The 62962-nt window shown below is 34.0% G+C and overlaps 4 protein-coding genes across 4 annotated transcripts in view; 1 reads left to right on the top strand and 3 right to left on the bottom strand.

The window, feature by feature from the left end:
• Positions 1 to 4277: 4277 nt before the first annotated feature.
• Positions 4278 to 6616, bottom strand: LOC106758130 (RING-H2 finger protein ATL46). The gene has a single exon (XM_014641059.2). It carries the CDS (start codon positions 5895 to 5897, stop codon positions 4740 to 4742), a length of 1158 nt encoding a protein of 385 aa, XP_014496545.1. The 5' UTR covers positions 5898 to 6616; the 3' UTR covers positions 4278 to 4739.
• Positions 6617 to 16621: 10005 nt separating this feature from the next.
• On the bottom strand, positions 16622 to 18527 carry LOC106758328 (probable inactive receptor kinase At2g26730). Its single transcript, XM_014641262.1, has 2 exons — positions 17258 to 18527; positions 16622 to 17157 (listed from the first exon to the last, which is right to left on the bottom strand). The coding sequence occupies exons 1-2, from the start codon at positions 18525 to 18527 to the stop codon at positions 16622 to 16624; spliced, it is 1806 nt and encodes a 601-aa protein (XP_014496748.1).
• A 10593-nt stretch (positions 18528 to 29120) lies between these two features.
• Positions 29121 to 41661, bottom strand: LOC106759234 (DNA repair protein UVH3). The gene is made up of 19 exons (XM_014642306.2): positions 41543 to 41661; positions 41203 to 41453; positions 40347 to 40498; positions 40177 to 40266; positions 39912 to 40026; positions 39565 to 39642; positions 39104 to 39282; positions 38907 to 39030; positions 38322 to 38399; positions 38182 to 38235; positions 37692 to 37876; positions 35840 to 37529; positions 33795 to 33989; positions 33623 to 33708; positions 32935 to 33226; positions 32694 to 32830; positions 32043 to 32127; positions 31337 to 31879; positions 29121 to 30056 (listed from the first exon to the last, which is right to left on the bottom strand). Exons 1-19 carry the CDS (start codon positions 41628 to 41630, stop codon positions 29421 to 29423), a joined length of 5058 nt encoding a protein of 1685 aa, XP_014497792.1. The 5' UTR covers positions 41631 to 41661; the 3' UTR covers positions 29121 to 29420.
• A 21194-nt stretch (positions 41662 to 62855) lies between these two features.
• Positions 62856 to 62962, top strand: part of LOC106758327 (cytochrome P450 83B1-like) — a 3203-nt gene continuing 3096 nt past the window's right edge. The window contains exon 1 of the mRNA XM_014641261.2: positions 62856 to 62962. This exon is cut by the window's right edge and continues 979 nt beyond it. The gene's annotated coding sequence lies outside the window, so the exon portion shown is untranslated.

The following is a 62962-nucleotide window of genomic DNA, read 5'->3' as shown; positions in this document are numbered from 1 at the left end:
AATTAAGCCTAAAATGCGAGCATAAATATGTATTCATCAGTACACCAGCCCCTCAATCTTCTCGTGACTTGAAGACACGTGAGGAAATTTAGTAAAATAGTTGTAGTTGGTATCTAAATGATTCCATGAGCTTAACAAGTACCTCATCTTATGATGAAGTATATATCTACTCTTGACATCTTCAAAGGAAGAACTTAATTGTAAAATGTTATATAACAGTTGGAAATCAAAAGCACTTTGTTGTTCTGAGCAAGCATTAAATGACATTAAATGCTCAACTTTCACAAACAACAAAAGTGATAAGAAAAGACGTATATGCTCTAATTTTGCAGATAAGTTATTCTACACGCATGCAAAGTGATACAGATCAAATATATATAAAAAAAGTGGATGTTAGAGAAAAAGGAGATATTCAAAGAATGTTCCTCACTTGAAGCAAAGCCTAAAAAGATCATACAACCTACTTCAAGAAAAGGACTGAAAAAGCATACATGCTCTGACAAAGTTAACTCACCCAACGGTTGCTGTGAAAAGAAGAAAGAGAAAGCACAAGTATCAAGGCTATGAACTACAAACTCAGTCTAACGGACAAGTATCCATAAAGTCTATAAAAAGATCTCTCAAGAAAAATAAAATCAAGAGGATAGCTTAAGGGAATATCTTAAGAAAGAAGAGCTTACAACAATATGTCCATCTTGAAAACAAGAAGAGAAAGATATTAAGAAAAAGAATACATTTAAGAGAAGAGAGAAACACCTACAAATGTTTAGACTGCTTTGTATTATATTCAAATCCTCTCAGTGAGAGATATAGTTTGAATTATTTGTTATTGAAGAGAACTAAAACACTCACAACTGAACTCGGTTGAGTTAAGAAATCTTGGCAAGGTTGCTAAGTACCAGGTGTAACACCCCGACAACTTACAGGGATTGTTGACTGCCCCCACAAATCACCACGAGACTTTCCAGTGTGTTTTGTCCTCACTCGCACACTTTCCGGGAAAACTTCCCAGAAGGTCACCCATCCCAGAATTACTCCAGGCTAAGCATGCTTAACCATGGAGTTCTTAAGGGTTAGGCTACCCGACGAACCACACCGTACTGGGAGAGGCTAGGCTCTGATACCATTTGTAACGCCCCGGCAACTTACAGGGATTGTTGACTGCCCCCACAAATCACCACGAGACTTTGCAGTGTGTTTTGTCCTTACTCGAACACTTTCCGGGAAAACTTCCCGGAAGGTCACCCATCCCAGAATTACTCCAGGTTAAGCACGCTTAACCATGGAGTTCTTAAGGGTTAGGCTACCGAAAAGTAAATGCATTTTGGTGATATAGGTAGCCAAATCAATTCCTTTAAGCTATCTTTCAACTGTATAGTCCCATACCTATACAGTCTCCAGATCCCTCTCATTCTGGTGTATGATCGATTCATCCATGTGCCCCTTCCACTCGAAGCCTGCCAGGAGCCGCTCCTTGTCTGTGCCCCCTGCACCATGCCTCTTGCACCGGCGATCACTCCCTGCCCTCGTCAGTGTCCGGGTGTCACACCAGGAGTGGTTCGAATACTCAAAGGAAATTTTTGCTAAGTACCAAGAGTGGTTCAAATACTCAAAGGAAATCTCGGCAGGTTGCTAAGCAACAGGAGTGGTGTGAATACTCAAAGGAAATCTTAGCAGGGTGCTGATACCAGGAGTGGTGTTAATACTCAAAGGAAATCTCGGTGAGATAGCTGAGTACCAATAGTGGTGCTAATACTCATTTGTAATCGTGTGAAGATTATAGTGGAACCCTCTATGGAGGACACTGGACATAGCTTAGTTGGAGCGAATCAGTATAAAATCTCTTGTGCAATTATCTCTTCTCTTACCTAAACGATCCTTTTGTGAAAACCTACAGTTGTGCTTTATTTCCAAACACAAGAATATTCCAAGCTAAACTATTTATTTCACAAATGAAACTTTTAACAAAACATTGCAATATATATATTTTGAATAGCACGCTAAAAGTTGTTATTGAAAAAATTTATTAACCCGAGCCTAGGATTATTTAACAGAATATATCAAGAGCTGGATAACGCGCTATATCAGAAGGGTTGGAAAAAGTTTTCCATTAACACCTATTCAACCCCCCCTGCACCGCCCCCTTCTAGTGTTTTTCAGGTACTTGACCATTTTCACAAACATGAGAGTTTCTCTAATTTGAAAATCAGGTCAGAAAACTAAAGAGTATATTCGCAATTTCCGCTGATAATCATTTATCATAAGTGGTAATCAATTATTCCAAAAACTATTTCAAAAATTATTTTCTCTATGTTATAATCAAATATCAATAGTGATAATTGATTATTCTAAAGGCTTTTCTGGAAATTTGAAATTAATTATGATAATGGGTTATCAATAGTGATAATTGTTTATCTTAGAGGCTTTTATGAAAAATAAAACTTTTCTTGAGTGCTCTACTGGGTTCTACCTATGGACTCTTGATCTACTAAATTAAATAAAATACAAAAATTACAAGACTTCAACAAATAAATTATTTATCTTCAATGTATCTCTTGAATCTAAGTACTTTATAAATCTTTCGCACTTCTCCATGAATTATTATCATTAAAATTATTTATTGAAACAAGATGTTTATCTTCTTCTTTTGCTAACATGTTACTTTAACGATGTTGGGCGGTGCAAATGGGTGTTGAGCGTCAAACCCAAAGTTTAAGTCAGTGACCAATTTTGCAATAGAGCATTGGGCGAATGTCTATATTGTTGGTCATGCCTAGTTTAGAGAGCTCCAGTGGTCTTTGGCGTTGGGCATTGGTTTCTACCGATAGGCGCAATCTTCTCAAAGAGCTTAAGGGGTAGCCAACGCTTGATGCTAGCTTAGGCCATTGGGTACCGTATAGATTTATGATCCTTGAAATTTTAGCGTTGGGTGTGCCATTAGGACCGTTGAGCACCAAACAATATGGTGTTTTGGATTTATTGTATATTTATGATCTTTGGTTGGTTTTGTCGATTTCAATGGATGTTATGGGTATAATTGAAAGGTTTTGAGTGAAGTTATGAGTTGATATGAATTAAGGAATTCCATTAGGGAAAATCCAATTGTATGTCTTTGGCATAATTCTAGGAGTCTTGTGAGAAGATTTTCTAGTAGTGTTACTTAGTGTATGCATTGATGTATGGATTCAAGTAAAGAAGTATTTTGATTCTGATAATCATTCATACTCAAATATAGAAGAACATGTTATGTGTTGAAGAATAGCAAAAAGTTGTAGTCTATAAGCTTTATTTGGCCCGAGACACGAAGGAGATTAGCCTTGTGTATGATAGGATAAAACTCATTAACAATGACTTTATAGAACAATAAAGACTACCACAAGTGAATATCTCTCTAAATTCGATGTTAGTGCATGTATTTCAATTTTAGAGAGTCAAAAAGTTATATAAAAGTTATATAATGTTTAAACTGGTAAAATTTGAAATATGCTACTTTGTGATGAAATAAATTTAACTTGTATGTGTATTTTATTTTTATACACAAGCTTGCTCTTTTCTTATGCTTGTGTTTGTGTATTGTTTTATCTTTTTGCAATGATGTTTAGTGTAAACAAACGAAGATATAAGTGTTGATCCATCTAGAGAAGGGAATGATAGTGTAAATGTTTAGTTTCTCTGAATATTTGTGGAGGACTTGTTCATCTTTTTAAAAGACTATGTATCTTTTATTTCTTTCCCTTTTAGTTTTTTTTGGACTAGTTTATCTTTTTAAAAGATTATGTATCATTTATTGCTTTCCCTTTTAGTTGTTTGAGGACTGCAGATGAATTTACGCTCTTGAATTTACTTATATTTCAGTATATCTACTTAGGATGATTGTAATCAAGTAAACATGTTCTTATCAATCGTATAACGTCCTATCTAGTAATTTGATAATATTAAATGGAATGTAAAAGAAAAATACGACAATATAATAAAAACGAAGACAGTATTGCCGTTAGTTAAAAAAAATTAGAAATTTAAAATTTACGTAAAAGCTTGTTTACTAATTAAGGTATGCATGAAATAATTTCAACTGATAGAAAAGTAAAGTTTAGTTTAACTACTACTTTTCTACAAGGTTTTACAAATAGACTCCTCCAATCAAACTATTTTAACGAGTGAAAATAACAAATCAAATGGATTTTATCAAATAGTTTCTACTAGTAAACAAGCTTTTGATTTTTTTTGTAACTGCAAATGCGTATCATCAGATATCACTTACAATGTCACAACAAAAATGGAATCAAATTTAAGAATAGCATATCATAATCGTTTGCTTCTCCTACCAACGATATATCAAATGTTTGATATTTATCAATATATCAATCTCGAAACAACCACGGTTCAGTGACCTAATGCATTTATGCGGTAAAAATAAGCGTGGTACATAGTTTTGACAAATATTTTCTCCCCCTTGATAAAATTTCTTTCCATATGTGAATCTCATGAATTTTGGCTGCCTCCAATGATTGGGTCATTGTTACAACTTGTATGTATCAGTTCATTCCTAAAATCTGTTTTATAGAAACATAAACTTCTTCCATCTCATGTCACAGAATCGTAGTACATCAATAACCACATCTTCAAGATTAGAGCACCAAATATTTGAAGAAATTTCGAGGAAAAGCAGAAGCTGTAATCAATGGATTCAAATGAATTCAAGTAAGAGGTGGAGAAGGGGTGTATAATATGGATACCTTTCATATCCTTCTTGTTTCTCTCATCCAAGGCAAATCCGTGATAAGAGAAGAGGGCATACTCATCTGGGTATCAGAAGAAACTGAAAATTTTCCCTTCTGTGACCACTGCCAGATTTTGGAAACAGAAAAGCTCTCACCTTTACACACACTTGTAATCTTCTTTCCTTCAATATCCCCCTCAACTGAAAGTCTCTCTAAATTTTCTGTTCCTTTCAAGAACTGTGCTTGACGACCTTCTCGGTCATGGCTCAAGGTTATTCTGAGGTCTGAATTCCCAAGCACGTACTGATAAGATCCCATGGAATAACACCTTCTGGCATCCAAATTATTGCTACTAGTCTCTCCTCCAGCAGCTACCTCTGCCTCCATATCAAGCCTTCTGAATTTGCCAAGTCTCACAGGGAAAACCCCCTTCTCTACCACAGTTTCTTCAATTTCAATCGTTTTCTGCCTAGTTGTGAACTCAGGTTCCCCATTATCATCCCTCAAATCATCAAAATCAAACAATGGATTTTCAAGGGGAAAGCCAGGAGTAAGGAGGGTACCCCTGCAAAGAGGGCATGAGGAGTTGGACAAAAGCCAGGTGTCTATACAGCTGATATGAAAGGCATGGCTACACATAGGCAGCAACCTAAGTTTATCCTTTTCAGAAAACTCACAGAGACAGACAGCACAGTCAAATGGCTCCTTCAACCCCTTTATCTCCTTGTATTGGAAAACAGGAAGTCCATCAATAAAAGCCTGGTCCAGACCAGAATCATGAAGATGGAACAGCTGTTGCAGCTGCCTTTGAAGAGTATCAGAGGTTGCATTTTCCTGGTTCCTATTGGACTGAGAAGATGCTGAGGAAGAAGGGTTCTTCATGAGAAATCTAACAAGCAGGTGGAGCAGGCCAGAGATGAAAAATAGAACAGCCAGAATCACAATGATGAAAAGCACAGCAGGACTAATTCTAGCACCAGAGGATGAAGGTGAGGGAGATGATGATGATGATGACGACGAAGACATTGATTCTTTGTGGAATGCACCCCAACTTGGTGGTGAAGGGGGAGGCAAAACCGGTGGTGGATAGATCAAGTAACCATCTTTTTGTTGGATTTGATGCTGAATCCAAGCCATCTTCAAATGGGTATGGTCAAAGGACCACTTACCATTCATGCTTTCTCTTTAAAATCCCAAAAGTCACAAACGTGGACCCATAAAGCATGTTCTTGCCTAACCCAAACTCAAACTCATCCACACACAACATAATCCTAGTAACATTTCCAAACTACACATAACATAGAAAATGAACACTTGCAACTCAGATAAATAAATGCACCCCAGAGAAGTGGTAGAAATGAAGCAACAATGAATTGAGCAGTGAGCACAACCAAGTACCAACTACATATTATTTATTTTTCGTATTGGGTAATCGTTTTAAAATGAAAGGTAAAACCAGCGATGGACCAACAACAACGGGTAAACAAAAACTAACATGTGTTGTGTCTTGTTTTCGAAAAAAAAAAACATAATAATAAACATAAGAAGCACCAATATCTGAAACTTGACTCACCAACTATTTTCTGTGTTTGAAAAGTGCATTGAAACTGTGATTTATCTTGAGGGTTTCAGGTAGGAGAAGGAACCCTAGGGTGCAGACTTTTTTTAGTTGCTAAAGTCAAAGAGTGCTGAGAGAAGAGTAAAGTGAAGGGTGAACCACTTTTCTCTTGGCTCAAACTCTGTCTCGTCCTTGTCATGTTTGTGGGTTAGAACGACAAAGTGACCAAAGAGAGAAAGAGGCGATAGTTTCCAAAGTGCGAGGTTAAATGATGACAAAAAGAGATGCTCAAATTTCAATTCCACCGCCACAATTCGCGCGTGGTTTTCAGTTCCCGCAGTATTGTATGCACCATTTGTTGCCGACTATTGAACATTTTGTATTGATAGAATGAGTTGACAGGTTAACTTCACAGGGAATTATGAAATCTTAAATAAGCGGCAAGTATCGGTCAATTTCATTCATAATTTTTATTTTAATTAAAATTAAAAAAAAATTATTATATTATGAAAAGTAGGTGTTTCTAAATTGATAATGATACTTAGATAATATTTTTTGACAACATTTAAACATTATTTATGTATTATTTGAGATCTATGATGATATTTATAATTATTATTATTGATTATGAAATAATTTTGTATCAATCACAAGATGACACGTAAATAATATTTAAATGTAATTAAAAAAAATATTGTTTAAATACCATTATCATTTTAAATTATGTGAAAGGCTAAGGACATATTAGAAGAAGTAATAACTAAGTAATTAAAATTAACTAAAAATTTGGGAACGGGACGTGTGTCTTGTTATAAGAAAGAATATATTATAATAAAAAAATAAAATAATCTCAAAATATATTTTTGAATATATATATATATATATATATATATATATTAAATTTAAAAATAAATAGTTAAGATGTATAATTAAATAGAAAGTTTATTTAATTGTAAATTGTGAATCTTTTTTCTAAAGATTAAAATAAAATAATGAAATATATTTATCTAGCTAAAAATCGAAAATAAGTTTATGTTGTTTTGCTGTGATTCTATATAAAAAAAATTCTTATGTTTTGATTGTAAAATATTAATATATCTTATGACAGCTATTTTTGCTTTAAGGTATAACCATCGTCTTAGAGAATATGAAAAAAAAAATTGTAATGATAGTATAATTTAGGTTTAATAGCACTAATGGTCCTTATTTTGATTATGAGAATTCGTTTTGGTCCTCATTTTATTTTTTGTTCAATTTAGTCCTAAAGAATGAAAATTGTGTTCAATTTGGTCCTTTTTACAAACGTCGTTTAAATCGTTAACGGCAGACACTCCAACAGCGCCCAACAGTGATGATGTGGCAATTAACTACCCAGTTGGAGAATGTAGAGGCACACTGAGGTGGATTTTAAAAGAAATGCGAATTATTTATTGTACCCCAATTTATGAGCAGAGGATGGAGAATGAAATTAGGTTTACGTTAGGGTTTTTTACTTTACTTCAGTGAGCGAAAGTGAGGTTCGTAGTTAACCTTCCCAATCTTGAGAGTTGATGAGCCATGTCTCGTTCACAATGTTCTTCTTCTTTTTGCAATAGCTCCAGCCACCGAAGTTGTAATTCGTCACTTGGTGGTGGTTCAGTGGGGGTAGGGATAATCCCCATTTGCAATTGTGGTGAGTTGGCTATAGTAAAAATGGCTAGAACTTCAAAGAATGCTGGAAGATACTTTTGCGGTTGTCGTAACTACAAGGTGATGTGAATAAAAGCATATGTAATTAAAGCTTATTTTCTTGCCTATTTTCTTTGTGTTTGTAATTAACAATGTGTTTGATGAATAACAGAGTGGAACTATTAATGTGATGTCTTGTAACTATTTCAAGTGGTGCAATGAAGAAAAAGTTGATGAAAGGGATGTTATCATTGGTAGTCAAAGGAGGAAGATTTGTGATATGGAGAAGACAATGAGAGCTTTGACGAGAAGGACCCAATTCTTAGTAGCAGTGGTGTGTGTTCTTAGTGTACTGATCATAGTTATGTTATGTGTGTTTTTAGGTTGATGTGTTGAAAGTGTGGTTGATGTGTTGAAAGTGTGTTTTTAGGTTGATGTGTTATGTGTTTTTAGGTGGTCCCAATGTACTTTACTTTTGTGTTTTGAAGTATGAGGTTGTTAGGTGGTCGCATTACACGACTGTGTTTTGTATTAAATGAATAAATGAATAACATTTCTTGTCAAATCAGTCCTCATTTTAGTTAAATATGTGTGCATTTGGTCCTTATGATGTTGACAGTGTTGTGTGCATAAAATGGAAGTGGTTAAAATCAATATCAAAACATGGGTACATGAATATGTTTTCACAATCAAAAGTCAGTTCATGGGTACACCATCAAGTTACATAATAGCACATCATTACAGATCTAATGCCAAATATATCAAAACATTATAAAGTATTTCAAAACATTACTAAGGACACGAGGTTTAAATTGGGAAAGTATTTCAAAACAGATACAGTGCCAAGTGCACGAAATTTATAACATTACAAAACAGATGGTCTCCTAATTGGTAACTTGTCCCTTCTGATTGGCTCAGTTGGTTGCTCAGTGGATTCCTATGTTGGTTGGGGTGGTGGTGTTGCTCAGTGGATTCCTATTATGCCCAAGAACACGACAAATGTTGCATTTCTTGTGGTGGCCGCCTTTGGTCATCTGGGTTTCATCACTCCTTAGCTCACAATTCTCCAACCTTCTTTTTTTCTTTGGTCTGTCAGGTAATTTTCTTTTAAAAGGTGGGAGGACATCTGAGCTTGCTGTTCTTTCCCATAAATGGTAACTGGAAATATGATTGAAGCATATGTTTCATCATAAGTTGACCTCCTGAACTAAACAGATACATATTCTTCTGGATCTAAATTTAAAAATCTCATTGCTGCAATAGCATGGCAGCAAGGGATGCCACTAATGAGCCATTTCCTGCAGGTACAGTCTTGGCTGTCCAGGTTGACTGCAAACTTATTTGTAATCACTGCACAATGCCTAACTTCAAAAAAAATTTCTCCAGACCAACTGCCATCAAATAAGACATGATTAAAAGTTAAATATGAAGTCCTGAATATGAAAAATTTTATCATAGACCAAGTGACATGAATTAAAACTGGGAAAGGAAATGCTTACCTAGGGATCCAATTCTTGAATAAATTTGATTCTTTTGTAAGTCTCTTTCTAATCTTGGGACATATATCAAAGTCCATATTACACATTTTGATTCTGTTGGTCGCCCATTTTTTCATGATGTAAACTATAATTTCCTCTAGCATGGTTACAATGGGCTTTCCTCTAGCATCAACAATAACACTATTAAAAGCTTCACTCATGTTATTGACTAGTGTATCAGTTACTGCTCGACCTGTAAATCTAGATCTAGACCAATACCTATTACAAAGAATAAGAAATTGTTAGGAAGCTAAAAGTATGTAAGAGGTTGCAGTAAGGAAGAAGAAATACCTTGGAGGAATAACAATAAGGTATTTGTAAGCTTCTACATTGACCTCTTTCATATTCAACATTTCTCTTTCCCAAGCTTGGGGGTAGGTACTAGTAGCAGCCTTCTACATCAGTGTCTTCAAGGTGTGCCCTCTGAACTTTTTTCTGAAATTTGCATATAAGTGTCTCATGCAAAATCTATGCTCTGCCTTAGGTAAAAGTGCTTCCAACGCTGGCAGCAAACCATGTGTAAAGGGACCACATTGAACATTTTTAATATAAAATGGGGACCAAAGTGAACTAATGTACATAACTAATATGAAATACATATACCTTTTGTTGGTCAGACATAAAAGTGCATGCATCAGACATAAAAGTACATCAACAATTCCAAAACCCAAGACCAAGTTTCTTTGTTTTCTACTTCCACAATTGCATATGCCAGAGGTAACATCTGCTCATTAGGATCTCTAACAACAGCTGTTAATAACTCCCCCTTGTACTTTCCTTTTAGGAAACATCCATCCAAACCAATAAAGGGCCTAAAATAGAGGAAGTTATTCTTGCAAGCTTTCAAGCATACATAGAACCTTTGGAAGGTGGTCTGACCATTTTCACTATCCACTTTAACTTTGACGGTCGATCTCGGGTTGCATCTTAATAATTCATGTGCATAGTCAAAAATTCTTGTGAACTGATCTTTGAATGAACCTTCAAGTTTGCATGATGCCATTAATTTTTCCCTACGGGCTTTAGATAGTGAGAGATTTGTATTCCACTCAACCACTTTGCATTCATCATTTTGATATTGAGTTGCCTACTGTAGGTATGGGTATCCAAAATTTTTCTCAATTGCCAAGTTCTACATCCTTCTAAATATCCACAATAAGCCATCCATGGACATTTTTTTCTGCACCCAAGCATCTCACTCGTACCCTTCTATTGTCATTCTTAAGAAACTTCAAATTCCTCCCTACATGCACGACATAACTTCTAATAGCCTCCATAAACACAATTTTATCACCGAACTTTTTTCCCACTTCCCACTTGTATTCTGACATATTTTTTTGCTTAACATACGTCCCAAATGGACCACAACTTTGCCTTTCATCAACACCATCCTCACTTCCACTCTCTTCTGGACTGTCCAATGCTTCTGATTTCCAGTCATCATCAGACAACCCCCTGTCCACTTCTTCTTCATCCACTTCTTCTTCATCAACATCAACATCAACTAGTCCTTCATCCACTTCTTCTTCATCAACTACTTCATCATGAACTTCACCATGCACCACCCCTGCATCAGGAACTACTCCATCAGGAACTTCATCATCCTCACTTGAACTAAATTCTTCAATGTCAACTTCATCCTCCAACTGCCCGTGTTGTTCAATAACAACTTCCTCCTCCTCCACCCCAACGTTCTCTTCAACCATATCCTCCACTTGCACAACCACTTCCTCCTCCTCCTCCCCCTGCACAACCACTTCATCCTTCACCCCCTGCACAACCTTTTCTTCATTCACACTCTCTATACTTCCAAGACACAACAAATGAAGTGGTTCATTTATTTCACTTTGAACAATAATCTCTGGCTCCTCATCCAAAAAGTGCACCATAAACAAGTTAACTTCCCCTAAAATCTTGGCAATGCCTACCATGTTCATTGCATCTTTGTCATCGTACAACTTATACAGAATATGATCAATGCAATAAAATAACTCAGACACATTAATATAACCCAACTCCTTAACGAAATCTAGCACTTCAAAATAACTCCATTTGTGTGGGTCCACACTCCAATAAGTGACTTCCCCACCAATATATCGAAAAGGTATATCCGTAACCAAGGTTCCACCATGGTGTACCACAACATTAAATCTCTCCTCAGACATTCCAAACGCAAGCCTACAAAATGAACTTTATGGGCATGGGACCACTATGGAAACGAAAAACGTAACTGCTTTTTACGCTAAAATAAGTGTTAAACCCTATGGGAAACAATAAACAATAAACCAACAATCAACAATCAACGAGACACAACCCATTATAATATGTTAGAGAACAATGCCCCAAACATTTCGCCCTAAACAGTTCGCACAATTTCTCAAGAAAATCTAACTTTCGAAAAAATGTAACACTCACATTTCCATGTGTGCAACAAAGTTTACACAGGAATGTCACAACACCCAGCTTAGTTACGAGATTAGAAACACAAACCTGACTGCCAAAGATCAATGCTTCGAATTGGAACTGGACGTCACTGATGTTCTTCTTCCCAATCTTCCCAAAGCACGCAAGAAGTTTAGTTCTCAGAACCCTTAAATTAATTTTCAAAAATGCAATCCCTAATATCTGTAATTGGAATTTCAAAATTAATAATTCCACCTCAGTGTGCCTCTATAGTCTCCAACTAGGCAGTTAATTGCCACATCATCACTGTTGGGAACTGTTTGAGTGTCTGCCGTTAACGATTTAAATGACGTTTGTAAAAAGGACCAAATTGAACACAATTTTCATTCTTTAGAACTAAATTGAACAAAAAAATAAAATGGGAACTAAAACGAATTCTCGTGACCAAAATAGGGACCATTAGTGCTATTAAGCCTATAATTTATCGTATTTTTTTTATCTATTTTATAGTGATATAGTTATTAGTTATAACTGTTTAAGAAAAATATGCATTCCTTCAACACGAATTACCATTTTAAATATTCAATTCAAATTTAATTCTATTTTATATCATTGAATGATTTTGGATCACATAAACATTGACTTGATTCTAGGACGTTACGACTCAAAATACAATTGATTACATCTTATTAAGTTATTGTACTTAAACATGTTTGTATGATGACTATCATTAAGTAGCATTATCTATCTACCTACAAGAGCTAAAGACATACCAATACTCTAAAACTTAATAAAGTATTATTAAACAACTTATTCAAATAAGGTAAATAAGTTAATGGGTCTAAGCCTAAACCATCAAAATAAGTGCCCACAAATGTAATAAATTATATTATAAATAGCATAATCATTTATGTATTTTTTTTTGGGTACTTGTCATTACAACATTTATTATTATTTGAGTCATGTGGCTAACTTGAGCATTAGAATGTCTTTTGACAAGCATAGGTACTCTAGATCTTGAATAGATGTGAACTTAGAATATCTTGGTTTAAATGCACAAAATTGGAAGCATGCCTCCTGTTAGTCTCAAGTTACCATCCAAGTCATAGAACATTTCAGTTTGAAAAATAATAGTCTTTCCTAAAATGAATTTGAAGGGTCTTTACATAATATACTCAATATTGTAAGAACATAAATAATTAGATTAAGAATAAATTCATATTCGTATTATTTTTTTTCTGTAAAAGCATGGTGTACCGTATAACCGCCTAGTCAACACATCCCTACAATGATCAAGTGGTCAATGTTCCCAAAAGAACGAAGATCTCCCTAAAATGCTACGTTTTGATCGATCGATCATCGTTTCCATGTGGATCGATCAATTAAAACTATTATTACAAAACTAACATGTTTAACAAAGTAAAAATGGGTAAAACATGCTTATGGACTTTTTGGTTCGTAATTGGGTCAATCCTAATTAAAAGTTCACTTCGAAACCTATAAATATAAGTGTAAGGTAAAACGGTAGGTGATTGTATTTATTGCGAATATAAGACTTTATTGTGATAACCAATCAGATTTGTTTAACTGACTTAATTGTCGGAGTGCATTTGATAGGTACCCACTCGCTCACCCAAAACTAAAGGAGATTCATCTTAATATCTATGGTATGATGTCTAACCCGAATAGTACCGTTTGAGTCATCCCTTTAATTGGGTCAACGCTAAAGTTATTGTTATTGAGTCAATGGTTTGGACAAATAAACAATTAATAAATTAATAACAGAATAATAAGATATTAATAAGTGATTGCAGGATAAGGAAGTTGTGTTTATGAGTAACGAAATTAAAGGTAAGATACTTTTGTTGGACCTATGCTAGTTTAAGGTCCATAAAATAACTTATAATAGAAGGCTAAGCCACAAAAGTAAACAAGTTTTATCGAGTTCCAATAACCAATTATGAGTACTTACTCTCCATTGAATATTATCACTATTATCAAAGTCACTTGCACATACCCTCCCACTCAGTTCAAACTCGAAGAATTTGAAGTAAGAGATTCGGAGTTTAGAAAATAAGAAAGGCAACAACAAAAATGTATATCTCTTAACCCTACACAATTATAGAAACAATATTAATATACAAAATCATAGTCACATTGATCTATATATAAAAGCATGTTTTTATCGAAAACTAACATTTAATTCAAATAATATTTAAATTTATAAATAAATATAATAATTATTGATCAAAGAAGTTTTGTTTCTCACTACCTTATATCATAATTTGTGACTTAGACATTAGTAAATTAAAATACTTTTATTATAATATAAATATCAATACTTAATATACAAATCAAATAATAATTCTTATATTATATTATATTATAAATATGTGACGACACAGTTTCAATCTTTGTATATTAATTTTAAAAGTCTTAGAATTCATAAGATTAAAAATCTTCATTAGGCTTATTAATCTAACAGAATATTTATTTTGAGAGAGAATTTTATATGTTGTTTTCTCTATGCATTAGGAACATTTTCTCTTTAAAGAGTGTTGTGCTTATCTTAACCAAGACCATTTTTTTTTATCTCGTCTTCACTGACCACTTTTTTATCACCTATTATTATTGTCTGGTTTGACTTGATGGATTTCATTTAGGTTTAAATCTCTTTTTGGTTTCTAAGTTATAAGCGGATGTTCAGTTTAGTCCTCGCTTTTAAAAATGTAAACATTTGGTTCCTAAGTTATAAAAAATGTATCAAATGAATCCTTTTTTGACTTGAAATCCTGTTTTTGGTTGTTTCTTAACAACTGCTACATCTTTAGATTGCTCTGATTTGTTTCTTAATAATAACAGCACTTTAGATTGCTCTTTGTACTTTGACCATGAACATCAAAAAAGGACTCATTTGATATATTTTTTATAACTTAGGGACCAAAGATTTACATTAAAAAAGGAGACTAAACTGAACATTCACTCATAACTTAGAGACCAAAAAGAGGTTTAAATCTTTCATTTATTATTGTCTTTATCAATTTCAGATAACTCACGTTGCAAACACTCATTGTTAAATGAAAATTTGTGCAAAATTTCAAAGTGAATATAGCACATGCTTGAAAGAGAATGTTTTAGACGTTGTAAAGAGATTTTTACAGACAAAGATATTTATGTTAAAGATTAAAAGATTTAAACTATAAATTACCATTTTTTTTTGTAGTGTTTGAACTTTTAGTAAAAACCATGAACAAGTTGTTTGGGATAAAATTTTACCTTAATCCCTTCTTACTAAAATATGGAACGTCGTTGAACTAAGCATGAAAAAAAAAAAGAATCTTATTTCCAAGCTTATGAACGAGCTCCAATTAGATTGATAAAGTAATTTATTTATAAACTTTTAAACTCCGATAATAAAACTAAAAAATACAAAATATATTCATTTTATTGAAAGGTACTTAAATACCCATTTTCAATTTTAAGTTCAATATTCAACTATTAAACAATTGAGTAACAAATAATGTAGTAAATTTCATATCCAAATATACTTAAAATAAATAAAAGATATGGAGGTGAATAAGTATACAATATTACGAGTCTTTAGAAGTATTCTTTAAATTACTTCTCCCGTAAATACATAAGTATATTTTTAGTATAAGCCTCTTGAAATTTAGATCACACATCAAATCCTAAGGTCATGTTAAACTCTCTTCACTATATAATGCAAACCTTCTTTACTTAATAATAGCTTCTTATTGACTAATACTACAAGGATAATGATATTTTGACAAAAATTTTCGGACAATATTTTTTTACAACATTTTAACATCATTTATGTGTCATTTTGTGATTGGTCTAAAATTACTTTACAATCAATAATAATAATAATCATAAACACCACTATGAACCAATCACAAAATGACACGCATATAGTATTAAAATGTTATCAAAATATCATTATCCATTCTACAAATAAGTGCTAATCTTTTGTGGTGTGTGTATACAAAGAAGAATGTTTTTCCAACACTTGATGTAAAAGACTCGGTTAGTTCGCTTCTATATCTTCATACCAACAGAATATATATCGTTAACTGAAGTTTTGATACCCCTGTCGTTTCTATATGCTCACGCTTTTTGTTTTAATATTAATTATATAAAAAAAATTATCAGTATTATCCATTATATACGAGTAATATATTTTTCTCTTACATTTGTCAAAATTCTTCATTTTTTTTTATTAGTTGTTGTTTGCTAATAACTTAAACATGGCCACAAAATTAAATTAGACGAAGTTGCTTGACATCTAACAGTAAATGTTAAAACAAAAAAATATTATTACGAGGACTAAAACACAAAACTTCTAGGTATAAGAATCAAAATACTAAGTTTTGATAAGTAGAAGAATAAAAAAGATTGTCAATATAAATACTAAAGGGCAGAGATTTTGTGGAATTGTTACGTAGAAGTATATAGACTAAATATTTAATTAAACCTTCAACGGCATGACACGATCCATTGTTCAAGATGGAAAATTTTCAACTTATTGTAGTAATTTTAATTAATTTACATACGACAGTTTAAAGTCGAAATCGTAGATCGATTAGAAATAAAGTGATTCTAAACATCATTGACTTAGGTTAAAAAAACCGAACTTTATAATTTTATTTTTTCATCTTATAAGTATGGCTTACAAGTATTAAGGAAAAGGTTATCGAAATATTTGATAGTGTAAATCAGACTTCATAGATCAATGATTTATCGTCTTCTTCTTTGATAGTGTTAATGATGAGAGCAACTTGGTTCATGGTTGGCCTTACCTGTGGTGAAGGATTCACACATCTTATAGCCACTTGAAGCAAATTCACCATTCTCTCTTCGCTTGCATACTCTGATATCAGAGACTTATCAAAGACTTCACCTGTCCATTCTTCCCTCACAACTGACTGAACCCAATCAGTCAAGTCAATCCCATTTCCCTTCACTAACTTACCAGTAAGCAGTTCAAGAAGAATCACACCAAACCCATAAACATCTCCTTTTAAGATATCTAATGCACCACCATCAGCTGAACCTCTTTGATCATCCATATCCATAATGCCACATTCACTTATGCATGGCTCCATATTCTTGTTTAGCAAAATGTTGGAGGATTTCAGATTTCCATGAACAATACCATGATGGCCTACCTCTTGGTGCAGGAAAGCTAATGCCTCAGCAATTGTTGCTGCAATCCCAAGTCTGCTGGTCCAGTCTAAGGCTTTTGTAGTTCCTGAATACCACATGCTATATTTTAGTATATGAATTGTATAAGAAAAATTAAATTTGTAACTAAAAAATGTGCATAAGTAAAAGAAAGATGTGATAGTTACCATGTAGGAGCTTGAATAAACTGCCATTCTGCTGATATTCATACACCAAAAGCTTTTCTTGTTTAGAAGAATAGAAAGCAAGTGGTGGAAGGAGATGAGGGTGCTTTGCTTGGCTCAGTATTTGCATTCTTTGTTTGAAATCGTGGCTTGAAATAGTCCAATCCTTGATCCTTTTCACAACTACCATCATCCCATTGTCAAGCATCACCTTATAAAGACTTCCATGTTTTCCTCTTCCAATAAGTTCTGCAGGTGCTCCCAACAACTCCTCCAATCTCAGTTCCATTGCCGCTTGGCTCGAAAGAACCACCAGTGATTGTGAAACCATCCCACTTTCAGAAGGGACGACTGAAAATTCAGATCTGCTTACCTCATTTTTGTATTCACTTGAAACATTTCTCGCCTTTTCAACACCACTGGCCGCTACCCTATTATTCAATGCTTCAACTTTATTATTCTCTCCCTTCTTTCTTCTACACAGCTTTAAGACTACGAAAAGGACAATGATGACACCCAATGAAGCATACCCTGAGTACATAAGAATCTGCTCCTTGGAAGTACCCTTTGGTTTTTCTGATGTCTGAGCCTCACTAAAAGGCATAGGCTTATCAGAGCAATTCTTTGGCAGTGGATCTCCACATAGTTCAGGATTACCAAGAAAGCTGTCAGCAGAGAAATAGCCATGCACGTTTGGAATACGGCCACGGAAATTGTTGAAGGAGACATTGAATTGGTCAAAATTAGAGAACTCAAAAGCAGGTATAGTGCCTCCAAGGTAATTGTTCTGTGCGAGGAACATTTTCAGCCCTGAGATTCTATACAAGTCTGGTAAAGATCCTGAAAACTGGTTATTTGAAATGTCCAATCTCTTCAAATTGTTCAGCATAGCAAGTGAACTAGGAAGGTCTCCAGCAAGTTGGTTTCCACTTAGGTGCAGGCGAGTGAGCTGTTTGCAATTTCCAACCTCAGACGCCATCCCTCCACTGATTTTGTTGCCATCAAGGCTAAGATATGTGAGAGATGCAGCCAGGGGCTGCAAGTTGCAAAGCATAGCAAGATCAAGTGTTCCAGAGAAATTGAGGTTATCAAGTAGCAACTTCTTTATGGACATGTTTTGACGATCACAGAGTACACCTTGCCAGGGGCCCTTGCAGGGATCAGAGTCTTGTTTCCATACCAAAGTGGAGTTCTGTTGGCCATCTTTTCCAGAGACTTGTGCCAGAAATTGTATCAGTGTTCTCTTGACCTCGTACTCTACACAACTGGTCATGTTTAGGAGGAAAAGGGATGTGGCAAATGCTATCCATGTAGAAGCTCTTTTCATTTGGAGAAGAATATGAGGTTGATGGAGATCACCAGCTTTTTGCTCAAGAGAGTTGATGGAAGAATATGGTTTATGAATAAAATAGAGTTTCTAATTTCAGTACAAAAGAAATGGAACTGGTCCGTGTGGCTGAAACTACAATGACCATTTCTTTGTAGTTGGCATGATTAGTTTATCATACCTTAACAAATATTTTGATACTGATTATTGCACCTTTCTCAATTTGTTTTACAAATATTGGCCGGCATGATGAATAGTTGCAACGAGTGTTGTCATTACCTTCTTAATTTCATTCATATGGCATTGTATACTATGATAACAACAATATTGACAACACCTCCTGTTGTTTTTTTTAATGTGTGTACCAAAATCTAACAAAGCAGTGAAATCGCAACTCAAGTCTCTTTTACGAGAAGTATGATATAGGTGATTCTTTTATAAATAAAATTCTTTTATATTATTTTTTCTTACTTTTTATTTATTTTTTTTAAATGCAAAAAATCACTTTTTATGATTATTCTATCTTTATGATATGTTTTAAATAAATATAAATATGTGTCATCTTATCACTATTTTTCTTTTATATGTATAGGGATATTAGAAAACTTGTAATTTTGTCAAAAAGAATACTACGTTTTCATAAAAGAATGGCTAAAATTTTTGTTGATATCTAATTTTCATAAAAAATTTTAATTCAATTCATAATTTTTATTAGGTTCAATTTAATAATTTAGTTTTTAAAAATATCTAATTAAATCATTTTCTCTAGATTGATATTAAATTTTCATTAGATTTTATAAATCAAATCACTCTATTAAAAAAATCTAAGTATATAAATTTCAATCAAAATTTAAGGTCAAACTAAAAAAGAAGAAGATCATTTTAAAAAATTAAAAGACTACATTAAACTAAATAAAAATTAAAAATATAATTGATTTTTTATAAAAATTAGGGGACTAAAAAAATTGTATAACAAGTTTACAATTTTCATAAAAATTTATAAAAAAAATTTGCATCTTTTATTTGTAAATTTGTACTTGAGGTGAAACCACGTTAAGACCAGAAATAGGCACATGCAAAAACACTTCTCGTTAAGTTGCTGGCTCTATTCAATAATAGAAATAACAGTACCTTGGGATCTTAGCTCCTTTAGACATTTTATTTAGGAAAAAGTCTCTTTAACAACTTTTTTATGACAATTTTTTTGACAATGTATACGTGATTGTCTATGATTGGTCCGTTTCAAATATCTTTTTAAACATAAATTTAAACCGACTAATAAAGTGATGACACGTGTCCTATTGTTAAAAAGTTGTTAAAAAAGAGTTGTCAAAATATCATTGTTCTTTTATTTAAGATCTGTAAGGAATTCTTACACCATAATTTTGCCGGAAATTTTATGATTTTAAATTTGGTTGGTTTAAGGTTTTTGACCATATTTGAAGTCGCATTTGTCCACAACTTTCACAACAGGAAGGTTGATAACGAAATTGTAACTACAACACTGAATACAATCCAAAACTAACTATTCCAAGGTTTTGACGATGTTCTTGTAATTGTAAACAATCTTTGCCAATGGAAAGCTATTGGCACTAAGAAATCTGTGTCTTTGATGATATATTGAACAAAACTCGTCAAATTAAGTGGAGATATAAAGAGAAATCTAACTACTATTTATTTTGATTTGTGTGTCTGACTGTGTTTAGCGATTCAGATTCACGTAAATTTCACTCCATAGTAATTTGTATGTGATTGCTATTCAAAATCTTGATAAACACAATGATTTTTCTTGTTGTGGAGTTTAAAAGAACCTTCCACAAAGTTCCAATGCTTTTAAAATAAGATGGCATTTTTTTTTATGGATAATGATATTTTAAGAACTCTTTTTTAATAACTTTTTGACCATAGGATACGTGTCACAATTTTATTGGTCTGTTTGAATTTATTCTAAAAAAATATTTGAAACGGACTAATCATGTCACGCATTATCAAAAAATTGTCCAAAAAAAGTTATGAAAGAGACTTTTTCCTTTTTTTTTTTTATTTTCTTACTAAAATGGACTACGAGAGAGAAGAACTTTGTGTTAAATGCGTTTGTTTGATATACACTATTACAAAGTAGACTTTTACATTGAATTTTATGATTTCTTTTCTAATATCAGAAATAGTCTGACCAGGATATGGGTAACATAGGTTTACAGAAGAAAAAAAAATAGTCAACCAAAATTTATATCGGACCTAGTGAAGAATGACGTAATTTTTTACATTTTTTTTTAATTTAATTAGTTTCCACTTAAATCAAAACTTAAAATAAATAAGAAAAAAAAACAATATCAATTTACGTACAGTAAATCATATTGATATATGAAAATCATAATATGAATGATGCAACAAATTTTAGGACGTGAGAAACAACAAATTAGAAACACAAAATTAAAGGAAACATTGATGTAATATCATTCCTAAAAACAACTAAGGTTCAATATCAATAAAACATCATACATATAACTGCTGGAATAAATTTAAATTAAGAAAAAGGTGTTTATGTAATTTTTTTTTTGTTTTTATTTTAAATTGAAGAGTGGCAGACAATATGTTGATTTGCAGTTTCAGTTTTTATTTAATTAGGATTAAAAAAAGGAAAATATGATTTGATTCGTTAGGATTTTTTAGTTTTTTCTCATAACATTGTAAATATTATGGTTATTTAAAGTTTTTTAATTATTAATGAATAGTAGACTCAATTTTAGAAAAATATATGAGTGTGTGTAACGCGAGATTTTTTAAACAGTGGTATCATAACTTTATGTTCTGAGTACTGAGAGAGAGGTGAGAGTCAAACACCGTGAGAAAAAAAGTAAGTGCTTGAGAGAGATGTCAAAGGTTGTCAATGGTACGAGTGTGCCACAAATGACAAGAAAAACCAATTATGATAATTGGTACTTATAGATGACGACGTTATTGAGATCCCAAGACGTCTGGGATATGATGGAAGATAGGTACGTTGAACCTGATGAGGACGAACATAAGACGATTGAATAGATGGAAACATTGAAGAAAACACATGCAAGAGATGGGTCAACATTGTATTTTCTCTACAATGTAGTAGATGAGTCGGGATTAAAAAAAATAGCGAATGCTAAATTAGAAAAAGAAGCCTAGGAGATATTGAAGGTTGTGTATAAAGGTGACAACCACGTTAGACAAGTTTGAATACAAACTCTTAGAGGAGAGTTTAAACAGTTGAAGATGGAGCCCAAAGATCGTATAACCGAGTACATAACACGGGTGGAGAAGGTGGCCAACCAAGTCGGCAGGAATGGAGAACAAATGCCACTAGTCGGGTTGTGGAAAAATTTTTGAGATCCCTTACAAAAGATTTCGAAAGTATCATGTGCGCCATCAAAGAATCGAAGGACTTGTCGGTTCTCATAGTGGATGAACTTGCTGGGTCATTAGAAGCCCACGAACAAAGGAGAAGGAGTTAGGATGATCAGGTTGAACCCAACGATCAAGCACTACAAGTACAGTTTGACTTAAATAAAACTCGGATTACTCAGAGTTGAGGTCTTAGCGGCAAAGGGTGAGGAGGTCGAGGACAAGGTGGACGTGGTTGAGGTAATTTTGAGAATGCTAGTGAAGAGCAAATCGGTTAACAGAATTGACGTGACCGAGGACAAGGGAAAGACTAAGGAGATCGGTCAGGAGTTGAGTGTTTTAAGTGTGGAAAGTATGACCACTATGCACATGAGTGTAGATAAAAAAAAATGATACAACTATGGTAAAGCGGCCATATTGCAAAGTATTGCAAGGTTGAGACAAATGGGGAGACTAATCTCCTTACTGAAGAAGCATAAGAACTATTGTTGGCGAAAAGAGCTCAAATGCAGTGGACATGGAGAGCTCGGTCCCAATAATGGATGAAGTGATCTCGGTAAATGGTGCGATAAATGTGGAGAAGGCAAACGTTGAGAAAGAACTCAAACAAAAAGATGAAGATATTCAGCAGATAGGGATGCTTCTAGATGAAGCTAATGAAATTATGAATAAACAAAGGATTAAGCTTGAGGAGCTGAAGAAGACAACTCTTGAAAAGGAAGAGAAAACATCTAGCATTCTTGAACCAGATAAAACTAGGGAAGAAGAAGATGAAGAAGAGATGAAGGTTGATGATATTTCTACCAACTCGGTATGGTATCTAAATACTAGGGCAAGCAATCATATGTATGGAAATGAGAACTTTTTTGATAAACTCACCAAGGTGGAGGCCAAATTTGTGTCTTTCGGAGATGACTCCAAGGTGGCCGTGAAAGGACGTGGAACAATCCGACATATGTAGAAGAATGGATGAGTTGGAGAGATTAAGGATGTTTACTATGTTCCCAAGCTGAAGAACAATATTTTAAGCATGAATTAGATAATTGAAAAAAGGTAATTTAGTTTTTATGAAAGATCAGGTACTGTATTTAAAGGATAAGCATGGTCATCTAGCAACCTAAGTAAAAGCAAAGAAGAGCTGATTGTATGAACTGGAGCTGAAAATCTTGGAGAGAAGATGCTTGAAACAAGATATAACTAGCAAGAACTCGGATAACTCTAACTCAAATCTAATTGAAAGAAGCAAACCCTGTGTAAGGTGATGAACATGGAAAGCGGAATAAAAAGGAACGAAAAATTTAAGTTTATGGTGGAGTTTTGTTGGAATAAACTTAAATTAAGAAAATGGTGTTTATGTAATTTTCCTTTGTTTTTATTATAAATTGAATAGTGGCAGAGGATATGTTGATTTGCAGTTTCAATTTTTATTTTATTAGGATAAAAAAATAAGGAAAAATCTGATTTGATTTGTTAGGATTTCAGTTTTTATTCTCGTAATATTGTAAGTGTCACGACTAATGAATAGTAAACTCAATTTAGGAAAATATCTGAGTGTGTGTAACGTGAGATTTTCTTAACAATAACCACTTACCTCAATTACACATTTAAATCAACAGAACTTTAATGTAATAGGCGAAAAACATCCACTACCACAAAACATCTACAACTATAGATTCAGACCATAAAAATGACTTTTAAAACGTCCATATACACTCCTGAAACAACATTATCATCATCCAACCACCTTGACGAATGAAACGGAAAGAGAAAGAAGTGAAGGAAAGAGAAATAATGAGAAATAAGAAGTTAATACCTAATTTAAATAGTTTTACATAAGACTTTTAGGAATTTAATATAAAACTTAACATTTACGTTGAATAATATGCTAGTCTTACGTAAATATTAAGTTTTATGTAAAAATCCACACAATTTGATGTAACTAAGTTTCAATTATTTTACAAAAAGATCACTAAACATTTTTTCATCATTTTTCTCTAAATTTTTCATAAATCGTGTTACATGAAAGTCTAATATAACACTAGTAACAAAACACCTTTTTTTTTATTACTTGGATTGAGAAGAAAAGTGATTGAGAAGAAGTGTTAAAGCTTTTGGAGACTGGCATTATTTATCCAATTTCTGACAGTGAATGGGTAAGTCCAGTAGAAGTTGTGCCAAAGAAAGGAGGGATGACGGTGATTCATAATGAGAAGAATAAGCTCATTCCTACTAGAATAGTTACTGGTTGACAGATGTGCATTGACTATAGGAAGTTGAATAGGGCCACTAGGAAGGACCGGTTTCCCCTTCCTTTTATGGATCAAATGCTGGAAAGATTGGCGGGTCAGGCTTTTTTACTGTTTCCTGGATGGATATTTTGGATACAATCAAATTGTTGTAGACCCAAAAGACCAGGAGAAGACGACATTTACATGTCCATTTGGTGTGTTTGCTTACAGAAAAATGCCATTCGGGTTATGCAACGCTCCAGCCACGTTTCAAAGGTGTATGCAGACTATTTTTGCATATCTCATAGAGAAGTATATAGAAGTCTTCATGGATGATTTTTCAGTGTTTGAAGATTCTTTTCAGAAGTGTTTGGCCAACCTGGATATTGTTCTCAAAAGATGTGTCCAAACAAACCTTGTGCTTAATTGGGAAAAATGTCATTTTATGGTAACGGAGGGAATTGTTTTGGGCCATAAGATTTCTGCTAGGGGGATTGAAGTGGATAAAGCCAAAGTGAAGGTTATTGAAAAACTTCCACCACCAACAAATGTGAAAGGAATCAGGAGTTTCTTGGGTCATGTTGGGTTCTATAGAAGATTTATTCAAGACTTCTCAAAGATTGCTAAACCCTTGAATAACTTGCTTGTCAAAGATACACCTTTTGTGATGAGTAACGAATGTTTGCAGGCTTTTGACATTTTGAAGAACAGATTGGTTTCGGCTCCAGTGGTTGTAGCTCTAGATTGGACTCAAAATTTTGAACTCATGTGTGATGCCAGTGATTATGCTATAGGTGTTGTGCTTGGCCAGAGAAGGGAAAAGGTATTTCACATTATATACTATGCTAGCAAAGTATTGAATGAAGCTCAGTTGAATTATGCTACTATTGAGAAGGAATTCCTGGCTATAGTTTATGCCTTGGAGAAGTTTAGACCTTATCTTATTGGGTCTAAGGTTATCTACATGGCTCATGCAGTTCTAAAGTATTTGTTGACAAAGTTGGATTCAAAGCCACGATTGATTAGATGAGTGCTCTTGCTACAAGAGTTTGATGTGGAGATTCGTGACAGAAAATGGAGTGAAAACTTGATTACCGACCACTTATCTCAGTTAGTCAATGATGAAGCCACAAGTAAGGAAAAACAAATCTGGGAGTCCTTTTAAGACGAGACACTCTTGTATATTCAACAAAGGCCATGGTTTGCTGATATGGCTAATTTTAAAGCTGTAGAAGTAATTCAATAAGAGTTGAATTGGCAACAAAGGAAGAAGTTTTTGCATGATGCCAAATAGTTTATATGGGATGATCCTTACTTGTTCAAGATAGGAGCATATAATCTTTTGAGGTGATGTATGACAAGACAGGAAGTAGAAGGAATTCTCTAGCATTGTCATGATTCACCTTTTAGGAGCCATTTTAATGGAGAAAGAACTGCTGCAAAGATTCTCCAGTCAGGGTTTTATTGGCCTACTTTGTTTAAAGATGCTCATACTCATGTTAGAAATTGTGACAAATGTCAAAGGACTGGGGCTATCTCAAGACGTCATGAGATGTCATTACAAGGCATTTTAGAGGTTGAAGTCTTTGACTGTTGGGGCATTGATTTTGTTGGACCCTTTCCACCATCTTTCAACAATGAATATATATTGGTGGCAGTTGATTATGTGAGTAAATGGGTGGAAGCATTGGCATGTCCTAGGAATGATGCTAGCACGGTGATTAAATTCTTGAAAAGGTGGATTTACTCACGTTTTGGAACTCCCAGGGTACTCATTAGTGATGGGGGATCTTATTTTTGTAACTCCCAGCTTGCAAAGGTACTCAAACATTATGCTGTGAGACATAAGGTGGCCGCACCTTATCATCCACAGACAAATGACCAAGCTGAAGTTTCTAACAGGAAGATAAAGAGGATTTTGGAGAAAATAATTGCCTCTTCAAGGAAGGATTGGTCACATAAACTAGATGATGCTCTCTGGGCTTACAGGACGAATATGAAGACATCCATGGGTTTATCACCTTTTCAGTTGGTGTATGGGAAAGCATATCATCTGTCAGTGGAGATAGAGCATAAAGCTTTGTGGGCTCTGAAATTTCTGAATTTTGATCCTTATGAAACTCAGAGTAAATGCAGAAGGCAGATGTTAGAGCTTAAAGAGATGTGATTGCATGCATATGACTCTTCTAGGACTTACAAGGAAAAGGTAAAATTCTATCATGACAGGAAGTTGATAAAGATGGTCTTCAACCCAGGACAATAGGTGTTATTGTTCAATTCACAGTTGAAGTTGTTCCCTGGGAAGTTAAAGTCAAAATGATCAGGACCTTTTATAGTGAAGAACGTGCATCGTTATGGAGCAAACGAATTGGTGGATCCAACTACTAGTGATCCACAAAGAAGTTGAGTGGAGAGGAATGAAAGAAGTGAGCAAAGATTTTGGGGATTTCTTTTTTTTTTTTTGGTTTTGAAAATGAAAATTATTAAAACTTAAAATTTCTGATATATTAGGATATTTTTGTCTACTAAAATCCAGTACACATTGCTAAAATGTACCAATTGAAAAACAGGTATACGCAAATTAGCAAACCTCATATATATATATATATATATATATATATATATATATATATATATATATATATATATACACATATATATATATACACATATATATATATATATATATATATATATATATATATATATATATATATATATATATACACATATATATATATACACATATATATATATACATATATATATAATATATATATATATAGATATATATATATATATACACACACATAGATATACATATCTATACATATACATACATATATATATATATAGATATATATATATATATACACACACATAGATATACATATCTATACATATACATACATATATATATATATAGATATACATATATATATATATATATTGGGTTGTATGTTCTTACCTTGTTTATCTGAATTGGGTTTACCTTTTCATTTTTGTTTGGATTGGTGTTTGTATTTTCTTAATTGTTTATTTAGACTCGGAGGCTGAAGTTGTGGCGTTGTCTCCAAAGACTCTCTTGGCCACAAACAAGTTCATCTGTGAGATCTGCAACAAAGGGTTTCAAAAATATCAGAATCTCTAGCTTCATAGAAGAGGGCACAACTTACCATGGAAGCTGAAGTAGAGAACGAGCAAGGAGATAAAGAATAAGGTTTATGTGTGCCAAGAAGAGACTGGAAAACTCACTCAAAGACTTGGGGCACACACCATTTTAATGCCACGTAGATTAAAACTACACTGCACGTCATATCTTTCTTAACGACATTTGATTAATGTGATGGAACGCCTTTATTTCATTCAATTTTACAAAAATAAGAACCCAATTGAGACATTAATCAAATTTCACTCGCACTTTTGCAAAGATTTGCAATGAATTACAGTGAAATTGCTTTTTTGCCCTTACTGGAAAGTTGAGAAAAAGTAAAAAGCATGCAGAGATCTCGTATTCGAATCCAACCTGGGTAGTCGATTCCATCATGAGTACACGACGAGAGCGTTTCCCTCTTGCCCGCGCAGAGGTGAGCAGGGGTAGAGCTGGACGTCGCGATCAACAATGGTCGTTAGTGACGCCTTGGGCTGAGTAGGAGGTCCGTCGTGATGGCTGGTCCGGTTGGATGGAGGCTGTGGCGGAGTGAGTGCGTGAGTGGCAGAGGCGGCGCATGTGCGCATGTGCGCATGTGCAGCGGAGGCAAACCCTTCCTTGATTGCCATTTTCGAAGGAGACCCTAGGTCTTTGGAAAGCTGAAAGTGTAGAATCTGGAAAGCTGAAAGAATGTAGAATGAGGGGAAGTTGGTAGAACACCCACTGGGTTTCTAGGTTAGAAGGCACTTTGGGCTTCTGAGCCAGTTTTTCTAAAAAGAAAAAAGTAATCTCTTTTCCTTGCACCTTTTTTTTTTTCAAAAATACCAAAAGTAATTATAATTTAATTATTTTTAAAAATTATTTTTAATAATTACTTTTAGGATTAAATATGTTTTTGGTCCCTTAACTTTCAGTGAAAATTGGAATTAGTTCCTCTTCAAAACTTTGGTCCAATTTAATCCCCCAACTTTAGAATTGTATGAATTTAGTCCTTTTAACCAAATTTTGTTAATTTTATTTGAGATTTCAAACACCTTTCTCAATTAACGTTGAAGCAAACCTATGTCAAACAGTGTAAACAACCCAAATGCTATCATAAAACGTGTTTGAAACATCAAATAAATCTAACCAAATTCAATTAAAAGGACTACATTCATACATTTTTAAAGTTGGAGGACTAAATTAGACCAAAGTTTTGAAGAGGGACTAAATCTAATTTGCACTAAAAATTAAGGGACCAAAAACATATTTAACCCTTATTTTTAATTTTTTACTCTTTAAGAACTCTTAATAAACATTTTTACAATTAAACATAACATTAACAAATATCATTTTATATTACTTTAATACCTAGGGGTATTTTGGTAATCTTTAATTTTTACCACTTAAACAATTTTTTTAAAAGTGTTACATCAATCAAATCCTAAACTAATTTTTACAAACTTTACCTCTAAATCCACTCTCAATTATCTCCAAATCCACTCAAGTAAAGACAAAAATCACCCTCAAATCATCTCAAATTCACTCAATCACTCCTTCTCAAATCATCTCCCTCAATCATCCTCAAGTGAACACACCCTAACAGATTATACAATCCAAAACTTAAATTGTAAAACGAAAAAGAAAAGATATAATTGGTATTTTAAAGATTATGGAGAAGACAAAAGAAAACAGGAAGGTGCAAGAAGGAATGACCTCTTACAAGTATGCTGATGAAGCAAACCAACTTCTTTCGAATTAAAAACTACAATGAATTCCAAACGTACTTAATGGTAGGATTGGTGGTCATCCAAAACAGATACATTAGTAACAGCTATACGTCTTAGGATTTAATGCAGCCAGTAAACCAATCAAAATTTGATTGTCACTTTTTAGTCACATGACAATTTACATTCTCTTCGGTATTAAGTTAAAGAATATGCAAAATATATACCTCATAAGAGGCACCATGAGTGAAAAGCCAAAGTTTCCAAGAGTCCCTTCTCCTAACAATTAAATAACAAGAAAATAAATAACTAAAATGTCAACAATTTGGAGGGTTGACCAATATGTGCTTAAGTCTCACACTAAGTTAGAGAAGTTTTACTTCTTCCTTCTTTTCCTCAAAAAAGGCATAGCACTGAAAACTCCAGCAGAGGCTCCACTATTGTTATGAACATTCTCTGGTTTCAAGATCCCTACGTCAGAATGATCATAACTACTAGTATTTACAAGGTCATTTCGCTTTATACCAAATTCATTAAATTCTCCTCCACCTTCTGTCCCATTTTCAGGCTTTTCAGTGCCAGAAAATAATATATCTGAACTATTTTTATCACGGTTAGTTTCATCCAAACAATCAGAAAAGTGTGAAAAGTCTTGAGTAGAATCCACTGTGTCACCATCATCTAAACAGAATCCACCTCCCATTTTAAGGTAGTCATCAGAAGAGTCATGATTTCCAGTAGAAGAATCATGATTGCCAGTACTAGGATGATTAATATCACCTGCATGCACGCAAAACGGACCTTCTGACTTGAAAGGGCCGGTTGGTGAGTTCTCCCTTGAAGGAAAATTCATTGCACTGCAATCTGTTGGACCATCTTCAGATGCACCATGAATATGAGATAAATTTTCTTCAATTGGACCAGTCTGATTACTATGATCAAAGGCATCATCCGCATCTTCATCTTCAGGATCTTCGAAAGAATAGTTGACAGGTTTCCGAGATCGCAATGACTGCAAAGTACACAAATTATTAGTGAAACATTCTTATTTGTTTTCATACTGTTTTATTTTTTCAAATGAGATCACATTCTGTTAGAATATTTACCCTATTTATCATCATTATATTGTGTTCAGGGTTACCCTATTTATCACGATTATATTGTATCTAGGGTTACCCTATTTATCATGATTATATTGTGTCTAGGGTTACTCTATTTATCATGATTATATTGTGTCTAAGGTTACCCTATTTATCATGATTATATTGTGTTTAGGGTATTTATCCTAAGGTAGCGAAATTCCTTGTCGGGTAAGTTCCGACCCGCACGAAAGACGTAACGATCTGGGCACTATCTCGGAGAGAGACTCGGTGAAATAGACATGTCTGTGAAGATGTGGACTACCTGCACCTGGACAGAAAGACCATATGAAGCTTCACTGTTTCCTGGGATTGGCTTTGGGCTTTTCCTGCGCAGCTTAGGTGGAGGGCAAAGAAGGCCTTCTTCTGGGGGCCAGAGCCATTAGTGAGATACCACTCTGGAAGAGCTAGAATTCTAACCTTGTGCCAGGACCTACGGGCCGGGAAACAGTCTCAGATAGACAGTTTCTATGGGGCATAACCCTCCCCAAAGGTAACGGAGGCGTTGTATCACAATTTTCTTACATATATAGAATGAGAGTGAGAGGAATCAATCAAGTCCTCTAGAATTATTTTACAGTTTAATTCTTAAGTCAATCATCTTCAAATGTTTTCAATACACTATAGGATTTGTCTCATTCACTCTGTTTTATTGACAGTGTTAAGATGATGATTGTTTTACTTGAGAAATTTCTCATTCCCATTCTCTTCAACGAAACACTAATTTGAGTAACCAAATCAAGATTTCATACTGACAACTGACAAGTAACAACAGGTTTAAATCCACTTTATCAGAATGGAACAAGTGTGGATCTATTCTTTTACACATAGAACTTCATAGAGTTGAGATGACTGCAAGGACCAAAGGGCAGCTGTCTGTTTATTACTTTATTATTAGTGATTATTACTTTATTATTAGTGATTAAGAGAATAAAGGAAGGTTGTCAATAAAGAAACAAGTTGATTACCGTATAACTGTCCTATTTGAATATACTTTTCAACATGTACTTGTGAGAGAAAGAAATAATGTAAAACAAATTGAGCTTCTCACATAAGCTAAAATCAACTTGCAAGCTAAGGCACATAAGTTGAATATAGCCTATGGAGAGACTCATTCATTTCATAAATCAGAAAACTCAAGATGAAGGTTTACCTTTCTCACGTGTTCTCGAAACTTATCCACATGCACTCTTGGTCCCTGATCATCAATGTCACTGCTAGCAGATGAACTGAGATTCTCCTTGTCCCTTCCTCTTTTTATTCCCATACCTCTATGTCTTCCTCGGCCACTTGTATTCTGAATTAATGCCTTACCATCACACCGTTCTTCTGTCTGCATACTTGGCTGTAAATTCTCCATCTCTGATGTACCAGGTGCTGAAGACGGATCATTATTGTCTTTCTTTTTCTTTGACTGTTCCTTGGCAACAGTATCATTCTTCCTTTTCGTTGACTGTTTTATTTTTGATTTCCTTTGACGTTCAAGACGTTTATCTGTTCCCCCTGAAATCTCTAATGTGCTATCCTCGGGTTCTCTCCCAATCTTCCTACTCTTGGACAACACCTCTGCAGAATCATCTATCATATCTGAAGGCAGCTTACCAGTTATTCCTTTTACTGCCTTCTTAATTCTTTTGCTACGGATTTTCGCAAATCTCTCATTAAAACTGTAAAATGCTTCCAACCGCAATTGAGTCTGCATTAAAAGATTAACGTTTTCATAATAATATGAAGATTTGAGAAGACACTAGAGAATCAACAATTGGAAATCTTGCTTATTTAGTGATCAAAGTAATTTTTTAGTACAATAAAAATGTCAGTAAAAACAGGGAGGAGATTATTAAAACAAAGTTTCTAACCTCACGTTTATTATACTCCTTTAACACAGGTAATAGCAATTCGTCTGCTTTCTGGCCAATCCAGCCAAATTTCTCCCAGCACAATCTGTGGACAGGAAGTAACTTAAAATTTCCAAGAATATACAAACATATTACATACGGGTTTGATAGAAAAAGATTAAGTAAATTCCAAAAGAGAGATCAATAGTGTCTCAAAGGTCAATATATACGATAAATATTTTTAGATTTATAACTCCAGAAGAAAAGCATGGACCAAAAGCCTGCAAGTTTATCAAGCCATAGTGCTCACGTACAAAAAGTATCAACCATCTGAAGAATCAAAGATAGTTTTCAAACAAAAGCATGGACCAATATCAGGGAAAACTTAAAGTTTATCAAGCCATACTGCTCACACATGGCACAAAGTTTCAACATTCAAACCCATCAAAAGAATCAAATCAAATTCATGTACAAAGTAACAGTCCAAGAGTTTGGTAATCAGGCAACCCCCTAAAGGGCTTGGTAATCAGGCAAAGTGGATTCTCCCAATAGAAAAGTAAGTAGTTGAGGAATAGAAGCACCAATAAATGAATAGATGAAGAGAAATGAGAGGCTGGACCGTTGAGTTAACATATAAGTTGTGGAAACAAGTACATCAACATATAAACTCACTTCCGAAGAACAAGGTGATCTGGCTTCCCCCATGTGAAAGGCTCGGTTGATTTATCAACATGTGGAGAACAATAAGCAGATATAACTGTTTCACTTGGAAAAGAAGAAGGGATGTGCCAATTCTTGCTAACATTTCTCTATTAAAAGAGAAAAAGAAAGTCACAAACAAAGATGATCTAATAAACGAAAAACTATACTTCATTATTTTAACGCAGAACAGCAAAGGCTGAAAATCAATTACATGCTTATTGAAGAAAGTTTGCTTTGATTCTTGAATGTAATCTGGCAACTTATTTTGCTCCAGGGCATGGGGGAGGTTCTGCTCTGATGGAGACTCTTTAGCATCACAATTTAAGGAATTTATCTTTTCTTCAACTTTTGATCCTTTCTTTCTGGAATTTGATCCACTTTTTGCATCCAACCTTCCAAGGATGGTGGGATCTGGTGACTCAACCCATTTCCGGAATTTCTGGAGGCCATCTTCCTCAGGGAATGCATTCAAAACCTCAATAGCATTAACGATGCCAATCCCACTACATACATGCAGCAACACAAAATTATCTAGTCAAGTTCATAGATGCAGAATATATATGTGCATGTATATATACATAAATTTACAAGGACATCTACTAAATATTTTATTATAAAGAGTAGGACAAAGAAAAGTCATATGTAGACGTATAGCAACATCTTTAGCCAAAAGGGATTGGGTCACTACTGGCTAGTGATGTTCCTATATGCAGAAACTCATATATACAGCCTTACTAGAAAGAAATACATGGAAGGACATCTACCAAATGCCTTATCATTAGGAGTTGGATAAAGCAAAGTCAGACATAGATGTATAGCAACTTCTCAATATCAAATGAGATCGAATAACCACTAACAAGCCAAAAATATACTCTAGAACAAGGTAAGAATGTTCACACCTTACACCTTCAGTATAATCACTCCCAAGAAGTAGAGCCATGCGTATTAATTTTTCTCTGGTCAGTCCAAGCTCCTTTTCAATGTCCTGAACCAATCATAAAGAAAGGCATGAAAACAAAATGTTATTATAACTGAAATTTATTTAAGCTACAGTATTTAGCAAATCTAGACCTCCATGAAGTATGTCTCTACATATTTTCGGTCATCAAATATATTTTTGTAAACACTGCGTGCCCCAAATAGAAGGACATCAGAGTCATCAGTTACAACACCATCAACTAGATTCTCAAGTTCCAAATAAGCACATTGAGCTTCTGCTTCCATTGGAGCAATAATATATGGCAAGCCAAACATTTGCAGTAGTTCCTACAGAGTGTCAGATGCATCAGAAACATACGGGATTAACATACTTAATCCATGGAAAATCATTACTGATCAATGGCATTTGTGAATAATAACCGATATATAAAGCCATAGTCTAATCCAAAAAAACTTCCAAATGGGTTCGTGAATTGGTACTAGTAGTAGTAATACAAATAATAATAATAATAATAATAATAATAATGATGATGATGATGATGATGATGATGATGATGATGATGAAATAATAATAAAAAGTTTGCTATTAATAATAAAAAATCTTAATATCCATCGTGGGGATCCTGACTTCATCTAATTGACACACAAATTGTTATTAGGCTTATTGGGTCATGTACTATTATACTATTATTGGACAATTCATGGATGTTTTGGTTCAGGAAAATTCACACGTACAAATGTATGATACTCAACGCAAAGTGGAAGTGTTAAAGATTCCACGTCATCCAATGATAGTAAAATTAAAAATATATAAGTAGGGGAAACTGTTAAACTAGAAACCGGTTTCAAAGGATTGAACCACTACTAAACCCAAATTCTAAAGTTCATTTATATTATATGGGTTTAACCTTGCGCAACCTACTTATGCACTAATCAGATATGTTACTTCTTGATTGCAAAATAAGATATACAAGCATAATAATTATTTTTAGTCACAATAGTATTCAAAGGTAAGTGTTAGAAGTGGGTTTTAGACCTAACTCAACCCCATAAAACCGGCTGGTAAGGTGAGGTTTGCACCTCACTTATATATTATAATTTGGCCTTATCTCTAGTCGAAGTGGGACTTCCAACACACCCCCTTCACGCCGAGGTATAGACATCTCGTGCGTGATAATAGAAATTGGATGGTCCAATAGCGGCCCGACAAAGGGTGGAATAGAAACATAAATGCCCACTTAAAACTCGCTAGGATAGGCTTTTAACCATGACTCTGTTACCATGTTAGAAGTGGATTTTAGGCCTAATTCAACCCCACAAAATCGGCTTGTAAGGTGAGGTTTGCACCTCACTTATATATTATAATTTGGCCTTATCTCTAATCGATGTGGGACTTCCAATAGTAAGAAATATTTGTGTCAAATATTTGTGTTCGTAATTTTAAGAGTATGAATACCTTCTTTCAAGACCTAATTTTGAGCAGAACCTTTCCCATATAACAACTAGGTTAAAATTCTAGTTCAATGTGTGCAGGTAACGTTTCTCTCTGTTATTCTGTGAAAACAAACAAGTTCCATCCTTTGTGCTGTCAATGCCAATTAATTTCTGCTCTATCCTTGAAGGCAGAAATAAACAATCAAATACGAGATAAAGTTTCATATTCAATCACGCACCACAAGAATGAAAAATACATACCATACTACATTTTAATTTTGACTACCACACACACCTCCAAGAACTTAGCAGATGTGAGTATTTGACAGGGGAAAACTAATTGTATGTTTGGGTAGCACTTGAAATCCTGGTCGTGGGACAAAAACTGTTTTAATAGTACATTTCTTGTTTGGGTGCCTTCCAAAATTTCAAAATGAATTTTAAGGCAAGAATTGATATCAAGAACTGGAAATATTTAACTTTTTCTGATAAAATAATTAATTGTGGGTGAGAGATCTTAAATATTTCTGCACTTACCTCTAAAAGTGATTCTAACATACCATCCATACAACATCAATTCTTTTAACCTCACTTTTAAAATATCCTTCTCAACCTAAATCTAGAACAAATCAGTTCCTAAATTGGATGAAAAACAATGAAAATCCAAGTAATAGGTTTTATGAAATTTAATAACTAGTCACAATATAAATCACATGTATTATAGATCATACTCAGTTCAGCACCTGACATTCAGTGAATAATTCACTGTTTACCGACTCTGCATTCCGCTCTAGCTTCCTCTGCTCATTCTCGAGGTTAATATATTCTTGACCAAGAATTTGAATTTCTTCCTCCAGGCTAACCTGAGTTGCTAGAGCAGGAAAATCCCCTGGGCTGTTAACCGTATCACTGCCATGGCTACTGTTCCTTTTGTCAAAAAAGTTTCCATTATTACCCTCTGAAGCCAAGTTTGGCTCAATAAGCTCTTCTGTTACTCCTTTCAAGGATGACTCCCCCAAATGAATGGTGGGTTTGGTAGTGTCAGTACAATTACTAAATGGTTCAGGTTCCTTAATATAGTTCTTTTTCTCCTCTTCAGTTGGGCCAACTGGAACAGCCTTGGGTGTACTCTTATGATAGGAAGACACTTTATCATTATCATGTTCATCAGATAACTTCTTTTCAACCACAGGGACCTGGTCCTTCATCATTATATTTGTATCTGAAATTGAATCTTCAGAACAAGGTTGACTGTCCCATCTGCAAGTTGTGTCAATCAATGTCTCATTTTTATCTGAAATAAAAGTCAAAGCTGGCTTTGAAGGACTTCCATCAAAATGGAAAGTTTGTGCATTATTAACGGAAACAAAATCATGCGTTTTATCTCTATCTTCAGTTTCAAGTAATTCCTTTTTTTCAGTACCATCTTCCCTACACAAAGTGATTCCCTCCATTTTATTTTTATTATTCAGGAACCCACTTTTCTCATTTAAAGCCATTGGGTCAGAATGATCACCATGTTCAAAATCGTGATCCAATTTGTTCTCATAAGTATTTGAATGCGCATCAAGCAATGACATACATTTGTGTTTTCCATTCCCTGCACTTTCAAGACTTCTCCTTATTGCCTCTTGCAAATTGGACTCCTCCTCCAATTGCCCTCGGGATGCATATTTTCCTGACAGTAAGCTGCTGTTAGCACGATCACAATCTCCTTCCTCCCATTCCACTTCACTTTCATTATTATTATCGTCATCTGCAACAGAAGACTTCAATTCCACCTTATCATGTTTGGGAAAAACAGTCCTCTTACCTTCAACTATTCCTTCTTCCCAATCAGAATGAGAAGGTTGAACTGTTGCTGCAGAATCATCAGTGCCAAATATCGCCAGTGGATTTCCTCCTACTAAACTAGAAAATATATCATCCTCACCATTTGCAAACTCATTTTTGCAACCGTATTCAAAAGATATATCGATAGAAGCATTCTGGTCTAGCATAATTTGTTCATTTTGCACATTCTCTCCAACTAAGTCAACATTCACCTCTTGTGATTTACCAACAGGCTGGATCCCAGAACTTTCTGATGAACCCTTATTTTCTCCATTTTTAATTGTTCCAATATTTGAAGCCTTGTTCACCTGTGCACTTTCCTGCTCGAACTCCTTCATCAAATCCAAATTTCTTTGTATATCACGGGTCATACGCATCCCCATTGCTCTCAATCTACTTACACGAAATTGACCTCTGTCATCAATATATGTCTGAATATTTTCATCAGCAGGCTCACCAGGTTCATTGCAAACCAATTCACTTGATTTATTAAAATCATTTCCAGCCAAAATGCTATTTGCAAGATTCTGAGAATAATGTGTTCCTTTTGCCTTCTGTTTTGTACTTTTATTTTTCTCTAAGCCGGTGGAGGTAAGTTCACTGCCATATTCAGGAATGCAAAGGCCAAAGAAGTTGTCAATTAAATTTCACAAGATATCATAATACACAGGAAGAGCACCCAACCATTTTTAAGACTAATATTTATTAGGACTAACAATTTATTCAACTATGGAAAAAATAATTGAGAATATGGTTACTCACTGTTTATCACCAGTAAAAGATGATGAAAATATATATTCTCTGTTGGCTTCAGATGCAATCCGTGAAGTCTGTACACCCTCTACTCCTCCTCCAGCTGCAGCTTTCTGCACTTCATTTATCTCCCGTCTGAAAGCAACAGTTTTAAGGTAAGCTTGTATTTGTAGCTCAGAGAATTTTGCAGGATCCTGGAAGGAGCCAATGGAATGATATATTTAGTTCAGTGTGCAATCACAACTAGTACAAAGGCAAAGTATTTCTCATGCCAAAATGGAATAAAATAAAATAAAATAACAGTATCAATGTCATCAAGAATCAGTATAGTGAAAAACTAAATAACTTTAAAGAACATGAAGAAGCATAGGTTTTACATTTTAACTATCCATGTCAACTCTAAATAGATACACAACTATCCAAGAAAATTTCAATATTAAAAAGATACAAGTTTTACATGTCAACATATCAAAATTAAATATGAGTTCTTTCCACAAACCTTCTTGACTTTCTGATACTTTTGTCTGTTCTCTGCAATTAAACGCTCTCTCATCTGCAGAACAATTATTCAATCACTGATGACAGAATAAAATGTAAGAGGCACTTGAGCTAAAAAAATACTTTTAAGAACTCAACTACCTGAACAAGAAGGTCCAGCTGCATTGATGGAGGTAATGAGGCTAGAACAAGTGGATCAACTTCACCATGCATAGCTGGCTGAAGGAAAGAAAACAAACATAAACTACTTATTTTTTATGCATAGATTACACATCAAATCATGCCTTATTGGTACGGAGTTGAGGAAGCAAGGTGAAAGAAGTACATAGTTAAGTGTGTTCAGGAGCTGTAGGACAGTTATATCATGTAATGTTCGACGGTTACATGTGCATTTCTTAAAAGAGCCATGTGATGGATTTCTAATTCATTGTGTAAAATTAATAAATTGTGTTTGAAGGAGAAGACTCATTGTTTCTGCTTAGGCCTGCGTTAGTGTTATTTGCTACAGATATGGATTAATACTAGAATCCTTTCAATTAGATCATGCAGATTGTATTTTCAAACTCAAGTCTAACACAAGGATTGATACTAGTGCAATCAGGAATCAATGTGGTATTCTATTAAGATTACTACAATGGAAAATGACCAAGAGCTGTCACCTAAACTCTCAGGCACAAACTAAATGAACTAACTGAAAGTCATAGATGTCTCAAAATATAGACTGACCAGTATCATCTCTTCATCTTCGTCATAGTCAACTTCATCTTCCTCAATAGTGGAAGCCCCAACAGAAGTTGATGCATTATTTACTAACTTTTCATTTTCCTCCAGAGCAATAGATGCAGCCAACCTAATACCCATCAAAACTAACAAATAAGAAATAACATTATAAATCCAAAATTATGACATTAAATGCAGCCTACATTTCGTCAATTGAGTCTTGATTGTCAGTCCTTGGTGCAACAGTGTCATGTCTGGAGCTACAACCAACCATGCCAGCTTCACGGAGAAGAATCCCTTTGCCCTTGCCCTGATAATCGACATCATGTTGTTCGTGATTGTAAACTTCCTTTAGTAACCCTTCTTTTTTCTTTCCTTTTAGCTGATATCAATAAACAATTTTATTTTTACATCTAAACTAAATGAAAGACAATATATCATATGTAGATGAGTTGTCCGCATGCCAATATTTCATATGATGCCTTAACACAAATATCATCCGAAAAATGAGAAAATAATCTTGAAAACAGTCTATCTAATCCTTTATTTCATGCCAATTAATTTCTTAGTTAGAAGTGGGAGAAAACTTCTTTACAATAACAAGAGCAAGACAAATGGCCAAATGCATGGCAGAAGGTAATATCATTTATATTTAAAATCTGACCTGTGCAAGAATATCGAGTTGCATAGACTGTGGCAAAGCAGCTAATACAGCTACATCAACTTCTGCATTTACTGATGGCTGAGGAGGAAAAATATTAGACACAGCCACAAGAGCTGAGAAATCAGCAAATTTACTAGCAATAACAAAGAAAATAAAGAGTAACAGCAGAAAGAAAAAAAAAGGATAAAATATTTCCTCATTCCCCAACAATGTCTCTATTGTTACAAGAATGGAAAATTCATGGGCTTGATCAAGAAACAAAATTATATACACAAAGAAAATAGAAAAAACATATCATGGTAATGGCTAATTGTAACTATTCCATTCTTCTACATTTGCAAATTTACCAGTAGAATCTGTTCTTCTGTGCGGTGTTCTTCCTCTGAAGGATTAATTATAATAGACGGCACTCCTTTTCTAGCATGTTTTCCATTTTCCTCTGCAGCTATAGATGCTGCCAACCTAAATGAACTCAGCCAAAGATTATATAGACAAATTATCAGTCATATTCAAGGTCAAATACATTAAGATAATATTTTATGTAAATTATGTGAAAGATAATTCAAGCCTTTTAGTCCCTTTCATTTAGGGAAAAAAAATGAGGTTGATTACATTTCATCAAGTTCCTCCTGGTTGTAACTTGAGGATAATGTTGCCTGTGAAGAATTTATGTCCTCCTTAGTTGCAAATTTAGCTGCAGACCTACACAAATATTTCAAAACAATAAACATAACTCTGATAGAAGAAGACATCTACAATATACACCAGCATATTCAGATTACATTTCATCTAGCTCTTTCACGTGACTTCCTCTTGAATCACTACCAACAAAGTCCTTTTGATTAGATCCATTCTGACCCTTAGTATTACTATTCTTCTGCATCCTCTGGCTCTTAATATCATCAGCCAGTTCCTTCAATCTTATTGTCTTTAACTGTAAGCGAAGTAGAAAAACAAACGTTAAGATTGAAATACGTAACCAAAATCTTGATACAATGGACCATATTAAGGTACGAATATGCCATAACTGTATACACATTGGCATAAATGGTACAATAATTCTTTGTTTGGTAGTATTATAGGAAAGCAGAGTGGAAAATGATAATCTAAATTAGCTACCCTCAAATATACAAGGTCCATCAAGTCACAAATGTTATACATTCCAACATTAAGATTTAATGTAATTGAATTCTTTTCACTTTGCAAGTAACACAGAAATAAGCACAAGCATCCCTCAAAATTACAGAATCAAAACGCTTTGAACCACATCACAATAAACTCAACATGCAAGTGAGCAAGAGACGAAGGAAAATAAACACATTGCACCACCATCACATGGACAATAAAGTAGGAGAATGAGAACTCAATGGATGAAGAGTTTTTGTTCTTCGTCACTCATCGAGGTACATCAAAGAATGGAAAATCATTTATAACTTATAACTCGCTTTCTTACTACAGAAATATCCGACAATTGAATAAATAAACTGCTCTCGATTCTAACCCTTCCAAAACTCTTCTACTTCAAAGCGAATTGAGCTATTTTTTTTCCTTCTATCGGAATCGAACAACCAATTAAATTACCAAAATAGGGACAAAAAAGTGATCATAGTTTCACACTTGGCAACGAAACGATCGTACATGATTGAGCAGCAATTTCTCCGCAGTTTTGCGGACTTTAGCTTGAGCGTTTTCGCGCTGCCGGCGGCGGGCAATGACGGTGCGGCGCTTGAGGGCGGGGGTCCCGCCGTCGAAGACGAAGACCGGCTTAGTGCGGAGGAATAGAAGCTTGCAAATGCGTCGGAAAAATCCCAGCAAATGGGCGTTGCGAACCATTTCCCCCTTCTCGTCGCGCATCGCTTTCATAAACTGCACCATCCATATGCTCGCATCTGCAATTAGGGGAAATAAAGAAAAAGGATCAATTACTTAATGCGGGGAAGAGGGATAGAGAAAGAAAGTGATAGGGTTTGAGGAGTACCAACGGCGAGGGTTTTCCCGGCGAGGGTTTCCACGGAGACGCGGCGACCGACGGGGGAGAGTAGTTCCCAGAGACCATGGACTCCCATTGTATTTCTGGTCAGTTACGTTATCGCGCCAAACAACCAGTCCAAGTAATAATATAGTTCGGTATTTAAGTCGGTTTATATTTTTCTTAGGCAAAATGGTCCTAGATGGTAACATTCAAAATGATTTCATTTGTTTTTTTTTTTTAATTTTAATTTAAAAAAAGTAATTTGTGTTCAAATTTTTTACGTTATTTGTATCTAAAAAATTTAAATTAAATCTAAATTACAATATTTAAAACTACTTTAAATAGAAAAAAAATTAAATTAAACATAAATTACGTTTTTTAAAACTAAAATGAATAGAAAAAACGAATAGAAAAGATTTCGAATATTACCCACCAAAATTAGGATAAAAGAATATTTAACCTTTTTCTTAATACAACAAATATAATAGAATAAATTATGCTATTTTATCTTGCTTTTTGTTCAGTTCATTTCTTTGTATTTAAAAAGATAAAGTCAAATCTTCTTACAGACTTTTGAATTAATTAAAAATAATTCTTCTAACTTAAATTTAACTTTTTTTAATATTTAAAAGTTAACTCTCGTTTTTCTCCTTTTTTCTTCTCTCTCTTCTTTCTCTACCTATTGAGGAAAGTCTCTTTACCATATTTAAAGTGAATTTATCAAGGTTTCTAACATAAATTTAACTCAGTATTTATAATTGTCAAAAATAATCATTCACTTCATTTTGGTAGGTTTACAAGCATATCAATTTCAATTTCATATTAAAATCAATTCACAAATATATTCAAATTCTATTTTTAGAAACTTTAAGTCTATGCTAATCAAAGATAACTCTCAAAGTTCAATTCTTTGATCATCAACAACTTATATGCATTAAGTTTAAAAATCTCAAGATTACTAATGAAGAGTTTTATTCTTAAATACAAGATCCATTCGATACTTAATTTAAGTTCCAAATTCAAGAGACATGGTTGTTCAAATCATTAGTTTCAAGCCATAACAAGTATTGAATATAAAAATCAAGTACTAACATTGAAATAGAAAAACATATGTATTTACATCTCAAAATACACAAGAAATCAGTTTTTACATCTAATCTCAAAAAATAGGTTTAGCTCTGCATGATAGAGAACCTAGGATTTAAAAATTAAAGAATAGGGAAGAAATTAAAACATGCTCCAATGGTGCCTCCCATTCGAATCTACACCTCCAATTTTGTGACTGATCTTTCTCCTTAACCCAAAAGAAGAAAAACCTCTATGGATGAAGATGAAAATTCAAATAGGAGAAGGGAGAGTTTCCCAATAGCCTAAACAACTTGCAAGAGTCTCTCTCAAGCACCTTAGATAATTTATATTCACGAAAAATTGGAAAAGGCTCTGAGACTCTCTTGAAAACATGTTTAAATATTCAATTGTGCGTACTAAGCCTGACTTTCTCACCCACCGAGGTATAAAATTCAATTTTCTCTAACTTTGTAACTCACTAGGCGAATTGACATAACTCACTAGGAGACTTAGTCTTGCTCGTTGGACGAATTAGACCAAACTAACTAGGCTTGAAAAATGTGCTTGAATGAATTGTAACGAAAGGATAATCTCTGATATATTTTTTAACTTTATGAATTTCCACTTATCTACAACATATTTCATAAATAAAAAATAAATACTTCTTTTTAATATCTTTTAATTAAACTTTAATTATTTAAAAAGTAATAATAAAATATCAATAAAGGATAAAACTAAACATAATAAAAACAATGGTAATGACAATATCAAAATACTCAAAACTTATTTCATGTTCTCATGAAAGAAAAAACTATTAACTAAGAAAACCACATGTCAACCTATCAAAATAACTCAATAACAAATTAGCACTTCTCAATCTTAATCATGTAGTAGAAGAGAATTTCACTTATAGTTTCAGAACTCAAGACATAATGGCATGATTTTGTTTTATCACTTCAATCCTCAAAACTGCATAAGAGATAATAACTAGGCTATTGAATTAAATAGCTTATAAAGAATCAATATTTCACTCTACACACAAATGATAACTAACAACCAACATGTTATAAAACCATTGCATCAACTTTGTCCATCATCTAATTTACACAATTCACACATTTAGTTCGACCAAAAGGTCATTCATAGGTAGTAATAAGGCTTGGCTAGAAGAAATATGTTTTCTTAGGAATTCAAAAACACTACTAAGCCGAGGAGAACAACCAAATGTAAAGCATAAACATAAAACAAAGAAAAAAAATGAAAATAGAAACTTGAAAAAACATAAACAAAGAAATAGAAAACGAATTGCAACAAAAAAGCACACCAACCAAAACAACATATCTTATATTCAAAATGATTAAAACAAATTTTGCAAGCAACCTTACTCAGATTCCTCTTGTAATAATATTCCTTTTATACTCTCACATGTGATGAATACTACTTTCCCTATTCTTTAAGGTGAAAACACGTAGATTCCTCTTATGTTTATCTAAGCCCAACACACCTTACTCATTCCCTTTACCTAAGCATACATCAATCACATCCCTAGTGGCTTGCAATATTTGGTCCAATTTGGTTAAAAATATCATTCCTAAGACCTCTAATAACGAGATCATGCTCTACAGGATACCCCAAGAAGAGCATTAAGCACAAACCACACCAACGAAAAGCATAAACATCTACAAGCAAACCACATATAAGAAAACACAAGAAAGAAACCACATAACAAAGTCCAAAAGAATATAAATGCTCAAATTGCCTTGTGTTGGAACATAAGTGTCCACCAACCACGCCACAACTTGTTAAGATATTTGCAAACGTACCAAATTGTACTAGTAATAAAGTAAAAAGTCTAGATATCAATTTTCCAAGAGACATGTGCAACACTCGACAGCTTTCGCAATTCACAACTATATTAGAAAAAGTTCATAAAAACACAAAGAAACTCTTGTTTGTATTTTTATCAAATAGTTGGTGTGCAAAAGAAATTTAACATAGAGTATTTACAATTGTCAAGAGTAGATTTCATTCACTTCATTCTCATGCATTCACAAACATCTTAATTCCAATTTCATGTCAAAATCTGTTGAGATTGTTAATAGGGGGAGCACTGGTTTAGCCGAACCCACAATCTCAGCAATATCTGAGTTTTTGATGATGCACAACCATGATTAATAATCAACCATGTTGTACAACTCAATATATATCAATCAATTACCATTCAACATAATTCTCCCCCTTTGGGTATTAGCAAAAAAGGTAAGCACAATGGTATTGATATGCAGATAATCAACCATACAAAGATTCATCATATAATCATCAAAAGCATATAATGATGCTCCCCTGTCAAAGATATTCACATGATATAATATTATCTCCCCCTTAAATGTAGGCATGTGAAACATCTCAATGAATATGCAATGCTCCCCCTGACACTATGCATGTTTTAATCTCAAAAGACAGATGCACAATGCAGTGTAATGGTACATAACAGAGCATATAACAACATATAACAATATTGTATCAGATCAGAAACAGTGCAAAAACATCAACGCAACAATGATACAATATCATTCATCAAAAGTAATATAATCTCTTAATCATTTCAAGTAAATTATAGCAAAGAGATCTATTGAAGAGTAAACAGTTCATAGCGCATATATCAATAGTTAAAGATATCAGAAACCCAAATATTGGAATCTTTAACCCCTGTTAAAACAAAGTCGATTTGCTCTTAGTCATAATCGACTTCATTGTTATTCCTGTGAGTTGAATCTCCAGTTTTATCCATCCAGTAAGCAATGTTCCTGCAAAACCTTTCAAGATCTGTCTAAATTAAGCATTTTAGAATCATTGTGATACAAGAATTTACACAGGTAAAATATGAATATGCAAATGTATGAATGTAACAGTAATCAGCAATACATTCGCATACAAGCTTTATAAAATCGACTACCACTATTTTGTACTACTGTCATCCAGAATTCTCAGTTTATTTCGAATAGTATAAAATCTTTCCTTGTTCAAAGGTTTTGTAAAAATATCTGCCCATTGATGTAAGGTATCTACATATTCAACCTTAATTTCACCTTTGAAGATGTGGTCTCATATGAAATGATGCCATCTTTCAATATGCTTAGTTTTTGAATGAAGAACGGGATTTTTAGTCAAATTAATTGCACTCGTGTTATTATATTTTAAAGGAATATGATTTAAGGATATTCCATAATCTTCTAGTTGACTCATGATCCAATGAGACTGAGCACAACAGCTTCCAACTACTATGTATTCAGCTTCTGTGATGGATAATGCCATACAAGCTTGTTTCTTTAAATGCCAAGAGACTAGAGAACATCCAAGTAGATGACATGTGCCACTAGTGCTCTTTTTGTCTAGCTTATAGCCACCAAAATCTGAATCACTGTAACCTTCAAGAAAAATATTTGAACCACTGGGATACCACGGTCCAAGATTCTTGGTTCCCTTAAGATATTCCAAAATTCTTTTTACAACAATTAGGTGTGATTTTTTGGGTAAAGACTAAAACCTAGCACAAGGACATACATTATGCATGATGTCTGGTCCACTGGCCATTAAGTACAATAAAGATTCAATCATAATTGTGTACATTTTTTTATCAACCGCTTTGCCTCCTTCATCAAGACCTAGATAGCAATTTGTTGCCATAGGAGTTGCAACCTCTTTGCAGTCCAACATTTTAAATTTCTTTAATAGATCAGTGTAGTACTTGGATTGGTGAATGAAAATGTCATCCTTAGCTTGCTTGACTTGAAGAGCTAGGAAGTAAGTGAGTTCTCCCATCATGGACATCTCAAACTCATCCTGCATGGTCTTAGAAAATTCTTAGCACAAAGTAGGATTAGTTGATCCAAAAATAATGTCATCAACATAAATTTGAACATATAATCTATCTTTATTTGATTTCTTAATAAAGAGAGTTGAATCAACTTTACCCCTAGGAATTCACTTAAGCACTCATACCATGACCTTGGCGCTTGCTTCAATCCATATAAAGCCTTTTTGAGCCTGAAAACATGATCTGGATGTTCAAAGTCCTAAGTCCTGGTGGTTGTTCTGCATAAACTTATGCCTTAATATAGCCATTCAAGAATGCACTCTTCACATCCATTTGCTACAGTTTGAATTTCATTACAGAAGTGACAACAAGAAGAATTCTTATTGCTTCCAGTTTGGCCACTGGTGCATACGTTTCATCATAATCAATTCCTTCCTCTTTGTTGTAGCCTTTAGCAACCAGTCTTGCTTTGTTCTTTATGATTTCCCCTGAATCATCCATCTTGTTTCTAAAAACCCATTTAGTACCTATAACCTGTAATTTTTCCATTCTTCGAACCAGTTCGCACACAATGTTCCTTTTAAACTGATTTACTTCTTGCATGGTCATCATCCAATTTTCACCCGCAATAGCATCTTCAACCCTTTTTGGCTCAATTTTAGAAACATATGCAACATTCATGTAGAACTGATTAAGTTTTCGTCTAGTGGAAAGACCTCTCATGACATCACAAATAATGTTGCTTGTCGAGACATTTTTTGGTGCTCTCCATTCCTTAATCGATTCAGCTATGGGAGAATCAATTACATTTTCAGAGTTTTCTTCTTCTAGAATCTTTTCATTCTCTGCTTCTTCTCCAGCAGAATCAACAACTTCTATAGACTTTCTAGTCTGTCCCGGATTAATGGTAGTTTCAATATATTCATAAAATGCTACATGAACTGATTCTTCAACACACATCGTTCTCTTGTTGTACATCAAAAAAGGGAGAGATTGTTGAGATTATTGATAAAGGGAACACTAGTTTAGCTGAACCCACAATCTTAATAATATCTGAGGTTTTTTATGATGACAATGCATAATTAATAACACATGTGTATTATGTGTTAAATGTTCTTTTCTTATATGTTACATGCTTATATGAGAATATGATTGTGTTGTTACTGTGTTGTTCATTTCATTTCATTGTGCTATATATGTGATTTTATACATGAATGCATGACACATGTTTTTGGAAAAGAAAAACCACATGCGCTTATGTTGAACTTTAAATTGTGTGGCAAAACAACAATTTTAAGTCGACTTCATTATGGGGTGAGTCAATTAAAACTCGTGTCTTTGCACAAACTTTTTTCAAAGTGTGCTGTGAGATTTTTCAAAGAGAAAGTTTTTCAAAACTATGATTTACACTGTTACATAGTCGATTATATGCATGTTGCATTCGACTAAGTCTGTTGCTGTTTTGAAATTCTGTTAATGCTTAATATAGCTGTCTATCAGTCATACTTTTAAATATGTTTACCAAGCATTAAATGTAAATCGACTGCATTAATTGCAAATTCAATTAATTGCTTTGACTGCAACTAACTGTTATAATTGATTTGTTATATTCGACTGCATTAGTAGCCTAGTCAACTAAAATGCATAAGAGTTGTGATATTCTATAAATTTACGCGAATTTGATTTCTGTAAGGACTTTTGTGAATCTAGCAGTTTTGTGATATCTTTTCAGAAAAGTGTTGTCTTACAGAAAGAGGAAAACGCTCCAAGAATCAAGAAGAGATTGTGGTGATAATGTACTTGAGATTTCATGAAGAGCATGGTTGTCGTGCATTTAAAGTCTGATAACATTTGGGTGTCTACTGCAAGATCAGGTTCTGCAATCTGCTAAAAATTGGGTTGTGTTCCCTGTTGTAACTGTAGCACGAAGAGCATGTTACGTTCTTGACTTTGAGGGGTTTCTCAAAGGTTTAGACAGCTGAAGAGGGGATTCTTGTTACTGGTCTTGTTATTGTACTGCCTGTATTCTGATTAGAGGGTTAGAGAGGTGTTTTATATTTTTGACGTGAGGTCTCTATAAAAGCCTTGTAAAAACTTTGATCATTATAGTGCATTTGCTTCCAGAGGTTTGAAGGACACTGGATGTAGGTAGGTTTGCAGAACCAGTAGAAAAAGTAGTGTTTTGAATTTTCTTATCCTTACTCTTTTACATTAATCGACTTTGTACTATATTCAATCGACTTAATTTCCGCTGCATTAGAAAGTTTTTTCCTTGTGTTTCAAGAAAGCTTTAAAGGCATCACCTTTTGCGAAAAAGATTTTAAAAAGACTTTGTTCTTAAGTTTCACCAATTCACCCTCCCTCTTGGTGTGAGTAATTGAGTCATTCTATTTTAACAAAATCAACCCACAAATATACTTAAATCTTATCCCTAAAGACTTTGAGCCTATGATAACTCACTAAAGTCCAACCCCTTAGATCATCAATAAGTGATTACGCATTAAGTTCAAGAGTCATAAGATTACTAATGAAGAAAGTTTTGTCTCCATATACAAGATCCATTAGATACTTAGATTCAGTTATAGGTTCAAGACACATTTTACAAGGTGATTTCTATTCATGACAAAATGGAAGAATCTACAAAACCCTCGTGAAAATATATTTAAATACCTAATTCCGTGTACTAGGTGAAGTATGTGAAAAACACTAGAAGGGAGGGGGGGGGGGGGGAGGGGTCCTAAATAGTGTTAATGAAAAACTTTTTCACAATCCTTCTAATATAGCAAGTTATCGAGATGAAGTTTTATTTTTAAGTAGTTAGATGCTCGACTTGGTAAATGTGTATAAACATTTTGACGTGTTATTTGAAATAAATACTACAACGTTTAGTAAGAACTTCCTTTGTGAAAAATAATAGTTTAGCTCAGAACATTCTTATGTTTGAAAATAAAGCGCAACTGCAGGTTTTTACAAGAGGATCGTTTAAGTAAACTAAACAAGAGATTTTATACTAGTTCATTTCAACTGAGCTACATCAAGTCTCCTCCGTAGAAGGTTCCATTATAATCTTCACAAGATTACAAATGAGTATTAGCACCATTCTTGGTACTCAGCAACCCTGCTTAGATTTCCTTTGAGTATTTGCACCTCTTTTGGTACTTAGCAACGTAGCCAAGATTCCTCAACTCAAACATAGTTCAATTGCAAGTATTTTAGCTCTCTTCAAAATTGCAATCAATAATTGCTTACAAGTTGTTCAGACTATATCTCTCGTAAAGAGGATTTGATAATGATACAAAGCAGTTTAAATACTCGCAAGTGTTTCTCTTTCTCTCTTACAACATTAAGCAATATGACAATGAAGTGTGAAAGTATCTATTTCTCTTTTTGTCTTCTCTTTTCTTCTCTTCTCTTTTCTTTAGCTCAAATGTATTATTCTTCTTAAGCTCTTTCTCTTTTTCTTCTCAGGATGAATATTTCATTGTAAGCTTTGCTTCGCTATCCTCTTAGGCTATCCTTTTGATTTTCTTTTTGAGATATCTTATATTTATAGGCTTCATAGATATTTTTCTGTTATACTGAGCTTATAGCCTTGATACTTCTTGTTTTTTTTTTCTTCTTCGTACAACAAGTGTTGAGTAAGTCAACTTGTTAAAGCAGACACTAGTGCATAAATAGCATTTAACGTCACGTGTTTAACATCTAACGAAAGGAAATTCAACGTAAAAAATGACCGATGGAAGTTTTTTAAATAAAACGTCATTATAAAAGTCGATTAAATGGGTCTCCGACGTTAAATAAGGTATATACATCGGCTCCCGCAGGGTCAGATGTCAAATGGTCTGCAAACAGAATTGAAAAGTCACTATTTTATTGCCTTTAGACGTCGGCTACAGGCCCCCCGACATCTAATTTGAATTAAACGTCTCCACCCTCCCCCCCAGACATAAAAAATATTCGAAAATATCTCATTTTAAGTACCAATATTAATTTTTTTACAACTTAGATGTCGACTCCCCTTCCCATAAACGCAAAAAAAAAAAGTGCAAAATTACCTCAATTGGACATCAATATTAATTTTTTTGCCACCTAGAGGTTGGCCTCCTCCCCCACAGACGTCCAAAAGTTGCAAAACTACCTCATTTTGGGCGCCAATATTAATATTTTTTACCACTTGGAGGGGGGCCGACGTCAAATACCTTGTATACCCATGTCAAATTTCTCTCGTTGCGTTCATCTTCTTCCTCTGCTTTCTCTCGTTCGCCATTAACGTTGGGGTAAGTTTTCGTCCACTTTGCATCGTTTAAAATCATTTTGCACCGATTATATTTGTTTTCATTTGTCTTTCAAGTATGCTTTTTTGTAAAAATAATTTTTTTTAAAAAAAAGACTAAATAGGATGTTGGTTAATGTCAAAACCGACATCATATGACGTCTATTAAGGACGTTCGACGTCAAATTGACGTTTCCCAATAAGACATCGGTGCTATGTTGGACATTGAATGCCCAAAGTAATAAACATCAAAGGCTTTTTTTTTTTTGCAGTGGTGAGACATGCTTTTTCAGAACTTTGCTTGAAGTATGGTGTACGATCTTTTTAAGTATGACTTCAAGTGAAGAACATTCTTTGAATATCTCCTTTGTCTCTAACGTCCACTTTTTGATATTTGATCTATAACACTGTTGGCTGCAAAACCAACGGCAAGTGCACCGGTCGCAGCGTAGCAAGTGATAAATATCGTTCTCTCCCAAGGGACTTGTGCAACACATGACAATTCTTCCTTTTATAACTCAATTAGACATCAAAGTGCACAAAAACAACACAAGAAACTCTTTTTGGTATTTTATCAAACAGTTGGTGTGCAAAGAATTTAACATAGTGTATTTACAATTTGTCAAGACTAGAATTCATCCATTTCATTCTCATGCATTCACAAACATCTCAATTCCATCCAATAAGTATTCAATTTCAATTCTAGGTTCAATNATATTTCTCAATACTTCAAGAACCACAATTCATGTTATGGGTGATCAAGCCACAACAAGCATTAAGCATAGAAATCAAATACTAACATGAATTGGAAAAGCATATATCATTAACATCACAAAATACATAAGAATTCTATGTTTTACAACTAATCTCAACAAATAGGAAAAGCCCTCCATGGAGGAGAACTTAGGGTTCACAAAATTGAAGAGATAAGGAAGAAATTGAAACCAAAGAGAAGATGCAAAGNCTTTCCCAAGGTTCTTGNCANCTGCTCCATGCTCCATTTGCGCCTCCCCTTCGCATCTCCCCAGAAACCCAAAAGGGGCAAAATCACCATTGAAGAAGCTTGAAGACCCAAGGAGGAGTGGGAGAGCTTCCCAACACCCCAAATAGCCTCCAAGGGCCTCTCCCAATCTCTCTAGGTGAAGAATGAAGTGTAGGAGGAGAAGTCCTCCAAAAATCACGAGACCCATGTTTAAATAACCCATTTTGACATATCAGCGAAAATTCGCGCCCAGCTCGGATTCCTGGCGCCCAACGCGACTTTTCACTACATCAGAAGTGAGTTACAACAAGTTTTCGCGCCCAGCGCCACTTTCTGGCACCCAACCCCATTCTGTGGCGCCCAACCTGGAATCTCTCTGCAACTCTGGCGCCCAGCTTGGATTTCTCTGCAACTCTGGCGCCCAGCTTGGATTTCTGGCACCTAGCTTGGGCGGTTTTGACAACATTCTAAAATTGAGGCTCTTGTGCGATTCTAAAGGCGTCCAACATGGGTATTTGCTTCAAATTGATCTATTATTGTCCCAAAACATGCTCCCTTGAGTTCTTGCTTGTTTTCCTCCACTAGAATTGCTTCCTATTCCTTTATTTCACACACTCAAACATAGAGATTAGAGGTAAAAACAAGCATATACTAAATAAACACAAGAAAACTATAAAACACACTAAATGTGAGGATAAAACAAGGTAAAAGTTATGAAGGAGTTGATTTGTTCTCAAAATACACACACACAAACACGTTAAATCAACCGTTATCAAGCACTGAATGCGTGTATAGAATAACTTATCTGCAAGATTAGAGTAAATTGTGCACGCAGTAGATACATATTTTCTTATCACTTTTTTTATTTTTGAATGTTGAGCATTTAATGTCATTTAATGCTTGCTCAGAACAATAAAGTGCTTTTCGAATTTCTATTGTTAAGTAGCATTTTGCAATTAAGCTCTTTTATGAAGATACCAAGCGTAATATAGACATTTCATAATTAGACGATGTACTTGTTAAGCTCATGGTATCGTTTAGTGAAGTAAACATTTCTTTTGGTTTTTTCTTTTTTTAGACAGATAACGTTTAACTTGTTTAAGCTTTCTTTTATATATTGATTTTTATGTCTTTTAAAAGGCTTTGTCAAAGACATTGTCTCAACTTGTTTTGTTTTTTAGAGCTACGCTGAATATCTTTTTCAGGTATGATGAGTATCAAGTGTTTGGCTTCAACTCTCTTAGACACTTTAGGCATAATAACTGTTGAGATTATTGATAAGGGAAGCACTGGTTTAGCTAAACCTTAATCTCAGAGTGTTCTGGTTTTTGATGATGACAACACATTATTAATAACACATGTATTGATATGTGTTACATGTTCAAATATTTACTGTGTATGTAATCTTAAAGAACATGTTTGTATTGATTCTCGTATATGTATGCATATTCACTGCTTTTCTACATGTTATATCATTTGTGATCGCATAACATATGTTTCAAAAAAGAAAATCACATGCACTTTGTTGAACTTATATTGTGTGGCAAAACTGAAAGTTTTAAGTCGACTTCATTATGAAGCAAGTCGATTAAAACTCGTGACTTTACACAGATTTTCTAAAACAATGCTAAGTGATTTTGTAATGAAAAGATTTTCAAAAATGAATCGAAGTGTTATAGTCGACTACATGTGCAGGGAATTCGACTTAGTTAGTTATGTTTTGAAATCATGTTAATGCTTATGTGTTATAACGGCTATATTTTGATTTTGTGTTCAAGCATTAATTGCAAGTCAACTAAATTTAATGAGTAATCAATTTGGTTGGTTTGACTGCTGCTATTAGTTTTAACTGTTATAATTGTCTGGTGACAATCGACGCAATTCCTAGCATTCCTAGTAATAAGATGCGAAGATCAAGAGCTTAAAGACGACCAAGACTCATACCCTCATCCTTGAGCAATAATACTCTTGGGAGTAATTCAACAAGGGCTTGAATTGTAAGGAACCTCCCGACACTCATGCAATTCATAAATCATGCTAATGAATGAGTTAAACACAACAAGCATTGAAACAGATGAATTACTCTAACAATTAATGAAAAACCATATGAAATTAAGAATCAATTAAAAAGCATGAGAGTTTACAAGGTTACATCATCCCCCAACAACAAATAGAAATTAGTTCCCAAGAGACATGGAGAAACTATATGAACAATGGAAGAGAATGAGACATAGATCCCTAAGAATTGGGAAAATAGTGTATTGCTATGTAATGAGCTGTCGCGGCCCAAACAAATTTGATTACATATAAGGAATACAATATAGCTAGGAAGTGACTCCTAGGTCGTCTCTCAAGGACCAATTTTGCGGTTCTAGTTTTAGGTCTAATACGAAGTTTGGGGGGAAGGGGGGTTTGAAGGTGTTTTATTAACAACCAACCAAGCAACCTAAGCTAACATCACAGATAAATTATCAAACTGGACAGAATAGACGATATTAAAGTAAATGAAAATACTGAAATAACACATTCAATGCTAAGGTGCGTGATCAGTAAAATAGACTGAAAATATAACAAATAAACTAAAGAAATGAAAAACCAACTCATCTCCAAAACAATAAATTGAAAAGAACGCGTGCACCATGGAATTGCCAAAGATTAACAATCTACTTAAAAAAAATAAAAATAAAAGAAGACCACGTGAGCAAACCGTGTCTTCTCCATTAATTCACCGTTGCAGCACCTCTTTCAAAGGCCAAAAATTCCTCCTAAAATAAATCACACCATGTGCACCTTGCTTTAACTTAAATCAATGCTTCATCAAAGGAAATGAAAATGTGCTTATGCAATTAAGAAACCGTAACAGCATGCTCCAGGCCATGCTATCACTTTCTCCATGAATCATCATCGTCACCTCATTCTTAAAAAAGAAAAGTAAAATGAACCATTAAAATATGATTTATCAATGGCAAAAGAAAAGGAGGCGTGACTCATCCAACTAGCAAATTAAAATATGATTCTCTAAGTGACTCTTCACGGAACAACAATTAAAATTGTGGAATAAAAAATTCAACACTGCAGCAAAATTAAAAGGAACTTAAAGCTAATGGTGGCTGGAAATAAAGTGATTGACAAAAATAAAACACTCGTTGCAGACTTGAGAAAATAAAGTGCTAAAATTCCAATAACGAAAATGCATGAATAACAACCATCAGTGTATGGCGGCAGCTGCTAGCTAAAGCACCGTTCCATCCAAGTTCCAAAACAATAAAAGCCATAAATCTAAGAATAATGAGTGTCGGCCTTGGACGTTCCAGCCAAAAATATCATTCGTTCCAGCCATTTTCTAAACAACGATCAGCACAAAGAGAATGGTGTGTCGGCTTGCAGAACTACTTAGAAGAAATGAAGATAAAAAAAATATATTCAATCTCAAATGCTTTTTCCAAAAATCTAAAGAAAGAGTAAATGTGTTTGTTTTTCATTTATCCAATGCCAATCAACGTGAATAACATTTTTCTCCTCTCAAAGAAACGTTCCAAGCCTCCCCAAAAATTCTGCCGAGTGTGTGAGCCCTTCCACCAGGTGACGGCTGGACTCCGTATCAATCCCCAGGTGCCCTATTTTCTTGCTGCCAGCGTGGAGCTCTCAAGCTGCTGGACCAGGCTCGTCCGTGTGCACCTCACGTTCCTCTAGGCCGTAAGCTTCTTGCTTTGGACACGTGAAGGGTTGGTGTTGGGCCGAGATGCTGCTGCATGCACCGCTTCTCAAGCTTCTGGATGTTATCACATGTGGTCACGGCTATCACTAGCTGGATCGTGGATGTCCTGGGTAGGGAGTTGTTGAATGCAGAATTAAGTTGGGCCTTGCTTGCTGAACTTCTCTGTGTTGCTGCCCAAGTTGTGACGTGTGAAGCAGGTTCAAAGATGTTTGCAAGGCTGGGCCGTGGTGAAGTTGCTGCAGCTCTAAGGTTGCTGGACGTTCCCAAGCTACCTGCTGGATCTGCTTCCTAGTTGCTGGATCAGGCTAAGGTTTCGGTACATGGGTGCCGCTGTGAATGATGAAGGTGGTGTTGGGCCGTGGACTTGGGGGATGTTTGCTACACCGTCCAAAGTTGCTGAATGTTGCAGCCCCATCACCGTGCTGGGCTTTTCTTTTGTTGCTGGGCCGGCTGCTTGCATGTGCTCAAGGACGTGTGCGTGTTGGTGGTAATGAAGTCTGGACCGTGTCTTCACATGGGCTGTTGCAGCCTGTTGCATGTGGGAGCTGTTGGGACGTTGCTGCTTGCTTTTGCTGCTAGTGGACCTTCCATATGCAGGCCGCAAAGGAGAACTTGCAACCGCTGTTTGGAGCATTGGACGTGTACTGCATGATGTGCGTCACGCTAGAGTGAAGGCCTGGATGAAAAAGGTTGCTGCTGGACTTCCAATGAATTGTTGCAGCCAGCTTTCCAATTGAAAGCCCAAGTGACCGTGTGGCTGCATGTGCTCTTTTTCCGATCAGCACTTCTTCATAAAATGCTCAAGCCGAGACACACCACATTTTCCTTAATGCCACCTCCTTTTCAATTTAAGCACTCCTTTTTCATAAGCTCAAAAGGTAAAATCACCATAGTGTCCTCCTTCTTGAACACACTTGTTTTGTCGAGAGTCTTGAATTGTGTGACAACTCTCAATATGTCCCAAATTATATTTCCAAAATTTTCCTGAAAATAATAATGCAAATAATTAGCTCAGAAAATTCAAATTAATTAAAATTCGAATTTCCGGTCAAATTAAGCACAATTCACAGAAACGGGAAAATACTGGACATTTAAGCACAACTCCCTGATTAAATTCGGTGCAATAAACTAAGTGAAATCAATAAAATATCGACTCATCACTATGCTGCTCTCTACCAGTGATATAAAACCTAGAGCCTCATGGTCCTTTAAATAGTGTCAGAAACGAGCAAAAACAGGGCCTAGTCCAATAGAGTCGAAATAGGGCCTGATCCACAAAAATTTGACGCTCAGGCGCCCCACTTAGGGCACCCGGGCGGTGAGCGATCCTCATGTAAGGCCCGAGCTTCGAATTGGGTGTCCAGGCTTCGAGACCCCGCCGCCTAGGCGGCTAGAGAGGACGTTGATTTTCCATGCTTGAGCTTCCATTCAGGGCGCCCAAGCTTCGTGTTGTCCCTCCTTCTGGTGCTTTTTCAGACCTTTTTAAGCTTCATCTTCTTGGCTCTTCATCTTTGCTTCCAGTATTACTTCAATCTCTGCCAAAACAAGGGGAATTAGTCATAAAATCATTGAAATAAACCTCAACTCTCTTATTCGCAAAATTTAATGAAAAAGAATGAGTCCAGGAAAGTTTCTAAGTGAAAAATGGTGCTTTTAGTATCAAAATCACATCACAAATAACGGTGTTTTAAACCGTTATCAGACACTGGATGTAGGCAATTTGGCCGAACCAGTATAAAAATTGTGTTTGATATTCTCAATCCCTAAACTCTTTACGTTAAGTAGACTTTACTATCTGCGTAGTCAACTTTATTTTTCCGTTGTACTGATTTATCTTTTTCCTTGAGATTCAAGAAACTTTTGAAAGGTTTATACTTTGCGAAAAAGATTTGAAAAAGACTCTGATTTTTGAACCTCACCAATTCACCCCCCCTTCTTGGTGTTGAAACTAAGCCATTCTTTTTCCAACAATAACGTTTAGCCATTCATCTGAGTGTTTTGACCTAGATGTTTTTCTATAAAAATTGATGTTCTCTGACTTGTAATTTGTTAGGCTAATTGGTATAGCTTGCTGGGCAAATTGGCATAACTCGTTAGGCAACTTACTCTTCATCATTGGGCGAATTAGGCTAAACTAATTGAGCTTGGAAAATTTACTTAAATGAATTATAATTGAATTATGATCCTTGATATATTCTTCAACCTTATGTGATTTCTTCCCATCTAAAAAATATTCCACATATATAAACCAAATAGTTCTCTTTCCAAAATTATCAAAATTATTTAATAACACCTTAATTATTTAAAAAGTAAAAATAAAAATACCAATAAAGCATAAATATAATAGAAACAATGATAAAATAATTATCATTGTTGTATGTTCTCAAAGAAAGGCTTTATCTATTTAAGTTTCTCTCTCATTTTTTTGTATCTTCTTCAATTAATAATATATTAATTTCCTTCTTCTTTTATGTCTTCTTTCTCTTTTTCCTTGTTTTAGTTTTCACTTGTTTTCTTTGTTATCATGTTATAGATCATTTTCATTGTCTTGAACACAACCTCTGTGCTTACTTACTGATTCAGTGTCTTACAATGTTGACTTTGTTATGTTATTAGAGTTCTTATTTTGAAAAGCTTTGTTGTGTGACTCTGATCCCTTTTTTTGATGAGTGCATATTTATTTCCACATTTTAAGTGTAATTTCGAAATTTTGATGGAACTATTGTGTTTAAAAGATTTATTTGAGTATGATTTGTGACAATTGGACTTATAGAGTTTAAGAATTAAAAGGTTTTAAAAAGTTATTTTTAGTTGCATAAATTATTTTTGATATTCTAATGTTTGTTAATGCAGTTGAAGTTAAATTTTGATTCATTCAAAGTATGAAAGTAAACTTTTCAAGTTACAAAATAAGGCCAAAATTAGTTTATTCTAGAAAGAAATATACAAAGAGATAAATGTACCCCTAATTTTCACTTATATACTCTTTTTTTAGCACTGGATTACAAAATTAGCTTTTACACCCACTAACTTTTTTATTCCACAACCCTCCTACTACTCATAAAATCAGGTCTTGCCACGTGGTGTAGAAAATGTGCAATAGAGTGATTAGTTCGAATCAAAAATCGCTTTACTTCAAACATATTTTTCCTTTTCAAATTTTCTTCAATAAAAATGAAAACTCACATTGCTCAAAAGCAAATAAGTAGAGTAAAGAGAAGAAGAATTGCAAAAGTAATTTTTATACTAGTTTGAATCAAAAGATTCTATGTCTAATTGTTAATCTCTCTAATGGAGTGATTAACTTTTCCACTAAAATGTAAAACAATTTACAAAATTATAATAAGAATGAGATTAGAAAACACCTTTCTTAACGGATAATAGATGACAACACCTTCCTTTGACCCACAAAGGAATGAACAACTTGATTTTTCTTGGTAGAAAAACACCTTCAACTTAGGCACACTAAGTAATAAATTTTCCTTCTTCAAGCACCAAAAACACAAGCTAGCTTAAACACACAGAGTATTTCAAATAATTCTCTATGCTTTCCAATAGTTTAGGTCACCTTTTATGAACTATGAAACATAGTATATATAACCCAAGGTTCGAGCTAGGTTAGAAGCTAAATTAACAACTTCCAACTATCAGTGATAATCGATTATCCCAAGTGATAATAGATTATCTCAGGTCGTTAAAAAGAGTTGCATTTCGGGAATAATCGATTACCCCAAGTGATAATTGAGTATCACATGGTAGTCCCTTATTAAGTAGTCCTAATTGAGTCAAACAGGTCATTTTGGTTAAACACAAAGGGCCAAAGTGGAAATATTAAAATCTTTTGGGTTTGTCTTCAATTTTGGACAAAAAAGAAAGGTTAAATTGGGTTTTTGGAGAAGATTTAGTTTGTTGATATATTAGATATTTTACAAAATAATTAGTTTAATTATATTTGAAAACATCAACAAGAATATCTGCCAAATATTTTTAAAATTGATTAAATTTGTTAAATATTTTGAAGATATTACATGATCAGATAAAAGATTTCATGAACAAAAAAGATATAATCCAAGACCAATCAAGTTCTATATAAAGAGATCAAGGGAAAGTTGAGGGAGGCATCAGTAACTTTGGTTTGGAGTCATAGTCATCCACCACTTGTCTCTTTCTCTTACTTTTATTTTTATTAATCATGTATTCCACTCCATCTATGAAGGGCTAAGCTTCTTAGACTATTCCACTGTAATTTCGTTATGGATTGTGAGGTTAGGTTGAAATATTGTCTTTGTTCTTTAGATTATTGATTTGAGTTATCTTTCTTATATGTCTTTTATCTCTTAATCATGTCAAAAGTAACAACAAGGTGTTTTAATCTAAATGCATATTGATCATATGAGTCTAAAGGTTTTTAATTTTGATTGAGAATGTACTATGAAAAGGAGGTTGTTACTCTCAATATTATATCTCAAAAGCAAGTTGCTACACTCAATCAAGGGACCTTAATTTTTTTTTTTACTTCACCAAACTATGTGTGATTTAGGATGAGTTAGATAGCTTTAAACCTAACCCAGTGTAAATAAAAATGTTATTGCACCCTCTATATTATGAAAGCATAAGAAAAAAAATAAAATAAAGTATATAATAAAATAAAATTAGTCTTGATTCGAATTATGTTAAAATTGTTGGTGGATACATTAATTTATAGTTTAATTATTTATTATTTTATTTATATGGGGTGTTTTGTATGATTTATATGTGTATTATTGTGTGTGTATATCAACAAAAGTTAGTGGTTTAGTGGTAGGGCATGGAATTGTAGATGTTTTCAGTTCAACATAGGTGCGACACTGTTTTCAACTCTAAATTGAATTAGAAGTAGATGTTTCTTTATACCAATTATAGTGTTTAATAGGTATAAAAAAATTTCTTTTGTCTAATATTTTTGCCATTATGTTATTTTTATATTGGTTATACATTTAACCGATATAGCAAAACATCTTTTTATACCTATTTTGTTATAACTAGTATAGAAGTGTTTGCCATTTATTACCGTTTTGCACCGTGTTACTTTTTTTATACTTGTTTAGAGTATAATCGATATAAAAAAGTTTCTCTTATTTACGGTATTGTCACCACATCACTTTCTATACCTATTGGATTTCAACAGGTATAAAAAGTAGATATAAAAAGTGTATTTTGCATTAGTGAGTGTGTTGTTGCATTTGAGTCGTCAATTTCTCAAGTGCAACCATAATTGTTGTAGTCTTAGGTGATGGAGAATCACTATTTTAGGAAGAAGCCATGTCATGCAAGAAAATGTTAGTAATAATATATAATAATAAAAATAATGTATTTAGGCTTCTCAAGTGCAACTATAAGTGTCTCACTTAAATTCCACTTGTATATCACACAAATAGGTTTCTTTTTAAGTACTCTTTTGACTTTTTCCACTCAAATTCCCTTTAGTTCTTGACAGAGAACTCTAGTAGCTTAACCAAAGATTGAACAAACAATGTGAAAAGTGTTACGAGATCTAAATCTTGACTTAAGAGGTCAAAGAAAATAGAAAACTCTAGACAAAACTTCGAGAAGTTTTTAAAAGGCACAAAATAATAAAATTATAAAATGATAAGACTACCAAAAAGAGTTAAATAAAATAATGCAGAGACTAAGAAAAATATTGAATATAGTTTAATAGATTAACAATCATAAACAATATTGCAACATAATAATTTGTGTTGAACTCTAAATTTTATTTTGTTTTTACTCTTGGATACCTCAAGAGGCACAACAAAAATAAATCAGAGAAGAACATGGAATAAGACAGAGATGGAGACGCCACAATCTAGCAGATTGATAAGTCAAGTGAAGATTCGTCACAAAGATGTTAATCTTTGATAAGAATTAGAGTTCTAATTCAAGAATCAAGAGCATCCTCTCTCAAAAATGCAAATGCATATATTATGACTCAAAACTGTCTACACATGTATTGGTGCCCTTGTATATAGGCACAAATGTTTAATTAGGGCACCTAAGAAAAAAATTGTTTATAATTAAAAGAAAATTACAAATATTTTTAATCGCCTAAAATATTGTATAATTATGATCTAAGTCATGATCTTCATGTCCCTTGAATTCCAATTTCATAAAGCATCATGAGCCTCGAGGAGATTCATTCTTCCAACTATTTGCTTCTTGACCTTGTCATAGGTCCTCTGAATTGAATGGCTTTTTCTCAAGATCTTCTTTTATAGGATCAAGGGATAATCCTCTATCAAAATCCCCTGTTGTCCCTACTAAAAGACTCCTCACAAATAAAGAAAGGTGAACGATGGACATTATTATCTTAAGTAAGAAAACAAGTGGTTAAGCAAAAGCAAAAGAAAAAAAAAAAGGTGAAAATGACATGTCAGGCCCATCCCTATTTATAGAAGCGTGTATCTCAATAGTCTTGAAGCCTCAACCATTAGATCTCTTGGCACTTAACGATTCAGAATTATCCAAAGCCTTCAAATTCTGGTAGGCACCGAGTTTGAGGCGTCACAATGGTCTCCCTCAACAGTGATAATTCAACACGAATGAAAAATAGGGAAGACGATACAACATCGAACAACCAAAGTATAGAACCCCTTCATAACTTATATAGTGCGAGAGATTGGGGTGTCGGGGTATAATAAGTATGCCTTATCCAATTAATTCTTAGTCGGATGGTTAGTTATTCAATTTAGTGAAATCCATTCCAATTAGTCAAAGTATCTTAGAAACCGAATAGTCAAGCTGAAGTGGATTAATTCCAAAATCATTTTGTTTAAAAACTTAATCATGATTAAACATGTTTGGGTTGTAATTAAGCTGATCCTAATCAAAAGCTCATCAAAAAAGTAAATAGAGATTCCAGATAAAGTGGTAAGTTACACCGTAATTACTCATTTAGTATCCTTGCTAATCAAACCAAACTAACTTTAACATCGAAAAACATTTAAAAAGTATTCATCGATGGATATTAACAAATAGGAATTAAACTTTAAAACTAAAAGTGAAGAACTCCCTCCCACTAAAAAGAAGACTCGATCCATTATGCTTTATAGTTGTAGAGTCCTCAGTGATTCCTTACAAATTGAATAGACTTGTATTAATTGGCTGACTAATCAAGAATAATTCTTTGATTCGTGCAGGATCAGCATGATAACGATGCATACATTTCACAAACGAGTCATACATTTCACAAACGAGTCATATCTCCATTTCTAAATCACATCAGGCATGGACTGATTTGTACATAGCGAATGAAACATTTGACATCATAAATTAAACATGAAAGTCAAATCATTGAAAAGAGCCAAACAACGAGGAAACAAGATGACATAAACATCTCGCAAAAGCGTTAGATAAACAACTACCCTCTAATAGTATGTTGCCTTTTCACCACATTTTGAAGTTCAGAATCTTTTCTTTCTCTGTTTTTTTCTTAAGAAGCTACAACATAAAGATGTTATTGACGTTAACCACATTAATAATCAACTGAACGTAATTGTTTTACCAAAACTGAACGTGGGAATTCATACACA

The sequence above is a fragment of the Vigna radiata genome, chromosome 4 (assembly GCF_000741045.1).
Source record: "Vigna radiata var. radiata cultivar VC1973A chromosome 4, Vradiata_ver6, whole genome shotgun sequence".
NCBI lineage: Eukaryota > Viridiplantae > Streptophyta > Magnoliopsida > Fabales > Fabaceae > Vigna > Vigna radiata.
This window is presented reverse-complemented; position numbering and strand designations above follow the sequence as displayed.

Bases quoted from the DNA above. Each gene is read 5' to 3' on its own strand.
- LOC106758130 (XM_014641059.2), bottom strand. From the start codon at position 5,897: ATGAATGGTAAGTGGTCCTTTGACCATACCCATTTGAAGATGGCTTGG.
- LOC106758328 (XM_014641262.1), bottom strand. From the start codon at position 18,527: ATGACCAGTTGTGTAGAGTACGAGGTCAAGAGAACACTGATACAATTT. The intron at 17,158-17,257 runs GTAACTATCACA...TGTGGTATTCAG, and splicing joins TTTATTCAAGCTCCTACATG to GAACTACAAAAGCCTTAGAC.
- LOC106759234 (XM_014642306.2), bottom strand. From the start codon at position 41,630: ATGGGAGTCCATGGTCTCTGGGAACTACTCTCCCCCGTCGGTCGCCGC. The intron at 41,454-41,542 runs GTACTCCTCAAA...CCCTAATTGCAG, and splicing joins CGGGAAAACCCTCGCCGTTG to ATGCGAGCATATGGATGGTG. The intron at 33,709-33,794 runs GTCTAGATTTGC...TGATTGGTTCAG, and splicing joins TAGAGACATACTTCATGGAG to GACATTGAAAAGGAGCTTGG.